Source organism: Mizuhopecten yessoensis, unplaced genomic scaffold, assembly GCF_002113885.1.
Source record: "Mizuhopecten yessoensis strain PY_sf001 unplaced genomic scaffold, ASM211388v2 scaffold5193, whole genome shotgun sequence".
In the NCBI taxonomy this organism is placed as follows: domain Eukaryota; kingdom Metazoa; phylum Mollusca; class Bivalvia; order Pectinida; family Pectinidae; genus Mizuhopecten; species Mizuhopecten yessoensis.
The window spans coordinates 756893-828981 of NW_018405926.1; the positions used below are offsets into that span (position 1 = coordinate 756893).

Sequence of the window (72089 nt, forward strand, 5' to 3'; positions counted from 1 at the left end):
TCAAAGACAACATATACCACAATGTCAGCACACAAGGACGTGATATACCACAGTCAACACTCAATGACAACATATGTACCACAACGTCAGCACACAAGGACGTGATAAACCACAGTCAGCACACAAGGATGTGATATACCACAGTCAGCACACAAGGACGTGATATATCACAGTCAACACTCAAGGACGTGATATACCACAGTCAACACTCATTGGCAACATATACCACAACTTCAGTACACAAGGACGTGATATACCACAGTCAACACTCAAGGGCAACATAAACCACAGTCAGCACACAAGGACGTGATATATCACAGTTAACACTTAAGGACAACATAAACCACAGTCAGCACACAAGGACGTGATATACCACAGTTAACACTCAAGGACAAAATATACCACAACGTCAGCACACAAGGACGTGATATACCACAGTCAACACTCATGGGCAACATATACCACAACTTCAGTACACAAGGACGTGATATACCACAGTCAACACTCAAGGGCAACATATACCACAGTCAGCACACAAGGACGTGATATACCACAGTCAACACTCAAGGGCCAAATATACCACAACGTCAGCACACAAGGATGTGATATACCACAGTCAGCACACAAGGATGTGATATACCACAGTTAACACTCAAGGACGACATATACCACAACGTCAGCACACAGGGATGTGATATACCACAGTCAGCACACAAGGATGTGATATACCACAGTCAGCACACAAGGACGTGATATACCACAGTCAACACTCAAGGGCAAAATATACCACAACGTCAGCACACAAGGATGTGATATACCACAGTCAGCACACAAGGATGTGATATACCACAGTCAGCACACAAGGACGTGATATACCACAGTTAAACTCAAGGACAAAATATACCACAACGTCAGCACATAAGAACAAGATATACTAGTACCGCAGTCAACATTCAAGGTCATACAACATAGCGTCACGAAAGAACTACCTAGTCGCTACACAAGAATGAATAATACGACAGTGTCAACACTTAAGTTTAATGTATACTTTAGCGTCAAGAAACTAGGATAAAATTCACTACATTGTCAACCCATGTTGACAACATATACCACGATGTCAACAAAACAGAACGAAATCCGAATTGAAGTTTAATTAGAAAAGACAGCAACCTTAAGGGTAGGCATCATGATTCTACAGGTAAAATATTGAAAGTGATTGAAAGCTTCAAATTTGTTAACGTATCGAAACACTCTCCGAGATGGATTCGGTTACAATACAGCACATTCAGCAGGTTGTGATATGCCTTTTACTTACTACTTTAATAACAAATATGCTATGTCTAATACTGCAAAACACAATGACAAAACTACGTTAAATCTGTGTCAAGCTATCCATTCTTGAAAAAATCAGATTGAAGTTCACGTAAATCTAGCTCGAGGAAAAGTATGTTAAGATGCCGTGAACTTCAAGGCTATGCAAGTCACTCGTGGCACATGAATGACAAGAAAAAATGCCGAAGTTGCACTCTCTATTTATAAAAAGGAAATATATAATAGCTAATTGATTTACGATCTAAACGTGCAAAGGAAAGCCTGCATTCCTTTCTTCTCAGCTTTCGTCCCGTGGCTTGTAAGCTGTGCACCGCGTCTATTGTACTGGGTGTCATGTAATGACAGTAGAAGCAAATAAAGAATTCAGTGCATATTACTATAGTGCTGTAGATGTCGGTGGCTATTTGACACTCGGTACCCTATACGTCATTGGCAGAGGAATGTTGATGTTTAGTACATTTTTATTGCCAGTTTAACATAAAATCGCAATGAGAAAAGTCCAGCAATTCTAGGTCTATGAAAGTCAACAAGATATAAAAAAAATATCAAAAAAATAAAATATTAAGGATCCCTGTACCACTGCCAACAACTGCAACTACTGTAAAATCAGATATTAACGTGGGCCCCGGCCCAAATTTCGTGGTTTCTCGACAAAAAAACATTACGTGGGTACATAAATCCGTGATTTACGTGTGCCCACTCAAACCGAGAATGTGTTTACATTGAACTTGTAACAACTACGTGGACAAAATCAACGAAATTAAAAACCCCACGAAAATAGTTGATTTTAATTTTGGAAACTGTTTTCACCGCCATGGCTATAGCCTTGATAAATCATATCTAGAAAGGAAAACTTTCCTGGCGGGACGTTTATTAAAAACGAACGAAATATGATCAACAAGAGTGTTACGATCCTGGACTTTATCCTGTATTCTATTGGTCTAACTGACTGAGCTACCTGGTCAACAGACGTGTCCTGTCCAAACGGGGCTATAGTTATATCCAAACGGGGCTATAGTTATATCCAAACGGGGCTATAGTTATATCCAAACGGGGCTATAGTTATATCCAAACGGAAGTTTAATTTAGGGGCGTTTACTGTTTAGAGGAAATCCCACAATGCAGTGGGACAGGGCTACTATATTCTATTGGAGATGATCAAATGTATAGCATTTAGAAAAAAATAACACATCAAGGACATACAGGTTTGAAAGTCGATGCAACCAAAACATGCAAACTTTTTTTTGTGTGTGCAAAACTGAGTCTTTTATTGTAAAATATATGATATTAATTGCATTAACCTGTATCGCCGACATGGTTTTGGACTTGATGTCAACAACATCTTATATTTTTCAGCATTTTTACGACATTTAAAAAAATCTATGACCGTAATCTGGAGCATACATGATTCTCAGCCTCCAGGTATTGCCCAACATCGTTGTTAAACTTACTGCTTTGTGATCGAAATAACTGACAGTTTTTTAGTGCTGTGTACTTCCTTGAAATATCATTTCCCAGACTCCATAAATGATAATCTCAGCATTCTTGTCTGCTGGGTCAAGGTCATGTTTGTTGTTTACGCTATTCCTTCAACAAACCATCTTGGCTGACGTCTCAGTAAACATCAACATATCATACAAGTGTGTTTGTCTGTCTGTTTTTTTTCTTTCTGTCTTTTGGGCGGAATCTGTCAATTTAAGTCCGATGTTTTATTTCTTAAGTCGTCTTTCATCCTGCTTGAATTACGCTCCTTTTTATTTCACATTTCAGACCATTCTTAGCTTTGGGCTAAAAACCAAAGGTAAATCTGGACGGGACTAGAAGCTCTGGAAAATCTAGAGTGCTTTAACAGCATCTAGCATTTACAAATGCACAACGCACAAATGAAATGTTACATCAAAACATTCTCCCCAAACCACCCTAAAGCTGTCGTGTTTTTTTTTTTTTTATAAAATCCATTACTCATAATCAGTTCAAAGCAGATTGTATCCTACAGATAAACTAGATTTAATAACAAGTTAGACTGACCACGTTCTCACTGCCAGTCGCACGTGCTTCACGGTGTCGGTATTCGATATTAAGTAATACTAAATTTTGTATGTAAGGTCCCCCTCTTAAAAAAGTAACAAATACACCCAAATCTTGCACAAGCTAGTTGAACTCTACGATTCGAGATCACTGCACGCGCTTTACAGTGTTGGAACACTGATATAATTGAAGAGAGCTGGCAACCTTGGGACATGTACGACTCAATCTGTTTTATAGATATTGAATCTACAGTAACAACACCTTTCGGCCGTTATGTAAAATGCCTGGTATATGCATCACAATGCTGTGTCAGCGAAACTAGGTCAACATAGGCGAATAAAACCGATAAGCCGAACCTTTTTTCTTATCATTATTTGTATATTTACGATTTTTGTCTGTATCAACGACATTTTGTTATCAAGAGAACATTCACTGATAAAGAACAGTCCGTGAAAAGCGATAAGTTTGGATTGGTTTTAGAACATATATAACAGATTTGTTGATATCATTGAATTAATAGGTGTCCTTTTTTAATGGAAGCATTAGTGTGGACGTTATAATATCGATTTACGAAGCATTACAGCTATACAAATGTTGCACACATCAGATGGAACAGACAAACGTGGCCGACCTTTTGTTGCTTCGGGTTTATTTTATAAATGCTTTAACCAGGTTACCGACAATTTTTTATTTGCTTCATGACTTTTATGGGACGTCTGCGCCATTTACAAGAAAAACTATAGAGATAAGTGCACTTTTACAAAGTGCTCCACTGCCGAATCATTATTCAAACCTTTCGGCAACAATAGCCACGTGCCAACTGTGCATCTACTTTCCCGCCATTTCCCTGCACAGTAGGCTTTCTTGCCACCTTTTGTTGTCTTTCTTCGTACAATTGTGCCAAATGTCCACTATCTCACGCGATTGCTTTATCTCATTACTTTTCCTGCGTGATCACATTTTCTTATGTTTGTGCAGCGTAACTTACCGACATTTTCCTATGTATGTTGTCAAATTCTTTGGCAATGTTTTGTTCCTATACCGCCCCTATATCTTTGCACATAATTGCGACACTATGAACCTTGCGTCGGGTTATTTTATGGCATCAGCTCATGTAATGGTGTTTTTTTTAATTAGGGTTTGTTTGTACTGCACGGTCGAGTTACCTTTCAGTTTGCCACCTTGTTCCGGACATATTGTGGAACGTTTTTAATACAGAAAATAACAGTGTATCATCAAAAAATCAGCTGTTCCACTGAGTTCAGTGTACCTGAACTGTCGCTCTGTGATAGTCAAGTTACAATCCATCTGCAATTTGATAACATCAGAGGACACTTATATGCTAACACTGCATCTTCAGTGTAACAAAGACCTAGTCAGGAACGAACGTTGATGATCAATTACATGTACTAACTATTTAAAATCCAATAGGTCCCATGTATAGACTTTAAAAAGGTATACAACATGAGTGCGATACATATTATTTCCAATCCGGTTTTTATGTATACACACAATGAGTACATGAATATGACCTGTTCCGTCAGTGATGTTGATGTCCACTTCAGATTGATTCCCTTATACAAGACTTTATCATCATAAAAAGAACGGCATCGGAAACGCTGGTGTTCTAAGGGTTGTCCATTTATAGACAATCAATTTGTATTACCACAAAAATAATATAACGATGGGTACAACTTTACTTTGGATGATCTAACAAATGTAGATGCCCACACATTCTCAATGGGCCTGATACAGCATGTGGCAGAAACTATCGACACTTATGACCATACACTGGATGTGATCATCAAAATGGAAAATAGTTTTGTCATTTGCGGACCAATTTTGTCTCTGAATGATGTTAGAGGAAACCATTCTAGTGATCATAGTGGTAAACCAGAAAAGGGTCAGCTTTCAGAAACACCACGAACATGTACTTGAGTTCATTAAAGAAATTTATCTTTAGCAGCCCTTTATTCTCCTGAAGGTGGAAATGATCTTGTTAAAGCATTATCTCTTTTATCGAAGCACTTCAGAGGTGATTACAATTGGTCATTGGTATCACAGCCACAGAAGGAATTAATATAACCCGACACACAATAATGTAGGACTTGCATAACCATCAGCCAAAAGATGTACAGGAAGTGCCACATAATCAGATAATTTCTCATATATTCTAGAACCAGGGGTAAGTTTACTCAGATGCGCACCATACACAGATTGTTCAAACTCATAAAAACATTATGGGTCAGAGAGGTGAGTCTGTCCCGCCATGCTGTCCATCCGATCTCTCTTCCTAACTTTTCTGATTTATGAAACCCTTACTGCCCCAAGTCGTTCCCGTTCGGGGAAAGAGTAGGTCTGTTGAATCACACTTGATAATCCTAAGAGGCGACTAGTGTGCGGTGCCCTGCCAAATCGGGGGTAGGTCCTTGTCTTCTTTTCAGAAGACTTTGAAAAAATCAAGAATAGANCCCCCCACCCCCATCTGAAGTATCGGGTTTTTTCTTCTGTGTCTTCTGCGAAGGGGGCATGGAAGAAACCAACATTTGAGATCATTTTTGTTTTCTATCTTTTCCGTCTTCTTTCTTTACTTACATTCTGTTTCAGGCGGTGTTTCTCTATATGCGGAGACGTTTTATCCCATAGAAACAAACTGACTGTCTAAATTGTCACATAGATAGATATTCATTCTTGTATTTACCTTTTGACACTCTCCGCTTACATTTTGACGTATTGAAACGCTACCTGTATTGCACATGTTATTAAACAGTAATTTTATCTATGGATTTCCTCTTCACTTGGGTGGAGAAATTGTATCATTGCTTTTGATAATAATGTCACTGTTTATATTAATTCAGATTGTTGAGGGGTAGTCAGCGTGTTAAATGTACACATGTACATGCTGCTAATGAAAAGCGAAAGCTGGTTCATTGAATGCATATAAATTGGCGACTCCATCATTTTAATTATTAAATACCTTCTTTTCTTTTGTTAAATGAAATCAATGAAGCTTAGGATAGTCTGTCACTAACTGCTTTATCTGGCAAAGTTGATTATGCTTCGGCACACGAGTATTCGTGACTCATAGCAGTTTATGCTTGCACGAATCACTTTCCTTCAAGGTATCTACAAGGCCACGAACTTACCATGGCTTGGATTATTTTTACTTTTTTTTTTATTTCAAAAGGATAAGATTTTTTCATTAACGCTCTATCTTATCTCTATCTTATCTTATTAGTTTTAAAGAGGTTCGAATCAAGCTTGTTTGATGACAAAAAATCTTTAAGTATGAAATAATTTCTAGTTATGAAATGAACATTTATTTTATTCTTGGGTTGATATTCTGCTGGTAGAAGTATTAATCCTGAGGTACACCTCTTCATCATCACAGAAGGCTGATAATGTTGTCCCAAGCAGAGTCGATGGTTTTTCTTCCTTATTATAGGGGACTTCGAAGAAACAAGAATTGATCCGGCGCCCCCTTCACGATATCAGCATATTTTCTGTTTTTATTTCATTTCATTTGTCCTTACTATCACGTTGAAACAATATTGTTACCAACTGATATTGAGATTCCATGATTTGGTGTTCAAGTGGTGACTGTTCGCATTGGTGTCAGTTTGAAATCCCCTATCACATGTTGTAATACGATCTTAACAAAGGATAAGACGATAGTCACCGTTAAATACCATTCATACATAGCAGTGGTATCCGATATACCATATATATATACGTCTAACATACATGTCTTTTTCCCATAGAAATATTTGTCCAGACGAATAAATCGCGAGTGCGAGGAGCAACATAGTTGATGTGTTCGTTCGCTCCGAAACCCATTTAACATTGTAGCTACGACCTAATATACTGCGATACCACTACAATCGACACGATACACATTAAGACGTTGTCCGCTGCTGATAGTGCTACTCAAAAGCCATCTTAAATATCATTATAATCGATTCGGTATCACTCGATCATATTGGTATGAAAATATTCTGACCAGATGCATATCATATCTACTGAATACTGAAGAAGATTTGAGAGCACAGACGGTGACATCGTATAGAAACATTTCCATGACCCATTTCATAGGACACAGAAGAGAACCACTGATCATATTAACCCATGCAGGTCGGGGAAACAATAGGCCAACTCTATCCCACTGCATAATCGCATGAGTGATGTCCCCCTCACACCCCCACACCCCCACACCCTCACACCCCCACACCCGCCCCCTATAATCGGGGGATTTCGTCCGTGACTTCTACGAAGGGAACATGGAAGAGACCATATTTGATATGCTGCCCCCAAAAAAACAGGATTTTTTTCCGTTCCCTATCTTTTCTATCATCTTTCTTTTCAATCTTCACTGTTTTTCAGGCTGTGTCTCCGTTAGCATCCGTCCGCACATGACCGTGGCTGTTGCGACGACGTTAAACCCCATACAAGCCAATTCAGCTAGAATCTATCCGAAACAAGTGCATACATAATGATTTTGATAGTCTCGTTTTTAAGGGGTTTTAGAGGTGATTTCTGATGTGGTCTTTTTGTTTTCAGGTTAAAGCTACCTTGCTGTCGTAATCACTTTCAATTACAGAAGATATGTTTGGACCAGGCCAAAAATAGCAACACAAAATTACTTTACGAAAACTACACTGGTAGTGCGATAATATAAGTTCATTTTTTATATGAGTAAAAAGCATGTTTTGACTTTTAATAGATTTTGAAAATCTGACAAATCTTTTTTTTGTTGTTAAGCATAGACCACACATTCATGTTTTAGTTAATTCCGCTTACCCTAAAGAACTACTTTTTTAAATTTGAAATTAAAGGATAACTGTTGATTCGGTTTTGTGTGTGTTTCACAGTGCGCCTTACTCGTTTCATAGTTGGACGTAATGCATATCAACAGTATTAGTGGTTTTACATCATTTTAGATCAATTGCACGAGATGCAGTATTCATTAGTCTGGATTTAACTGCGTCATCGGGTTCTCTAACTGCTAAGCTTCCCAACGGGTGTGCATATTTACTTCTTAAATAAAGAGTATACAGCGAGCTGGTTTACTTTTCATTTTTACTTGTCATCCTATATGCTTCTAAATATTTCGGATGCCGGCCGATTCCAAGTTGAAGTGGTAAAATAAAGAGTATAAACCAGGCAGTTTTTTTTTATTACATATATACTTGTCTCTCATATCTGCTGCTAAATCATTCAGATGCCGACCAATTCCAAGCATCAGTGGTAAAATCAACTTCAATACTCTTTAGAGGTCAATGACTTCAGTATATAATTCTTTTCCTATTAAGTCAGGTTGAAAACACATCAGGAACATATTTCGTAATTACTATTTCATTAAAATAATGTGCTACAAATTTTAGAACTTGAACTGCAAAGGAACATTACTTCATCGAGGGTTGTATATAAAGAGAGAACAACCTCTCCATCCAAACATTTAGCTGTATTTGTGTATGCATTGATAAACTTTTTTGTTGTGTTTTATTTTAGGTCCCCCCTGAAGGAACATTGACCACTTCCGGTATGTTGTGGAGGTCTTTTGTCAGAAGCCACCTTCTGACAATATGTCTTTTGGTCAATACAGTAGCTGGACTTTCTATTGGTCAGTCAGGTGATCACATGACCAATAATTACCGGTTTAAACGTGCAAATTCACCAGTTCCTAGAGATTTCAATGGGAGAAATGTGTTCAACCGGAAAGGACGAGATATGCAGTATTCGCCCGAAACTCGTTCCAACTGTACGAGAAATTGTGGTCACAGAAAGGGTTTTCAAATTAAGTTAAATGAAATGATCCATATACGAAGACTAAAGAATCTAATTATTAAAAACCTGGGTTTATCTACGAACGAAAAAGGAGACGTAAAAACACCGTTTGATACCCCTTCGTTAACACGGAATTCGAACACAACGCCAAAGTCAGATAAAAAGAAGAAACAACATCAGAAAAAGGAAACATCGTATATACGTGAATTAGTCAGTTTCTCGGAAAAAGCAGGTACGTAAAAAATCATTTTTCGATTTCGTAACTTGTTGTCATGTGGCCACAGTATACATACTGTAGAAATTGTCTGCTGTCATCTTGAACGGTTTTGTGAATGTTAAACTGAAAAAACGAGATAGCTGATTGTTTAGGTCCAAATTGTATCTTGAAAGTTTATAAGACACCTTAATATTGGTTTTTACAAACATTGTGTATGATTGAAATCTAATTTGATTTTCCGCCATCGATACCCATAAGTGTTGATTATGATTCAGTGAATCTCCAATATTGAATGTCTTTATAATTTTGTGTTTGATTCTGTAATAAATCATTTTTATTTCCATGCACGTGCATTGTAATTGTTTAAAAATCGAGCATGACCAATTCACCATGACATGCATTTTACAAATCAGAACAATGGGTTATCTTGTTTAATGACTAAGCTAGGGAAGGCGATACGGTGTGATAATTTTGTCTCTGTGGAATAGTGGAAAGCTCGATGATTCAGGACACAGATTTAACACCGTCATTGCCTTGAAAATGGAAACTTTTAAAGCAAGCCGGCTTTGAACAACAGTGGAATTCACCTTTCATACAGAACTGACGTTCAAAACCATGTTATACTTTATCATTTCAGATTAGACTAATAGCTAAGCGTTGATTTCCATTAAAAATAAATAATAAACGTATACAGCTAAGTAATATCGCCTGAATGCAAATGCCAACGTTTTGCTTTGAAAAGCGTATCATTTTTGGTCAAATGGGCAGTGACAATATTCATGCCACTATGTCATAAATATATTAGATATACCTTTAGCACCGCTCAAACACAAATCAACCAAGTTAATTAGGAATATGGGCAAAATTCTAATAGCCATTACGATCTGTATATCTATATATCTGATGTCATATTTCCCTGTTTTACATGAATCTCCATGTTTTTGTTCATTTTGAAGCGTACACTGCTGCGTTGTTACTGACCCGAGTACATGTATGACTTTAATCACGTTATTTGAATGTGATCTAGATTTTCATGGCGGATAATGTCGATGAAACGGACGACGTTTATCCTTCCAGAACACCAGGTCCTTTTTTCATTCTACTTTCTCAAGGTAATCAACGTATAAACCAATCCATTCTTCACCTTTGCCCTGATCTTATCGAGTTGAGGTTTTGTTCATGCTTCGGTATTCTCGCGCTCTCTTTTGCAACCGTTTCGATGTCAATGTAAAGCCTTTTTAAAACGTTCTTTTCAACAGTGAAATTGATAACAGGATATATCATGACAGATACTACAGGGTATGCGTATTATATTCTTAACAACAAGGTTTCAGCCTTGGTTCTATCTTGGAAAAAGTGATATCTTTCGTTTGTTATTTCCGTTTGGTTCCTGGTGTGTTTTTGTGTGGTCTTTGCGTTTGTATTTTGTCGTTTTGTGCTAATGTTAATGGAATTTTTATCCTATTTTTGTTCATTTTCTATCAAAGTATTCAACCAAGCTTATTTAAATATAGCTGGCCCCATTTTGACGAATATTATGTAGCGAAAGGAATAAACTGCCTTCTTTCCATGAGAATTTTCCCGGCTAGTGTTGAGGAAATAATTTTCGTGAAATATTTTCTTTCTTTACTTTATCATAGTTTTTCTTCAGTTTAAGCATTTTCATAGAATTTCGGCCATGAGTGTATGAAGAAACAAGGAATTATTCTATGTAAACTTCATTTCTGCAACATTTCTATCATTCCTGAAACTTGACCTGTTACTAACAGTAGATAACGTCAGAGTGAACAAGCACTTTTCGTACAAACAAGACGACTACAAACTGCATTGCATGAATTGACGGCTTTCGGGCTGATTCTCCTTCATCCAAGCCACCGGCACCGTAAACATATCAGACTAGTTCACGTCAAACTACGGAACACTTTTAGCACCGGTGTACGATGTCGGTCTTATCTCGTGTTAATCACTGGGTTAGTGCATTAAGAAGACTTAGCAAGAACATGTTCACGCGGCGAATTACATGAATGAAGGCAGTAATGCATTGTCCTATTATGACAACAGCATTCACATCATCACCCGCTACTCATTCACATAGCATGTCTCTTATGCTAGGTCTAGTTTCCTCATTCATTAACGCCCTTTGTGCACTGGAACGAATATGATTATATTTAGCGAAACACGTATGTTCGCGCAAAAAAAACATCGTTGCGGAGAGACTGAGGAACATTGCCGTCTCCTCATCAACAGTTTTTACGTAGTTTGATTTGTCAGCGATGTGTAAATGCACTGCAACGTCCATGTGACGTTTGTTTATGAATCTTTTGAAGTTAATGACTATCGTTTTGTATTCGGAGAAAATGCGTTTTAACGTTGCAAACGTTCTACATGATAGTGACGTCGTGCTTATACACTTCATATTCTTAATGATCCCCAATATCCGGGTATATATATTACACAATCGCTAAAACATTTAAGAATATGCAACAAAATTACAATAAATGGTTATACGTGAATGTCAGATAGAATTGGGTATGTTTTGTGGTGTACGTCCTAGTGACAGCTAAAGCCACACATAGACGGGTGTCTAAGGATGCCCACTTAAATGAAAGAGTCGCCAAGACAACGCAATGTCCTCTTAGTATAAGACACCGAAGGAAACCCTCAATGTGTTCAGTGAGCCACACAAGTATCGTCTCCTACGACATGCACTATAGCAGAACAACTCTTTCCCTGAATATGCACAGGGATGTCGTATAAGTAACGACTCATGCGAGTATATTGACGTTCAAAGAGATTAATATATTTTGAAAACTTCAGATTTTATATCGTTGCTTCGAGTATTGAAACGTCAATATCCGGTAACTTTCAATACCAAATAATATTCAATATCCCGTGCCTTTAATACCCAGTACCCTTCAATATCAAATACCCTTCAATATCTAGTTATCTTCAATACCAGGTGCCCTTCAATACCCAGTACCCTATAATACCCGGTACCTTCCAATACCAAGTATCTTTCAAGACCAAGCACCCTTCCATAGCATGTACCCTTCAAAATCAAGTACCATGTACCCTCCGATACCCAGTACTATATACCTTTCAAAATCCATCACCATTCAATACCCAAAAACCCTTCAAAACTCAGTACTATGCAATACCAAATACACTTTATACTACCAATGTTGTCCAATTACGTGACTTGCCATATCAGTGGGTACACACTAAGGAAATATTTCTGCCACAAATATGTTCAAATTAAATGTCATCGATATAGTTCTGTTTTATCAGACCACATATCGTCATTATGTAGAGAAAAATCCTTGCTCATTGGTACGTTTTTCTGTCGTTAAACATATTAAAACCCGACAAACGACCGCCACGTTACCTTGATTTCATCATTAAATCTCGGTTTAAAATAAGTTACCCTCGTGCAAATGAATTTACTGGGCACACTACCTTACTTTTATGTTACTTTCATTTTTGCGCGACCAAAACCAATATTTATAGAAAAGCAACACCAGAAACTGGGTTAAATGGGTACATCTTCTTTCATAATATTAGAATATCATTATATAACCGCTTTATGCTTATCGCGTTTCTCTCGGTAAAGATAACACACAAATCGGCTAGATCCTCTGATTGAGTTGACGGGAAAATATGCAAAGTACACGTAGTCTTGTTAAGTTACCCGGTCGTCTACTACCATGTATGTCTTAAGGTAGCAATAAAAGTTGCAATGATTACTTAGAACTGTTTTCAGACCATCTGAGAACAAGACTTATTAGATAACACGAAAATGCACCAAACATGTGCAGATAACACAGAAATGCACCAAACATGTGCAATCAGGTTTTAGTAATATGGTTCATGTAAATGATGGACCAATCCTTTCCATCGTTGCATCACCGACAATTGTATTGTAATACCATGATAGCCTTGCTCTGCAATCATAGAACGTGTCGCGCATGCGTTTTCAAACTAGGTGATATACGAATAAAAGTAATTGTTTTTGAAATGCCCTGTTTATGTTGTCTGAGTCATAGACAGTGGTTTTGTCCAAATATAGTAGAACAAAGCAATTAATAATCTCACCTCTGATTCACCACAACGCTTGACTGCTCTAACATCTGAATCACAGCCACGCTTTACCAGTCTTCCATTACGTAAGAACGGTAAGTATCTTAACGACATTTAAACAGTGTGGCATTATTTTCATAACAACGCTGACACATGGGCATCATTAACGTACGGGGAATGTGAGCGTGCCGTAAAATAAAAGATGTTAGCTTGATTGTCATGGTTCCAACCGGCCGACCGATTGTCATATTAAGTGATATTTCCGTCAAAAATGACACAATATCTAAGAAGAAAAAAAAACCGGTGACATCCTGGATCGATTTTATCAAATCTTCGAATCTAGTTTTGTAATTTGTGCGTCATTTTGACACGCACTGATTATCCCTGTTGCTGCTCCGTCTATAACGATAAAACGAGCATACCAAGCTGTTGACAGAAACATGAATAGCGCCAGTACATCAATTTTATTCAACAATAAAAAAGAGGAGTGAAATTATTGGTAAAATAGACTTTCAGTGAGAGTTCCCCTTGCGAACAATTACATGTGGTAAGTGGTGAGTTGGGAAAGGAATGCCACAACGTTAAACATAACACGTATATCAACAGGGTATACAGAAATAAGATGAGTACCAACGTTTTTTTTTACAACGATTTAGTCATTTGCACCGGAGATGCAATCGTCTTTGAATCCCGGTACATATGGCTGTTGCACAGCATTATTTGATTCTAGACCAAAATAAACACAATTATAATATAAACATATATTGTAAATGCATTCCGATCTCTCACGGCATTTCAGTCACCGGAAACATCTTCGAAATTTAACACTTTACCATTCGCTTCGTAAAAATGTGTTCGTCATTATTCTAAAATGCTCGTTAGAGAGTGTTACCACTTGAAATGTTCTTCCCGACAGCAATAAAATCAGAGATTAAACTATTTCAATGCAAACGTTTTCGAAAGGGTCACGCCTCATCCCATCATTTAGTTAAATGCGCTCATTATTGTTTTTTAAAGACGTTAATTGGCCATGTAGCATTTGGTGCATACTCCTACACAATTCAAGCTAAATCAATATGCTTCTTTAATAGAAAGACGGACAGGCATTACTTATTTCATCCGGGAGATATGTCTTTGGTAAAATCAAATTATAAACATTTTGGATACGTTTAGATGCAGTTAAGTTTCACCCTTTTCATATGTACTGCAAGAAGTGTATCTTACTTTGTATAATTATCATAACGCTACCATGAGGTTGTTCAGTGCTTTACGAACATATATATACACATAGATCCCCTCTCTGTGAAAATGCGAAGATAACAATCTACATGTCCATTACATAGCTATTAGAAGATCGCATGCTACATGTACAGACAATATCCTGAGGTGTGATGGTTTCTCCTTACCATAATATCGCACGGTTTATAGCTGACGGTACCTTACATAAGTAGTCCGTGATGTGAGTGTTGCACCCCACCGCTCATAACTGTCTTTGCTTACGAAGTTTCGAGTAATGTGATGTGATAATCCATGTAGATTCGGGGAAAGAATATGCCTGATAAATCCCACTGCATTGTCGTATGAGGCGACTGTTGACCCTTTACCCTACATACGGTATTCCTAAGTGTGATAGTTGCACTTTACCATAACAACATACAGCTTATATATGACTCTACCCTACATACAGTATTCCAAGTGAGATGGTTGCACCTTACCATAACAACAAACAGCTTATATATGACTCTACCCTACATACAAAATTCTTAAGTGTGATGGTTGTACCTTACCATAATAACATACAGCTTATATATGACTTTACCCTACATACGGTATTCCTAAGTGTGACAGTTGTACCTTACCATAACAACATACAGCTTATATATGACTTTACCCTACATACAGTATTCCTAGGTGTGATGGTTGTACCTTACTATAATAACATACAGCTTATATATGACTTCACTCTACATACGGTATTCCTAAGTTAGATGGTTGCACCTTACCATAACAACATACAGCTTATATATGACTTTACCCTACATACAGTATTCCTAGGTGTGATGGTTGTACCTTACTATAATAACATACAGCTTATATATGACTTTACCCTACATACAGTTTTCCTAAGTTTGATGGTTGTACCTTACCATAATAACATGCAGCTTACATATAACTTTACCCTACATACAGTATACCTAAGTTTGATGTTTGCACCTTACCATACCAACTACAGCTTATATATGACTTTACCCTACATACAGTATTCCTGGGTGTGATGGTTGTACCTTACTATAATAACATACAGCTTATATATGACTTTACCCTACATACGGTATTCTGAAGTTAGATGGTTGCACCTTACCATAACAACATACAGCTTATATATGACTTTACCCTACATACAGTATTCCTAGGTGTGATGGTTGTACCTTACCATAACAACATACAGCTTATATATGACTTTACCTTACATACAGTATTCCTAAGTGTGATGGTTGCACCTTACCATAACAACATACAGCTTATATATGACTTTACCCTACATACAGTATTTCAAGTGTGATGGTTGCACATTGCAATGACAACACGCGCCTCACCACTGTTTCTGCTTTACTCATTATCCTGTATTTTGATGGCTTCATACAGTCACAAGACATGACTCACATCTGACTTTACCTAAGTATTAACACACAACATCCAATAGTGTAAAGGTTGCTTCTTACCACAATAGCCTACGGTTCACAACTGTCTTTACCCAACACAGTGTATCGTGATGTGATGGTTACACTATACAACACATTGCTCATTTCTGATTTCACGTAACACAGTCTCCCATGATATGATGCATACATCTTACCTAAACAACACATGACAACTGTCTTTACCTAACATAGTTTCTCGTGGTGTTTTGGCTACACCTTACCACAACAACACACGGCTCACAACTGTATTAACCTTACATACAGTATCCCCTAGGGTGATGGTAGCACCTTACCACACCGACATACGGCTCACAACTTGCTTTGCCTAACACAGTTACCACAACAACACACGGCTCACAAGTGTATTTACCTTACAGACAATATCACCTATTGTGATTGCTACACCTTACCATAACAACACACGGCTCACAGCTGTATTTATTTTACATAAAGTATCCCCTAATGTGATGGTCGCACCTTACCACACCGACATACGGCTCACAACTTGCTTTGCCTAACACAGTTACCACAACAACACACGGCTCACAAGTGTATGTATCTTACATACAATATCCCCTAGTGTGATGGCTACACCTTACCATAACAACGCACGGCTCACAAGTGTATGTATCTTACATACAGTATCCCCTAGGGTGATGGTCGCACCTTACCACACCGACATACGGCTCACAACTTGCTTTGCCTAACACAGTTACCACAACAACACACGGCTCACAAGTGTATGTATCTTACATACAATATCCCCTAGTGTGATGATTGGATCTTACCACAACAGCATACGGCTCACAACATACTTCACGCTACCAATAAAAAGAGCGCGGTAGGGTTTATTACGGAATCCGAGCAATGAAGAGCAAGTCAAGGTGAATGCGTAACAATTAGGGTTTATCTTATGTCATGGCCTATGATATGGTTTTGTTACACCATACGTAAGAGGATCACGGCTAACATGTGTGGTATATTGACAGTTACCTATTAACCCTTCTTTGATCATCAAGGCTTCTCCTTCCTTCGTCTGACACTTGTAGTATTAACTAAGTACTAATGAAGATTGCAGGGGGTAACTATTACGGCAGAATATCGATTTAGTTTGCAATATGTGCAATGCATTTTTCTTATTTGAGTAATATTTGTGAAATGTTTGAACATTCCATACATTAAGGAACAATGTCTTTCCCTATCGGGGACAACAGAGACCTGATAAGTTATTACATTGCACAGTTATATTCAAGTACCGTTGGAAAATTGGATATGTTTCTCTTTTCAAAACCTCCTTTATGCACGTAAAATGTATTATCCTTCCGCGGACATGATCTCCTTTAATTCCAAGAACACACGCCATTTCCGAGTATCAAAGTTCCGAGACCAGTTCTGATAATTTCCTAAAGAAACTATAAATACGTCGCAAAGACCGCTACTCAACTTAGAAAACCAGATTTCTATGTTGTTGTTTTTTCTCTCTATTTTCTAAGATTGTAATCGTTTAAATACTCTTCATTGGTTTAATCATACTCACGTGCATGCAGGTGATTTGTGACATTGACGCGTTCTTACTATTGCTGTGCATTTCTCCTGACAATTTTCATACGTTCCGTATTGTTAAGGATTTATAAGACATATAGCATTCAATTAACAATTAATTGGTTGGTTGGGTGGTTGGTTGTATATTGTTTAACATCCTATCAACAGCTAACGTTATTTAAGGACGTGCCTCCATGTGTGTTGTTTATGCGTGCATGTGTGTATGTTGGTGTATTTGCCTCCTTGTAATAGCGCGGATCTGATGCTGACTACCTTACTAAAATGCCGAAGACACCGAATACAGCATTCCGCCCGGTTAAAACTGACAACGGGTGAGCCAGCTGTTGCCATTAGCCCTAATGCTGAACGTTAAGCGGTGAATTTTAAGGACTTTGGCATGTCCCGACATGGGGTCAGATCACCCATTTCGGTTAGTGTGCAGTTATATAGACCAAAAAAGTTAATATCACATTATAAGGTTTATATAAACACATATTCGCCTCGACACAAGTCCATAGCGGATAGATATTATACTGTGGCTGGATGTTAAAAGCAAGTCACAACTGACTGTTGGAATCAACGATTGGGCTAGCATTACGTGGAAATTAATTTTTTGATTTTGATTTAAAAATATTTTATTGCCTTTTATTTTTACATAGTAATGGAATTGGGCACCAGTTGTACAACTTATAGCAAGCCCTTTCCCTGTACAATAATATATTTAACATACTATAGTTATTTCATGATGGCAGAAATACGACAATAAGCTATGTAGGATAAATCAATTGATAAGTTGACATACATACACCCACACATGCACACACCCAACCACACACATGCGCACAGATATAAACATGCACATGTAGATAAGGGAAGAGGGAGAGATAGAGTGTGAGAGGGGGAGAAGAGGGGGAAGAGGGGGTTAGAGAGTTTTTTAAGATTGCTGGATAAGTACTGAACTAGTTATACTATTCGCTGTTCACAACTTTCTTCTGAAACTGAAGATGCGTAAGAAAGCTTTTGATGCAATTAACCGTATTCTTAGTAATTTTTTTTAGACAACACAACCAGGCTATATCTTTTTGTTTTGTCCTAGCCTAAACACACATCAAATTTTAAGGCATTTTACTGTTTTATATTCAACCAATGAATAAACATTTAACTTTGTTGAAAATAATAAACATGTCTGTTTACTGAATAAATTGAACATCTGAATAGAATGGTAGAAGTGATATAACGAATCTGGGCACGCTATATGTTTAGGGAGGGTTTCAAGTCGATGTCTACGTATGAATCGTATACCACAGCATGAACAAACACATTAATACCATCAATTCTTGGATTTGATAATGATACGATGACGCTACAAAATTTTGACGTAAACTCTCTGATTGTGATGTCAAATATATACTTTTAGCGGAACATCAAAAGGGAAGATTCAACACATTTTTTCATTTAAATTGATATTATTTTTGTTTCTGTTAACATTATTTAAAGCGTACCATTACCGTTAGGGGAAAACTTAAACACAACGCTAGCTCGTACTTTTAAGTGAAACAACGCCAAAGGCCAATTACAGCCGAATTCATTAAGATTTAAACACGCATGCATTAATATTTTTAATCACTGACGGAAACGTCAACATGTTATCAGTCACCTGTTATACAGTAGCTACCACCGGAAGTCACTAGACAAATATATAGTTAGTAATACCTTTTTGACGTGTATACGTGTATTATACATGTCCCGCTCTTTGAGATAGTCCCGTAAGCCGTTAGTTAAACCGTATCTGACCGCGTCCTCTGGCGTGCACACCTGCTTACAACACTGTATTAAAACATGTCAGATATGCATTTTATATTTAGATTTTAACGGAAGTGATACGTCATGAATTCACAGCTGATAGGTTTATAACATGTCCACCTCAAAATGCATCTGAAATATGTTCCAAGGTTCACGCAACAGGTGACGAAGGGCACGAGCCGATGTGAGGTTATGAAGTTTTGCTTAGTAGGGGAAAGTGTGTTGTGTTTGCGTCGTTTTGTTGTATTAGTACGTAACTATGTGTACAGGAACAATAATATACTTGTTTATGCAGCTGGACATTTTAAAACAGAAACGGAGAGGCATTCATGTCAGCAAGCAAAGCAGGACCATCTGTTAGTATATGTCATACCCGCCAAGGCCACTCATATTTTTGTAATATTTCGAATTACATCACCAGCTTACATTACATTACATATGTAAAAACAAATAAAAAGCAGAACACAAAAGATAAATAAATTAACAAATACAAATGAGCTTAAAATAATAAAACACAAAAAATGCTATTTTTCCGTTTTTACAATAAACTTTTTATTTCCTTCGATGTATATTCGGGTTATATAAATATATGAATACAAATAAACTTAAAACAGTGAAACACAAAAACAAAACAAAAATCTTCAGTTTTGTAATTAACTTTAAATTCTTGCAATTTTTCAGTTGTATTGTTAGCTTCTATTTCATGTAAAGTTAATTTGGGTTATAAAGTCGTGTTAGCAAAAAATTCTGTGGAATACATACAACTATACGTGGTAGAACATGCTGGTTTAATACAGCACGCAACGTTGTTACTGTACCAGGTCAGTGCTCTTTTTAATCATAACAGTATTAGGTAATGGCATAAAACTGATGAAAGTCACTTATTCATCCTCCTGATGTGAGCTTAACGAGGATGCTGATCATTAGCGGTAAACGACATCACGAATATGTGTTTATGGACTATCTTTGTAAGCTTGAGTATCATTCGGTCCCGTCACTATCCTCTGTGAACAATAGATCCCTCAGCAGGCACAGATAGATTTAACTGTAATAGTTTGGAGTATACACACCTAGCGCTTTTTTCTTGCCAAATTCACTATCTGCTCAACAAGTGTTGCCTATAAACCCTATTACGAATGATGACAAACCACTTGACATAAATGTTTCGTTCGTTGACACAAGGGTCTATGTGTCACTGCTCATATGACCTTCATACTTGACCTTCACTCTGGGAAGTAGCTCATTTGTGTCCTTAGGTACATGAATCATACTTTTTGCAGGTTGATGTCTTATATTTTTCACGAGCTCACAAGATGTATTTGTTGTACATGGTAGTGATATCATGGGTGAAAAATGTAATATATATGCATGTGCAGCGTATTTGGCATGTGTGAACATCGTTTTCCTGGTAACAGTTAAAGGACGAGAACATTCACAGTCCTAATCTTCAAAACACTATTGCAAATGTAACATCGATACATGTAGCAAAGAAAATCTGCGGCGTATTTGGCATGTGGGAATATCATTTTCCCAGAAACAGTCAATGGACTAGAACATTCATAGTCCTAATCTTTAAAAACCCCTCGAAAATGTCACATTGAAGGATTTGTGCATATCAGTAGTAATGTGTTAAATAGAAAACAACCAATAGCGTACCATCAACTCGTTAAGGCAAAAATCTGAATCTAAAGGGCAGTTAAAATACGACTGGTGCATGCCGGGTGGTACAGTGGATAGCGAACTCGCCTTTCATTAAAGGTGATAACAACCCAATTTCATTTTCACATATTTTGCATTTTTTGGGGGCATTATTCATTAAATATCCCTTCCGTAAAATGAAAAAATATTTTGAAAACACAAAAGTTGCGAAAATCAGCAAATTTTGTAACCGGTATTGAAAATCTCAAATACAAGTTAGCACGAGTTATGGTTCGTTAAACCGGAAGAGCTGTGACGTCATTTGCGACGACCGTCTGTCACAACAACTACTGAACTAGTTGGTACCGGGGCTATGGATTCCGTGGATTTTAGTGACAACGAGGATATTCCAGATGTTTGCTTCACACTGGATATTCAGCCATACCTGTATGAGCCAGACTGCACCGATTTAGAGGTTATAAGTGAATCTGAATCGTCTGAGTTGGATGTTAGTGACGACGAACAGGGTCAGGAAACCGGCAGTATGGCTTGCGTCAATGCTGATCTTACACCAGAATGGTTCGTTTAAGCTCGATTTTTCAATCCTTGGTACCAATTTATCGTAAAATACAACTTCTTTAATTGTAATTAGGTTTTATATATACTTTTAAGCCGACTTTAAATATAAAACATGTATCTTCAGCTCTGTTAGTCTGGAGCATGTTAAATAACTGATATCCCTGTGATGGAAGGCCTTCTGTATATTAGTATACGGACTCGTTAGAGATAATTTTATATTGAGTCAATTGTTTATATTAAAAGTGTAGGAAGTTGCATGCCATGAATGCTGCTAACGTTTTACTTCAAGTCTTTGCTTGTGGAGGCCAGCATTATGTACAGAAATAAATTTCCCCGATATATTTGGTTCTATTCTTCATAAAAAAAAACCAGACAAAACACAAGTTTTGGAATACTTTGGACTTTATTCAGGGCAAACTCAAATTGAGAAGCTCTATGTAGTTACAATAATTAAATTATTCAAAATTTCAACAATTATACCAATTAATTGCATATTTGTTTACTAAAACATTAAGATCGGGCAGAAACGGGCTGAAACGGGCAGGAAAGGGCAGAAACGGACAGAAACGGGCAGAAATCTATTAATTATTATATCCATTAATGGATATATATATTAGGTACATTTAAGTATCATTATCGGGTATAAGATATATTTGGTAAAAGGATTGCAATTACATGATCGGTGCAGAATCGGAATAAATTATATTTTGAGTGAATTAATTCGTGTTAATGTGTAGATTACAATCCTGCCCCGTTTCTGTCCGTTCCTGTAAATCGTCGCCCGTTTCTGTACGTTCCTGTAAATCGTTGCCCGTTCCTGCCCGATCCATATCAATACAATACTCTTAATTCGTTGCAATTCTTTTATCAAATACATCTTATACCCGATAAAAAAGTATATAAAAACATAAATATAGGTCTCATAATTATATTTATAACGACATAAATGTATATATAGATATAATTTATTCCGATTCTGCACCGATCATGTAATTGCAATCCTTTTACCAAATATATCTTATACCCGATAATGATACTTGATTAAATGTATCTAATACATACATCCATTAATGGATATAATAATTAATAGATTTCTGCCCGTTCCTGCCCGTTCCTGTAAATCGTCTAACCGACACAAACTTACTGTAGACAAAAAAAATCCTCACATACTCAGATCACACACCTTGTAGACTCACATACTCAGATCATACACATTGTAGACCACATTTACCCTCACATACTCAGATCACACAATCTTGTAGACCACATTTACCCTCACATACTCAGATCGCACAACCAGTATAAAACTTATGGTTCAAAGCCTATCGACGACATCGATCGTGGATCTCTCACGAAGCTGCCTGGTTCAAAATGGTTTTGACAGAGTCTCGTGTGTGAGGTTGGAGAACATCCCTTTCTCTTAGTCTTTACCTTTTCCTTATGGAACAGGAACATACTGAGTTTCTCTCCATTATTGGAATTACTATTACAGTTCAGCGCAGCACAGTGCACCATGTTTGTTTACGTTTTCCTGACGACTGCCTCCGAACTGACAGCTGGCGCGCTTTCCGGTCGTCACAAATGACGTCACAGCCAAAGGGAAGTAACTGCGTACAAATTCTGTGCTTCCCAAGGTATACGATTAAACGGGCCGTTTTCAAATAATAAATTATGCACAAATACGGACTTTTTTTTGAAAAAATAGAATGACAACTAATTATAATATGTTTTATTAATATTTTGACACTAAATTTGACGTGTTTTAGCATTTGGTGGTTGTTCACCTTTAAAAAGACGGTCGTGATTCGATTCCCCGATCGGGCATCGGGTAAATAGCCTATGGTTCACAACTTTTTTTACCCAACACAGTGTATCGTGATGTGATGGTTACACTATACAACACATTGCTCATTTCTAATTTCACGTAACACAGTCTCCAATCATATGATGCATACATCTTACCTAAACAACACATGACAACTGTTTTTACCTAACATAGTTTCTCGTAGTGTTTTGGCTACACCTTACCACAACAACACACGGCTCACAACGGTATTAACCTTACATACAGTATCCCCTAGGGTAATGGTAGCACATTTCCACAACAACACACGTCTCACAACTGTATTAACCTTACATACAGTATCCCCTAGGGTAATGGTAGCACCTTACCACAACAACACACGGCTCACAACTGTATGAACCTTACATACAGTATCCACAAGGGTAATGGTAGCACATTTCAACAACAACACACGTCTCACAACTGTATTACCCTTACATACAGTATCCCCTAGGGTGATGGTAGCACCTTACCACAACAACACACGGCTCATTAGTGTATTTACCTTACAGACAAATATCCCCTATTGTGATGGTTACACCTTCCCATAGTCTTTGGTAGAAAAGGGGCTTGTGGTAGGGTTATCATGGTAGGTTATCATGTAAGTAATATGGGTATTAAGCCAGTGGTAATAATAGGCTAGTGATAGGGTTATCAGACTGATGGTAGGTTATCATGCTAGTGATAGGGGTATTAAACCAGTGGTAGTATAATAGGCTAGTGATAGGGTTATCGGACTAAATGTAGGTTATCATGTAGTGATAGGGGTAATAAGCCAGTGGTAGAATGATAGGCTAGTGACAGGGTTATGAGACTAATGGTAGGTTATCATGCTAGTGATAGGGGTATTAAGCCAGTGGTACAATAATAGGCTAGTGATAGGGTTATCAGAATAATGGTAGATTATCATGCTAGTGATAGGGGTATTAAGCCAGTGGTAGAATAATAGGCTAGTGATAGGGTTATCAGACTGATGGTAGGTTATCATGCTAGTGATAGGGGTATTAAGCCAGTGGTACAATAATAGGCTAGTGATAGGGTTATCAGAATAATGGTAGGTTATCATGCTAGTGATAGGGGTATGAAGCCAGTGGTAGAATGATAGGCTAGTGATAGGGTTATCAGAATAATGGTAGGTTATCATGCTAGTGATAGGGGAATTAAGCCAGTGGTACAATAATAGGCTAGTGATAGGATTATCAGATTAATGGTAGGTTATAATGCTAGTGATAGGGGTATTAAACCAGTGGTAGAATAATAGGCTAGTGATAGGGTTATCAGATTAATGGTAGGTTATTATGCTAGTGATAGGGGAATTAAGCCAGTGGTACAACAATAGACTAGTGATAGGGTTATCAGACTGATGGTAGGTTATCATGCTAGTGATAGGGGTATTAAACCAGTAGTAGAATAATAGGCTAGTGATAGGGTTATCAGACTAATGGTAGGTTATTATGCTAGTGATAGGGGTAATAAGCCAGTGGTAGAATGATAGGCTAGTGATAGGGTTATCAGACTGATGGGAGGTTATCATGCTAGTGATAGGGGTATTAAACCAGTGGTAGAATAATATGATAGTGATAGGGTTATCAGACTAATGGTAGGTTATCATTCTAGTGATAGGGGTATTAAGCCAGTGGTACAACAATAGGCTAGTGATAGGGTTATCAGACTAATGGTAGGTTATCATTCTAGTGATAGGGGTATTAAACCAGTGGTAGAATAGTAGGATAGTGATAGGGTTATCAGACTAATGGTAGGTTATCATGCTAGTGATAGGGGAATTAAGCCAGTGGTACAATAATAGGCTAGTGATAGGGTTATCAGATTAATGGTAGGTTATCATGCTGGTGATAGTGATATTAAACCAGTGGTAGAATAATAGGCTAGTGATAGGGTTATCAGACTAATGGTAGGTTATCATGCTAGTTATAGGGTAATTAAGCCAGTGGTACAATAATATGATAGTGATAGGGTTATCAGAATAATGGTAGGTTATCATGCTAGTAATAGGGGTATTAAGTCAGTGGTAAAATAATAGGCTAGTGATAGGGTTATCAGACTGATGGTAGGTTTTCATGCTAGTGATAGGGGTATTAAACCAGTGGTAGAATAATAGGCTAGTGACAGGGTTATCAGACTAAAGGTAGGTTATCATGCTAGTGATAGGGGTATTAAGCCGGTGGTAGGATATCGGGTCAGTCACATAATGTTAGACCCGTTTTAGGCATGTGACGGATATCAACCCCTTTATAAGATATCAGACATGTATTATTGGGCTGCAAATGTAATAAATTGATTATTGAGGTGCGAACGAGGTTTCGAAAGACTGCAATTTTCATACTTTTTACCCTTACCCATACTTTTTACCCATACTTTTACGAAATAGACACCGTACAAAAGGACTTAGCGTTGCAGCATTTATATTATTATTAATGTATATATACACAAAGAGGCACTTACTTTACAGCTCCGTCAAAACAAAATTGAATATAGATCATTATATTCATATTTATTTTCAAATTGTCAATTAAATCCCAAGTGCATTTAGTACGATATAAATTAATCAAACCTTGACATTTTAAGAGGATATTTCGCAACATTATGTCAAGGCAATTATGTGCAATCAGTTCATCTTATGACCGTTGGTGATAAAACACAACTAATGACTTTAATATTAGATGGATATCTTTTGCATATTAAATGCATTATTGATATAGACCAATAGGTCGTCTGCATCGGTCTGATAAGTATCTATTTGCGTTCACCTTATGACACGTGACAGTTCAGAGGCGGATATATTGACTGAACCACGGGAGGGTGGGGGACGAAGGGACCAGTTGTTCTTAAGAACAATGTGCAACAAACATTCTGTTTAAAGAAATATTGACAAGCTTGTAACACTCACGAATACGGTGGTCGGGTGGCGCAGTGGATACCGCACTTGGCTTTCACTAAGGCGGCCGGGGTTGGATTCCCCGATCGCCTGTGAAATAGTATGGAGTCACCTGCCCGACCACGTTGATTTTTCTCCAGGTACTCTGGTTTTCTTTGACATTAAGACCCCCGCGTGCTAACACTCGGGCAATCAAGTGTGAATAATATAAACTAAAATTGCTTGTTTCATAATTGTTAAAAAATAAATTAAGTTGAATTCCTTGACATTTTTTTCACTGCATGCTCTGTAACAGTGATGTTTATTTATAAAGGAAGTCAGAGGTCTTTAACGTCATTCATTGGATTGTATAACACGCCGCAAAACTATTCATACTTTATAATTAATGCATTCTTTTGTCACAATCGTGAACTAATTTTATGCATTAGGTCAGTAGGTTAATTGCACATTAATTGAATAATCTATTTAAATCTCTGTGTTCTGCTTAATGCCACCATTGCAATGATCAATGTTCACTATCACAACGGCCCCGAGATAGATTAATTGATCATATCAATTTCAGCGACGTAACTGTCAGTTAAATTTAACATTGTCCTAACGAAGCGCTTTTTGTTTTATCTTTTGAAATGACTTCATTATTTCCGTATATCACTTTTATGATCCTTTTTATTGCATCTCAAATAATGAATAATTGATCTTATAATTATGCATATCCTCGTAAATTAAATTAAATGCACTGTATGCGCTGTAATAATAATTGTTTAATTGACCGGAGAGACGCTCGTTAATTTGTCTGTAGATAAAAACCATTGTTGAAATGCAGGATCATGTCAATATCAGGGTCTGATTGATCGGGGTCGTACATGTAGAAAAGGGTGTTTCGCGTTTTGTTTGTCAGTTACTAGTCATAAAATTGTTCTCTTTAAGATCAATTAGAGCAAAAAGGCCATATGTCTATTGATAAATCAAAGTTTTAATGCCGTTGTAAATTTCATTTATGTTCAAATATAGGATAAAGATTGTAAAGAAAAGGATTTAGATTTATACTATTGTAATATATTCGACCAATCGACAATAAAACATATCATATTTAATTGTATAGTACACAATTGTCAATTTACGGTAAAGGACCACCACATGGTCTATATATATATATATATATATATGTCTTTTCAGTAAGATAAAAATGGCCTTAATGACACCTGTTATCTAAACAAAACATGTTTTCTCAAGCACATTTACTGCTGTTGGGAATATGACATTAAACATCTGTAATATATAAATTGACCTTGCAAAGTTTGTTTCCGAATCAAATTCAAGTTAAGCTTTTTTATATAACAATGAATCCTTGATAAAAGACCTAAATAAACAAGTGAAACGAATGATTTCATGTTTAATAAATGTAGCTATAAATATATATATCGAGGACGAATATGCGATAGGATAGATATTTTTGGTATTAAGACAATACAACAGCGTATGAGCATTTAACGTGTTATGTATCTGCATACTGTAGCTGTGAATACGATGGGCATCCATTAATATGATAACTAAAGACGTTACATCGTCAAATAATTCTGTTAAATGTAATACATAGAGGATCTTACATGAGTGACTATGTCATGTTGAATTTATTAAATGAGTTCAATAATTTGATATGAAACGGGTCTTTAGGCGAGTGTCATATCACATTAATGAACGAGATTTATAAGTTCAGTACATGTATGACATGGACACGAACGTAAGAATATATTTATCACATTACAGTCCAAAATTTGACAAAATACTTAAAACTCAGTAAGGTGTTATAAACTGACTATCTATAGGCCAAAACCAAAAGTACCCAAAGTACCGTCGTTCAGCGCAGTGCAAACTTGTTCCATATAATGAGTAGTTTTAAATGGTATGAACATAAAATTGACAAAATAAACATTTTAAATTTACTTGAAATAGCAGTAAATGTATCATGTAGTACAGTAAATACAAGTAGTACCTGTAGTGGCGTAGGAATATGTTACCACGGTTTTGATCAATTGCAGCCCCTTTAGGTTTTATTACACGTGTGTGATACCATATTTATGACATGGCCGTATGACATGGTAACATGGGTCAGCTATGTGATAAATACACATCTGTTTGATAGTGGTTATCAAATTAACTAATCGGGTGGTCGGGTGATGCAATGGATGGCGCACTTGCCTTTCACAAAGGCGGCCGTGGTTCGATACCCCGATCGGACGTGAAAAGGTATTGGGTCACCTGCCCTACCACGAGGGTTAAGGCTATCTCCGGGTACTCCGGTTTCCTCTCACAATAAGACCCCCTGCACGCTAACTTCATAATTTAATTATACTAGATACAAATGTAGACAGTGAAAGAATTAAACAAACTAGTTTGTGTGTAGAAAATGAATAAAGGGGTGATACAATTTGCACTCTGTCAATGGATGGCGAAATGATTCAAACATGTATAATAACAGTGCTGTTGTGTAAGCGTTTAAAGCGAGGCGGATTACTGGGCAAGTATTCTTGTTTCCTCTCGTACAAACCAACCAGCATTATGACCTTGGAACAGCATAATGAATGTCGGATCTGGCGAAATGTGAAATTCTTTCAGGGGGGTCTAACTAGCAATGCGCCTACACGGCGTGGCCTTGTCTACGAGGTATGAAGGGAACCAAGGATTGGACTGTTGATATCATGCATACACTATTTGTATTTATCAGCACATACCAACCAGATAATAACACGCATGATGCCATCATATCGTAAATATTATCTAACATTGTCGAACAAGATAGAGGGTTTCTGTCTTCATGGTATTCGATATCTGGCTTTATTAGATCACATGTATATTGTTTCTTGATATCTAATACGATTTTTAAATCGGTACTCAGGCATATTTCCTCATAAAAAAAGTATAATACTTGTATTCCATTTTTTCACAACAGGAATATCATGAAGGACCATAAACGTTCATCATTAGATCCTCTTGTTATAAAGTTAGCGTCGCAAAATTTGGAGACAGTTTGGAAGTTCATATATGCCATTTTAAAGAAAATGGCATATATGCTGACACATGCTGATTAACACAAATGCGCACACATGTACTAAAAGCGTGCAATGTCATCTGACCCATCATTTATGTGAACAGTCTATTACATTCAATGTTTATTCATTATTTTAGTCTTGCAAACCTTTTGACATTAGCAGACCAGACGTTATTAGAATATGGCGCCCAGGATTACACCCGTTCTGATGCAGTAGTATTTTCGTTGATAATGGGTTAAATTTTAAAATTTAATGCTTTTATGGTTTCATGTCATATAAAGCTCACCCTCGTTTTGGAGACTATACCGATATTATTCAATTGTGCTTCCTCAATTATATCGATAATCTACTATACTCGTAGAATGTATAGGATACGGTAAACCATTAAATATCAAATATTTATCATCAGATCTGTCTAATTTTCAGTGATTAGATACTTGTCAGTTTTTTTGCTTATGATAATATTCACTGTCGTATTGGCATGAACATGTTAAAACGTACACTATACAAGATTCTCTAAAAGCCCTGCAGACCTGCTGTTAATCACTGCATGGTGTAAGAGTCAACTGCAGAATCGGAGACTCTGCTTTAGCGACTAAAAGAAATTTGCGGCATGAATTGCATTGCGATAGGTCGGATCTTTAACCTAACAACCTTTTTATTTCCTTACGCCTTCCATTGAAATACATCAGTTTCGGCCTTAATGTTGAACTTCTACCCACGTGAGGAAGGCAAGGATAAAGTCCAGCAGTTGTTATTCCCTACTTAACGTTCTGCATTAAAGATCCGATGCTCATAGGTGTGTCTTGTTGTTTCGTTGTCAGTGCCCCGGGCCCCACTTTGAGGATGTGCCATTATTTTGTTTTCAAAATTTACATGCCAGGTGTCGTCGCTGAAGCAGAAATCCTTTTATTCTTCTTGGAATCCCAGTGTATCTTCCTTGTACTGTTGTAAGGGTATCCATAATAAAAAGGAATAGTGAGACAAATAATATATAATTTTATACTAAAGATGACGGAAATGAGATTAAGAGCGCCGGTTATTTGAAAGAAGTGGGTTACACCATGATGATTCTAGGAACAGATAGACTATTAAACATTCCAATGAAGACAGCGAAGCTAACAATGCATGGGAAATCGTAACAAACAGTTCTGATGTCCATGAGATAACTTACTTAAAGCTGACAATGCAAATGGTAGCCAATGTGTTGGTTTCCTTAAAATATATCATATCCGTCATATGTCCTGCTACAGTTGACATTTTCGAAACGTCTAGGTGGGTTTACTGACCTCAAAACGGTCAGTTTGTAGAACCCATGCGATGTTTTGCGATGCAATGAAATCTGTATATATGTATCAAATATACCATTCCTTGATTTAGATTTTTGTCTCGCCGTCACGAAGTAGCGGAAGCGATACTAAGGTGTTGCTTTTCCGGCGACGACGGCGGCGGCGTCAACATAAAGTTTTTGCATGTAAGTTACTTTCACTGAAAGTGTATGTGCTAGGTCAACCAAACTTGAACCATACATGCAGCTTAGGTAGTAGATATTTACCCGTGTATCAAATGCTGGGTGCGGCCTACTTTTCATGGTCCATTGATTTTGTCAGCATCTCCATCAACATTACGTTTTTGCGTTTTAGTTAGTTTCTCTGAAACTGCAAGTGCTAGCCCAACCGAACTTGACATGTGCTTTGATGGTCAATGCGGGGCATAGGTAAGACATATCAATCCGAATAAGTTATTTATTCATTTTTTTCTCGAAAATTGTGTTGCCCAAACTATACCTTTTATTATACGAAATATACAGTAATTCATATAATGTATTGTATTTTTTTTAAATGTATCACCAAACTGCATTTCACTTGTCTAAACCTACCATAACTTGTCTGCATAATAAAACACAGCGGATCGCAGTACAAGCATTTAACAAAATCTTTTCCTCACGTAATAATTGATTTTCTGAAACACCTGTTTTAAATAAATGATACATGATTTGACAAATATTTATAGACTCAATAGAATTTATTAGTTATATATTGACATTGCAAATTAATTTCAATTTGAAATCGTCAATGAAATATATTCTTAAAATCTTATCATGTCAGTTTATATTAATATGTATTATGTGGTACAAGCATATTAGCTTAACTGGTTTTGCTTATCATTATAGGTTAACACCCATTGCAATTTCACGCAAACGTATAATGAGAATAAATTTCTGTCAAACTGCATTCTGTTTTTCTTGTAAAGATAATAATGCTTGAGAGATAATTACACTTCTTTTTATAATTTCCCAGGCGCAAACAATTGGAGTGGCACGAAGCGAGAGTCGTACCTGGTACAACGTGTTACCGGGTGGGCGGGGGCGGTGCCCGGTTTGAACCACTTTATAAATAGTTATACACAGAAAAACGTTGATAATAGCATGCGTTCAGTGCTGTTTTCTGTATCTTCGTTTTGTTTTCAAACTAAGTTTGAAAGTTAACGCTGTCATATCAAGCGTGATTAAAGTTCGGCTTTTTAAAGGGACCTGTGTTACTGGAATAGGTGTACTCTTCTGTACATTACCGTATTCGCTGTGGTATCGTCTATACCTTGTCAGTCGTAGGGTAGTTGACACATGGAAACATTATACTTATTTTCTTTACCGGTGACATGCTCTGAAGCAGTACCCCAGTTAGGTTCTACATTTATGTAATTGATTTCCTTAAAATGACTTCAGATCATTGGAAAAACACGTTGGAATCTGGTACTTAACGTGTGATGTCTGTGATGTCGTTTTGTTTTCATATGTGCATGACTGTTTTAAAACTCTGCAGAGCACATGGCTTTAAACAATATATTTTGAAGATGATATTGTCTTTCATTTTGTTTTTGTGTCCCCTCTCAGTACGCTCTTGTCGTTGTAATTTCGAACCTACCTTAAAATCTGAAATTGTATTAATACATTGACGGTATGGTAGGTGTTACCTAATAAGGTCAAAAGCTACGGATTGGTCATCCTCAGCACATTTATCGTCTCTGCATCCCTAGAATACGAAATAAAGCAATCGAAAGCAAACGAAAAGTAATATTTCATTGGTTTCATATTCAAAAAAACTGACCAATGGCAAGACATGATTCCCATCCTTTGACGTTTACAGAGGAGCTACGCCCAACTTCTAAGCTTGTCGATTTTACCGTTATGTTGCCTCACGATTACTGTAACCTTAGACGACTTTAGACTAGTCTAATTTATTATATTATGTTGCGTAAACAGTCTCCTATTTTGTCATTACATATTCCAGGTATTTAGAAAAGATATGTGTGTCGGAAATGGTACCTTTTGGATTTCGAGGATGCGGTTTAAACGTAGTTGTCTATGCAGACAGTTGGACTTGGAAAAGAATATGATCATATTAAGTAATAGTCTTATACGCTTAACAATTTCACACATATGTACCAAGCTCACTTTGGTGGTAAACCCGAAAACAACACAGGTTGTCTCACGCAGACATTTTTTTTTGTTAGTTGAAATATTGAAGTAAGGGTTTGCTATCTGTTCTTTCAAAATTCAAACGAAAACTCAATAATCATGCCTTTAGCAAACATATGTCATGTTTTGCTGGTACTTGTGTATATATAGCTTAACATAGCATAATACAAGTTCAGTGAGTATTGTACACTTTCGCTAAAGTACCGAGTATAGTAAACATATCCAGTTAGCAAAAATCAGTACCGAGTATAGTAAACATATCCAGTTAGCAAGTATCAGTACCGAGAATAGTAAACATATCCAGTTAGCAAAAATCAGTCCCGAGTATAGTAAACATATCCAGTTAGGAAGGATCAGTACCGAGTATAGTAAGCATATCCAATTAGCAAGGATCAGTACCGAGTATAGTAAACATATCCAGTTAGAAAAGATCAATACCGAGTATAGTAAGCATATCCAGTTAGCAAGGATCAGTACCGAGTATAGTAAGCATATCCAGTTAGCAAGGATCAGTACCGAGTATAGTAAACATATCCAGTTAGCAAGGATCAGTACCGAGTATAGTAAACATATCCAGTTAGCAAGGATCAGTACCGAGTATAGTAAACATATCCAGTTAGCAAGGATCAGTACCGAGTATAGTAAACATATCCAGTTAGCAAGGATCAGTACCGAGTATAGTAAACATATCCAGTTAGCAAGGATCAGTACCGAGTATAGTAAACATATCCAGTTAGCAAGGATCAGTACCGAGTATAGTAAACATATCCAGTTAGCAAGGATCAGTACCGAGTATAGTAAACATATCCAGTTAGCAAGGATCAGTACCGAGTATAGTAAACATATCCAGTTAGCAAGGATCAGTACCGAGTATAGTAAACATATCCAGTTAGCAAGGATCAGTACCGAGTATAGTAAACATATCCAGTTAGCAAGGATCAGTACCGAGTATAGTAAACATATCCAGTTAGCAAGGATCAGTACCGAGTATAGTAAACATATCCAGTTAGCAAGGATCAGTACCGAGTATAGTAAACATATCCAGTTAGCAAGGATCAGTACCGAGTATAGTAAACATATCCAGTTAGCAAGGATCAGTACCGAGTATAGTAAACATATCCAGTTAGCAAGGATCAGTACCGAGTATAGTAAACATATCCAGTTAGCAAGGATCAGTACCGAGTATAGTAAACATATCCAGTTAGCAAGGATCAGTACCGAGTATAGTAAACATATCCAGTTAGCAAGGATCAGTACCGAGTATAGTAAACATATCCAGTTAGCAAGGATCAGTACCGAGTATAGTAAACATATCCAGTTAGCAAGGATCAGTACCGAGTATAGTAAACATATCCAGTTAGCAAGGATCAGTACCGAGTATAGTAAACATATCCAGTTAGCAAGGATCAGTACCGAGTATAGTAAACATATCCAGTTAGCAAGGATCAGTACCGAGTATAGTAAACATATCCAGTTAGCAAGGATCAGTACCGAGTATAGTAAACATATCCAGTTAGCAAGGATCAGTACCGAGTATAGTAAACATATCCAGTTAGCAAGGATCAGTACCGAGTATAGTAAACATATCCAGTTAGCAAGGATCAGTACCGAGTATAGTAAACATATCCAGTTAGCAAGGATCAGTACCGAGTATAGTAAACATATCCAGTTAGCAAGGATCAGTACCGAGTATAGTAAACATATCCAGTTAGCAAGGATCAGTACCGAGTATAGTAAACATATCCAGTTAGCAAGGATCAGTACCGAGTATAGTAAACATATCCAGTTAGCAAGGATCAGTACCGAGTATAGTAAACATATCCAGTTAGCAAGGATCAGTACCGAGTATAGTAAACATATCCAGTTAGCAAGGATCAGTACCGAGTATAGTAAACATATCCAGTTAGCAAGGATCAGTACCGAGTATAGTAAACATATCCAGTTAGCAAGGATCAGTACCGAGTATAGTAAACATATCCAGTTAGCAAGGATCAGTACCGAGTATAGTAAACATATCCAGTTAGCAAGGATCAGTACCGAGTATAGTAAACATATCCAGTTAGCAAGGATCAGTACCGAGTATAGTAAACATATCCAGTTAGCAAGGATCAGTACCGAGTATAGTAAACATATCCAGTTAGCAAGGATCAGTACCGAGTATAGTAAACATATCCAGTTAGCAAGGATCAGTACCGAGTATAGTAAACATATCCAGTTAGCAAGGATCAGTACCGAGTATAGTAAACATATCCAGTTAGCAAGGATCAGTACCGAGTATAGTAAACATATCCAGTTAGCAAGGATCAGTACCGAGTATAGTAAACATATCCAGTTAGCAAGGATCAGTACCGAGTATAGTAAACATATCCAGTTAGCAAGGATCAGTACCGAGTATAGTAAACATATCCAGTTAGCAAGGATCAGTACCGAGTATAGTAAACATATCCAGTTAGCAAGGATCAGTACCGAGTATAGTAAACATATCCAGTTAGCAAGGATCAGTACCGAGTATAGTAAACATATCCAGTTAGCAAGGATCAGTACCGAGTATAGTAAACATATCCAGTTAGCAAGGATCAGTACCGAGTATAGTAAACATATCCAGTTAGCAAGGATCAGTACCGAGTATAGTAAACATATCCAGTTAGCAAGGATCAGTACCGAGTATAGTAAACATATCCAGTTAGCAAGGATCAGTACCGAGTATAGTAAACATATCCAGTTAGCAAGGATCAGTACCGAGTATAGTAAACATATCCAGTTAGCAAGGATCAGTACCGAGTATAGTAAACATATCCAGTTAGCAAGGATCAGTACCGAGTATAGTAAACATATCCAGTTAGCAAGGATCAGTACCGAGTATAGTAAACATATCCAGTTAGCAAGGATCAGTACCGAGTATAGTAAACATATCCAGTTAGCAAGGATCAGTACCGAGTATAGTAAACATATCCAGTTAGCAAGGATCAGTACCGAGTATAGTAAACATATCCAGTTAGCAAGGATCAGTACCGAGTATAGTAAACATATCCAGTTAGCAAGGATCAGTACCGAGTATAGTAAACATATCCAGTTAGCAAGGATCAGTACCGAGTATAGTAAACATATCCAGTTAGCAAGGATCAGTACCGAGTATAGTAAACATATCCAGTTAGCAAGGATCAGTACCGAGTATAGTAAACATATCCAGTTAGCAAGGATCAGTACCGAGTATAGTAAACATATCCAGTTAGCAAGGATCAGTACCGAGTATAGTAAACATATCCAGTTAGCAAGGATCAGTACCGAGTATAGTAAACATATCCAGTTAGCAAGGATCAGTACCGAGTATAGTAAACATATCCAGTTAGCAAGGATCAGTACCGAGTATAGTAAACATATCCAGTTAGCAAGGATCAGTACCGAGTATAGTAAACATATCCAGTTAGCAAGGATCAGTACCGAGTATAGTAAACATATCCAGTTAGCAAGGATCAGTACCGAGTATAGTAAACATATCCAGTTAGCAAGGATCAGTACCGAGTATAGTAAACATATCCAGTTAGCAAGGATCAGTACCGAGTATAGTAAACATATCCAGTTAGCAAGGATCAGTACCGAGTATAGTAAACATATCCAGTTAGCAAGGATCAGTACCGAGTATAGTAAACATATCCAGTTAGCAAGGATCAGTACCGAGTATAGTAAACATATCCAGTTAGCAAGGATCAGTACCGAGTATAGTAAACATATCCAGTTAGCAAGGATCAGTACCGAGTATAGTAAACATATCCAGTTAGCAAGGATCAGTACCGAGTATAGTAAACATATCCAGTTAGCAAGGATCAGTACCGAGTATAGTAAACATATCCAGTTAGCAAGGATCAGTACCGAGTATAGTAAACATATCCAGTTAGCAAGGATCAGTACCGAGTATAGTAAACATATCCAGTTAGCAAGGATCAGTACCGAGTATAGTAAACATATCCAGTTAGCAAGGATCAGTACCGAGTATAGTAAACATATCCAGTTAGCAAGGATCAGTACCGAGTATAGTAAACATATCCAGTTAGCAAGGATCAGTACCGAGTATAGTAAACATATCCAGTTAGCAAGGATCAGTACCGAGTATAGTAAACATATCCAGTTAGCAAGGATCAGTACCGAGTATAGTAAACATATCCAGTTAGCAAGGATCAGTACCGAGTATAGTAAACATATCCAGTTAGCAAGGATCAGTACCGAGTATAGTAAACATATCCAGTTAGCAAGGATCAGTACCGAGTATAGTAAACATATCCAGTTAGCAAGGATCAGTACCGAGTATAGTAAACATATCCAGTTAGCAAGGATCAGTACCGAGTATAGTAAACATATCCAGTTAGCAAGGATCAGTACCGAGTATAGTAAACATATCCAGTTAGCAAGGATCAGTACCGAGTATAGTAAACATATCCAGTTAGCAAGGATCAGTACCGAGTATAGTAAACATATCCAGTTAGCAAGGATCAGTACCGAGTATAGTAAACATATCCAGTTAGCAAGGATCAGTACCGAGTATAGTAAACATATCCAGTTAGCAAGGATCAGTACCGAGTATAGTAAACATATCCAGTTAGCAAGGATCAGTACCGAGTATAGTAAACATATCCAGTTAGCAAGGATCAGTACCGAGTATAGTAAACATATCCAGTTAGCAAGGATCAGTACCGAGTATAGTAAACATATCCAGTTAGCAAGGATCAGTACCGAGTATAGTAAACATATCCAGTTAGCAAGGATCAGTACCGAGTATAGTAAACATATCCAGTTAGCAAGGATCAGTACCGAGTATAGTAAACATATCCAGTTAGCAAGGATCAGTACCGAGTATAGTAAACATATCCAGTTAGCAAGGATCAGTACCGAGTATAGTAAACATATCCAGTTAGCAAGGATCAGTACCGAGTATAGTAAACATATCCAGTTAGCAAGGATCAGTACCGAGTATAGTAAACATATCCAGTTAGCAAGGATCAGTACCGAGTATAGTAAACATATCCAGTTAGCAAGGATCAGTACCGAGTATAGTAAACATATCCAGTTAGCAAGGATCAGTACCGAGTATAGTAAACATATCCAGTTAGCAAGGATCAGTACCGAGTATAGTAAACATATCCAGTTAGCAAGGATCAGTACCGAGTATAGTAAACATATCCAGTTAGCAAGGATCAGTACCGAGTATAGTAAACATATCCAGTTAGCAAGGATCAGTACCGAGTATAGTAAACATATCCAGTTAGCAAGGATCAGTACCGAGTATAGTAAACATATCCAGTTAGCAAGGATCAGTACCGAGTATAGTAAACATATCCAGTTAGCAAGGATCAGTACCGAGTATAGTAAACATATCCAGTTAGCAAGGATCAGTACCGAGTATAGTAAACATATCCAGTTAGCAAGGATCAGTACCGAGTATAGTAAACATATCCAGTTAGCAAGGATCAGTACCGAGTATAGTAAACATATCCAGTTAGCAAGGATCAGTACCGAGTATAGTAAACATATCCAGTTAGCAAGGATCAGTACCGAGTATAGTAAACATATCCAGTTAGCAAGGATCAGTACCGAGTATAGTAAACATATCCAGTTAGCAAGGATCAGTACCGAGTATAGTAAACATATCCAGTTAGCAAGGATCAGTACCGAGTATAGTAAACATATCCAGTTAGCAAGGATCAGTACCGAGTATAGTAAACATATCCAGTTAGCAAGGATCAGTACCGAGTATAGTAAACATATCCAGTTAGCAAGGATCAGTACCGAGTATAGTAAACATATCCAGTTAGCAAGGATCAGTACCGAGTATAGTAAACATATCCAGTTAGCAAGGATCAGTACCGAGTATAGTAAACATATCCAGTTAGCAAGGATCAGTACCGAGTATAGTAAACATATCCAGTTAGCAAGGATCAGTACCGAGTATAGTAAACATATCCAGTTAGCAAGGATCAGTACCGAGTATAGTAAACATATCCAGTTAGCAAGGATCAGTACCGAGTATAGTAAACATATCCAGTTAGCAAGGATCAGTACCGAGTATAGTAAACATATCCAGTTAGCAAGGATCAGTACCGAGTATAGTAAACATATCCAGTTAGCAAGGATCAGTACCGAGTATAGTAAACATATCCAGTTAGCAAGGATCAGTACCGAGTATAGTAAACATATCCAGTTAGCAAGGATCAGTACCGAGTATAGTAAACATATCCAGTTAGCAAGGATCAGTACCGAGTATAGTAAACATATCCAGTTAGCAAGGATCAGTACCGAGTATAGTAAACATATCCAGTTAGCAAGGATCAGTACCGAGTATAGTAAACATATCCAGTTAGCAAGGATCAGTACCGAGTATAGTAAACATATCCAGTTAGCAAGGATCAGTACCGAGTATAGTAAACATATCCAGTTAGCAAGGATCAGTACCGAGTATAGTAAACATATCCAGTTAGCAAGGATCAGTACCGAGTATAGTAAACATATCCAGTTAGCAAGGATCAGTACCGAGTATAGTAAACATATCCAGTTAGCAAGGATCAGTACCGAGTATAGTAAACATATCCAGTTAGCAAGGATCAGTACCGAGTATAGTAAACATATCCAGTTAGCAAGGATCAGTACCGAGTATAGTAAACATATCCAGTTAGCAAGGATCAGTACCGAGTATAGTAAACATATCCAGTTAGCAAGGATCAGTACCGAGTATAGTAAACATATCCAGTTAGCAAGGATCAGTACCGAGTATAGTAAACATATCCAGTTAGCAAGGATCAGTACCGAGTATAGTAAACATATCCAGATAGCAAAGATCAGTACCGAGTATAGTAAAGATATCCAGTTAGCAAGGATCAGTACCGAGTATAGCAAACATATCCAGTTAGCAAAGATCAGTACCGAGTATAGTAAACTTATCCAGTTAGCAAGGATCAGTACCGAGTATAGTAAACATATCCAGTTTCCGCCACAAATAGAACATCAAGCATGCACCTACAACATCATCTAGTCTATCACTCGTTACCCCATTGGAAATATCCCGAAAAAATGATATTCCAACAAAAAATGAATATTTTATTTCAGATTCGAAAATAAATCTACTTCAACTAATTTCAACCAAAAGTGTGTTTTTAAGCTAAAACTGATTGTTGTTTAACCAAACATGTCGTGCAAACTGACGTATACGTGTACGACAATTGGAAACAGGTTTTACCGAGAATAGTGCATGACGCTAATTCATACGTCTACTTGATTCCATTGACCTAGATAATACATTTTAAAAGTTTTCTCGCATGCGCATAAACATCTCTATCAAATTGTGACATCAAAATTGCCCAATTTGACAGGAAGCGGGTTTTATCGTGACAGTAGCAATGGCTATCATAACTACCCCTACAAAAAGGCTCGTACGCTTGGAAGGTGAGGAAATGATATCCAAATTAGCTAATTTTATTTTCACAATATACTGACAAGTCGTTTTTAATCAAGTTTGATTTGCCGATAAAAACGTGGCATGTAGCGCCTCGATTACATTTAATTTGATTGTTTAAAGCCATTGACGGGCTTGTCTTCGCCTTGTTGCGTAATACCATGGTGACAAGATGTGCCGTATTATGTACGTCCTCACAATTAGAATATTACTACGCACTTTCGGTCGTGTTATACGCAGTATTGGTATAACCAGCTACAAAGGCTGTCATATGATGATTTTGATTAGTAAAATGTTTGAATACTTATAGATACTATCTTCTTATTGACAGCCATTACTTTTCTTCATCCCTTAAAGTTTACATGTTTGCCTACATAATAACGTTTTGCATACTAACAGTCACTAGAAAAGATGAGGAATTGCACACCTAGTAAAAAATCTTTTGTCGATGCAGAGGGCGAACAATATCATAAACCTTTTTTCACTTCATTATGGCTTTTTTTCCCATTAAGGACCCATCAGTGTAGTAATTAAGATAAAAGGAATTAAAATCATTATCTGAAATGTTAAACAAATTCATATCTAGATGCACATACACAATGTACATGTATATCATTCATATACTTTATATATTTTCTTCAATATAGCATGATAAAAATAAAATAGTGTTAATCCCAAATACGGATTTAACAAAAACTATTTGGTGTGTCACATTAAAAACTACGCTGTGCACATACACATCTTTTCACTAACTAGCATTTAAAGTTTCTCTCACAAAATTCTTTATAGGCATAGGACGAAACAAGTGTCCTCAATAACTCAGGAAGAAGGAGCCTGGTGACATTTCCATGATGCTTTAAGTAATAATTAGCATTTTAACTGGTGAGGTTTTGCTGATCATTAAGAAATGATATTTTTACGATCAGATCGCCTTTTTTTGAAATGCGTCATACAAATCCTCACTCAATACACAACTTTATTTAAAATATTAACTTTCCGTCAAAATAAGAAGGTGCAAAAACACGATCGATTTCATAGTTTTTTGGTTGAATCTGAATATGAAAGCAACCCCGGGGTAATTTAAAGATGTCTTCATTAGCCTTGTATTGCTGTTAAATTTGCACTTTCATCGGCAGAAAAATGTGACAAAAATAAGAAAAAAACAAATTTATTGAAAAAGCGCATTTTTTTTTAATATTGATTTATTTGTATTTCTTAGTGTGATCGACGCGAAGCGTCAATTGAAATTTAAAATCAAACTACTATTTCCGATCAAGGTAAAGGAGCTACATGTACAGTTGATTAAGAACCAACCATTGAGTTTAAAACTAACGACTTTACCATAAATGAACCATATACAGAACTGCAACATTGTGTATAGGGAAAAACAATCAAGAATCTATGAGAGAATGATATAACTATTAATATACTGGATGTTTAGCCATATCGCACGTGAAAATGTATGGGGTTTTCTCCGGGTACTCCGGTTTCCTCCCACATAAAGACCCCTCGCACGCTAACATCCGGGCCAACAAGAGTTATATATATACATGTAAGTTGGAATAACTTGTTTCATAATTGTTGTAAAATAAATAAAGTTTACATTAACATGTAATAGATAATGTAAAAAGGGGGGGGGGGGGACTGTAGCCTCTTATATTTTGTGAGAACAAGTTTAAAGGAGCGATGTTTATCTGTGAACAGATTAAGATTTGTAATTTATATAAAATCTTACAGCGGAGAAAGCAGAAGAAAACGAGATTATCTGTACTGATGCATTACGGTACAGTCTGCGGTTCAATGTTGATTAATGCGCATTAGCTACATAATACCCTTCTTAAAGTATATAAAAAAACTGATGGTGGGGTAAACTTGTTTACATCGAATTAAACGACCCTGAAAATGGATGTCGCGAAATATAACACGGTCATACATATAGTAATCTGGTACATTTAAATTTCTTCGACACATGAAATTGTATGCATAACAATGCAGTTCGAAGGTTAATCCTCAAGAGTCCACGCCTATGGAGTTTGATGTTATTCGCATCGACAGGTAGGCACACTGGGTATGGGCAAGTCTTTGTGTTGGAATTCAATTTTGCTCATCTTGCGTGACCCCCTGTCTGCACTCTCTTTGTCATAATGACGTCATAGTTGACACGGACGATCAAGTGTCTGCATTATATCCCCCAACGGCGCATGTTATTAGCGCGGGGTACTCGTTATATACACAATGCATCTCCGTTTTACACATTTAAGAGGGTACATGAAGGGCCTCCTGCATGGACACGTATTCATCGGCGCAATCGTCGTTGTTGACGCTAACACTGATGGGCCGTAAAATCGCTTGAAAACGAAAATAATTCCTTTTATTAAAATAATAATTTCGTTCTGCTCTTTGGTCTTCCACAGTCGAATATTTTATTTGCCATTTTCTTGTCGACATTCCCCTGTATTTACCTCGACGTTGCCCGAACTTTAATAGGTGTCATTGCAGAATATTTAGTGGCTGTGGGTTAGGCTGACACTACCTTATTCACTCTTCCTCTATAATTTGAACATTTTGCAGACAAAATCATAAACTCCTTAACCCAGATTTAAGACATTATTTGAATCTTTTACTATTAAATTGATAAATGTTATTTTTCAATTTTCATAGAGACTCCATCAACATACACTTCAATTAAAAGTCCTTTCAGATTAAATTGCATAAAGTCAATGCCCTTGTCATCAAAGAATGGTGGTTACTATGGTAACGAATGATGTGTTTCAATCATCTAGGATGATGAATAGAAAATGAACAAAGGGACACTGATGTCAACCTTCTGTAATTGGTGTATGTATTCGTTGTTTCTCAATGACAATGTATACCTTCCATTACATAGTAATGTTTCTGAATTTTCCGATGATGTTTTAATGTTGTGTTGCGATAACTGCTTTGGAAGTTCTTTCGATGAATTATTTATCTCATTTGTTAATAACGAATACAAAACCATGGGGGAGGTTCGTCAAACTCCTTAATTATATGGTTTTCAGACATTAACTGAGTACTTGTTAAAATGTTATTGATAATAACCAGTTAAGTGTGTATATTAAGAACTGTGCCGCTAGTCAAATGAGAGATCTGTAACCATTAAGGCTTTGATTACCTTGAGGACTAAGCTATCCACAAGTAGAGTGTACCACATTGTATCACGAAAATGAAACCAAACGGATGCATTGTAGTGCACCGTTAACATTTGGCAATACATGTAGCATACCAAACACTGCGTTTATATTCTATCGGACCTCGTTATAACAATTCCACAAATGGCAGGATGCCTTTGACTATTTTCTATCAAGTATCTGTTTGTGATTAAAATGGTTTTTTTTCAATTGTACTATGCAATACGCACTTTTATAATTTACCTCATATACGGAGTGACCAGGTTCTTATTTCTATTAAACCTAACGTTAATTAAATTGTTAACCAATTAAAGTCGAAGTGCCCGTCAGTTAATTTCCTAAGATAGTGCATTTTACCGTTAATGTTGGCTGTGTACCTCTTGTGGTTTCTATAAAAGACACGTCCGTTACTTATTTTTAGACTGTCATTCATTTGACATATCTTCAAAATCATTTATTCAGTCTTGACAGGTTGAATTTTGTTTACTTTCATTTCCGGTTAATAAGAACATGCATTAAGAAAGTGATGTCACATTATGTGGTTATTCATTTATTATTTTCTGCACGAATAGTTGTTTTGTTGGAAATGTTTTACTCAGCCTTTTTTAACTCGTTTTTTTCTTTCTGTCATTTGGCGAACGCTTCCGATCAAACCATCTGTATTGTTTCGTTTCACGAAAGCGCTTTCTTACTGATATTTCTTGCCTGCATGTTAAGATTATCAAGGCTAGAAGCTGATCATTTCAAATGACATTTAGGTTGTCCAATTGCCAGTTGATCCTGTAGTATGTTAGATTTGTATGTAGTTGATGTAAGCACATAGATCTACCAACAGAACGCGCATTTTTCCACAATGGACACTCTTAATCAATTTTATAGTTCAATCATTGTTTAATCGTTTCCACGATGTGTTGACCAGACTACCAACGAGAGGAAAATCATAGCACGAAGAAGCAAAACAATTCTGAAAAGAAAGATTGATATGTCTTTGCATTGCGATGTTATGCTATGTAAGACACATTTGCATTTTACGTGACTGGCTATTTAAGAATTTTCATTTTTCTGTTCATGATATGCACACGGCGTATGAGTTCGTGACTTGTCACATTGACTCTGCACATTTTACAACGCCACGTTTATGGAAATAGCGCAGGAAATAAATGACATTCACCCCTGTATCGTTATGGAATGTACGCCGTCTGCAGGCATTTTAGATTATCCCTGGGGTTCAATTACTATCGCTCTCTTTTCTACTGGAATGCACTTGTATGTCAGTGTAATGTCGAAGGTTCTGTACGTGTTACAGTTTGGATGATACAGGTTAGACTCGTTTGATCCTTTTATGTCAAAAAATCCCAGGTGCAAAAATCCTTAGTGTGCATCTTCAGGTAACACAGGACAATCAACTCTCCGCATGTAGATAAAACACAGGTCATCGTATAATTGACTGTGACATTGGTGGTTGTTGTGCATGTGCGCTACGGCAAGGTTTGCATAGATCATATCACGGACCGACCAATATTTGCCCGGCACGCGCTATATCTGCCCTACGTGTGCCAGTTCAGTTGTACTTCTGATTCAAAACATTTCAGGAACTCACATCTCAGTTACACTCAATTCATGTTATTGCTGTTAATTTTGATGCTGCATTCATTTGTTATAGAGCGTAGTAGGTGTTACGAGTGATATAAAACTATTTTTACATTTGCGCTGCAACCAACAATATAAACAGTAGAAATGCATTTCATTTGAGAATGAAAGCAAAAGTCTCGTGACGTAGCACGTTGTTTGCTTATGACGTCATAGATTGGACTTGTTCAACGAGAGTCTTGTGCCGCCAATGTCGTTAAAAGTACGACGCATATACAAAACGCAGTAAATAAATTGTCATACCGGTATGAACGCAAATCGGTTACATCCATATTAAACATGAGAGGGCCTCATGCAATACCCATTCGCAATTTGTTAAAATTATTATCTGAAGAGAAAAAAGTTTTCTAACAAATCATTAAACTCGGTGGTGTCGTTGGAAAAAGGGCCATCGTTTATTGACTGAAAAGTTCGTTTTTCAGCACAGTGTACCACAGTTTACTCAATGCGTAACACTAGTGTCATATTACAATACATGGTTACCGTTTCTAAAATCGATTTTGAACTTGTTCAGTTATTGAAAGCAATTAAATAGTGTTGATATGTACAAATATCAAAATTAGTTATATTAAGATGACAACTCAAAAGTGTTTAGGGTGGTCGAGTGGCGCAGTGGATAGTGCACCTGTTTTTTTTTACCTAGGCGGCCGGGAAACGATTTCCCGATCGGACGTGTAAAGGCATTGGGGTCACCTGTCCAACGACGTAGGTTTTCTCCGAGTACTCCTGTTTCCTTCCACATAAAGGCCCTCCGTGCGCTAACAACAGGGCCAACAAGAGTAATAATTATAAGTTGGAATAACTGATGAAATGATTGTTGTAAACTAAATAAAGTTTATGTTTAAAATTGTTTAGACCTACACTGTACAATTCTTAATTATGTTTTATTTTCTGTATGTTCCAGGAAATTTGTCCGCAAGAGATGTACTCTCATTCACAATAGACGTCACAAATAATCCGGGTCCTCTGGAAGCACTGAGTGCACATCTATGGATATTAATGCGCAAGCGCAAACGGAAGAACAATCGAGGAAAAAAGATATTCTTGGAAGTATTAAGTATAGACGATAATGACGCAGATTACGAGGTGCTGACTAGCCTAATTACACGTGTTAAAAAAACAAGATGGCAGAAAGTGAGTTTGCCGGTTACTTTTATTCAGTCACTTTTAGACTCCAACACACGACGACTACGGCTTCGAATAACATGTAGAAGATGTGGAAAAGTGGTGCGTCCAGTTTTGTTTAAAAAGCATAAAAATCTCAGAAAAAAATCGCGCAGAAAGACTCTGAAGAAGGAGAAGAGGCGATCACATCAAAAACGGCAAGCCGCAGAAATGCGCAGGCTAAACCGGAGATCGCGCAGACATGAACGGATTCCACCATTCCTTGTTATAAGCACTCGATATAAACATACGGTTTCTACAAGGATGTAAAATTAACTGTTGATTTATTAGGACTATATGTAATGTATCTCTACAACTGCGATAGATACATGTACATAAATATAGATTTATATCTATTAAAAATCTATATGTATGCAGATAAATGTATAGATGTGTGTAACAGGTATTCCGTCTTTGCGTATTGCAGAGTTATCTTCACTTGGGAGCAGGTATTGATTGTTACGTCATTGGTCTGTGTGAGAAAATTACGACGTTTTCCCAAAAATTGATGACGTTACTCTCACAAACAAGTGACGTAACAATCAATACCTGCTCCCAAGAGAAGATAACTCTGCAATACGCAAAGACGGAATATGTATATACCGGTTCATAACCGGTTCATAACTATTCCATTTTGACGTCATCGAGAGAAAAAGGGATTCATTTTCGTTAATATTACGATATAGCACTGTAAGTTTAGCTGTGCGATATGTTAGCATACGCTTCTAGCACCTCTCGTAATGGGGTCCGTACGCTATATCTCATGTAGCGCTAAAGTTAGCACCTCTCGTAATGGGTTCCGTACGCTATATCATATGCAGGGCTAAAGTTGCATTTTCAGTTGATTAAATAATTAGTAACTTAGATTGAGACCAATAAGTGTTATACAAAATACGTAAGAACAGTCGATTTTTACAATGGTGAATTTCCCTTTTTAATTTTAATTTCCAATCACTATAAATGAAGAGAAATATTTCTGATTTGTTGAAAAGGATCGGTTTTATTAGAAAGTATTTGATCTTGTTGATGACAAGATGAAAAATCTGAAAGATAGGTTGTGGACGTTAATAATATATTTGATATGTTGACATTTGCAAAATATGATTTTTCCTTGTTTTGCATACTCCTGTTATTTCCGTATATTGCTAATGGGAAACAAATACAGCCTGGGATACATATAACTTACCGACTACTATTACCTTAAACATGTATGTATGTTGTTATCCTCGCACTTCCAGAGGTTACGCTCTGGCGTTGGTTCTCCGCACACCCGGAGTATGCACGACATCTTGAGGTTGATACATACAGGCTAGTTTGATTCTTTGTATGTCCATCAAAACAAATGATCGGCACCGTACAGGTAAAATTCACTTGCTTTGACGTCAGTCGTCGTTCCTTTAGTCTTCAAGGGTTAGGTATCAAGCCTTGGGATTTGTAAGTTTTGTTTTCACCAAAAACTAATCAAATAGCTAGCCACGTGCCTTCGATTATGTCATGACATATTCAAGGGATGCAGAAAAAGTAACTGAGCGTAGCCCCTGAAATTCCGAAGATGGTATGTTGTCCAACTGAACCGTCTGATATAAACTTTTGATATTGAGCTGATACATGTGTATCTATCGTTTTAGATTTCGTTGATATACCTAGATCCGTTGGCGATATTGACGTGTATACATTTTCCCGGTGTTATACGCACTCAATTATATGGTTATACTTGTATAAAAACGTTAGATATGTGCTGAATGAGAAAAATAATCAATGTTGTTTGTATTTGTGAAAAATATCTAAATAATACAAAGATACGCTGTCTGTTTTTGTTTGAGGTCAAGACAGTTGATTCATGTATATATTTAATTTAATGAAAACTTTGAGACGATTTATATACACAAACTTTCAAAATCATACTAGATTACCCACGTGATTGCGAAAGTCTCAACTAATATCAAAACATTGACGAACTTGTGGCTTATCGAGACATTGTTTAAAACACTAGCCTGGGACAACAAAACAACAACATGATCAATTTAACAATACCGACAACATCAACAATACAATATCAACAGTCCCAATGAAACAACAACAACAACAACAACAACAACACCAACAACAACAACATACATCTTTCAACAAAACAACCACAACTTCAAAAGTATCATCAATCAAAATCAACAAGTTGTAACAAAACCGAAAAACATCAAGCAATACCGACATCATTGACAAAACAAAATATGACAACAGCAACGGCCCTAGCATCACCAAGAAACAATTGAAACCTCTTTAGTAGCAGAAGCAGCAGCAGCAGCAGCAGCCTCAATAGAACAACAAAACTAGAATTGCAAAATCAGTACGACATCATCAACAAACTAACGATGACAACTGCAAAGACATAACACACAAAATTGCCACAAATCAACAACTAATCAACAGCACCCTCAACAACGCAATATAATCAACAATATCATATCGAAATCATTACCAAAATAATACTATCACTAAGAACAGGTACAGCAATACCAATACAAACAGCAAAACTATATCGTTTTCGTCAACAGAACAACGACAATATAACTAAAATTATAACAAAGACAACAACAACACCAAACCAAATAACAACAAATGTCACGACTCTCTCAACAAAAACGGCGACATTATCAAAGGTTTAACACCATCTGCATACAATGACATCAATAGCGAAAATTAAAACAATAAATGCATCATCACCATTGATAAAACAATAGTAATTGAACAGCGACAAACACAAAACAACAGCTGAAACAACACCAGCATCGAAGTCAGGACAACTAAACAACGTCACCAAAATCAAACCAACAAAAGTGATAAAGTAAATCCAATAAGAACTCCAACACGTCACCTTTTTGCCGGAAACAACTCAACAACAGCACCAAAAATAAAACAACAACTACTACAACGCCATCAACCAATCAAACACAATATCGTCACCGTAAACAACGTGTGGTAAACCTGGTTACGGATCTAATGATGTCTACTGCAGTGTGCACACAGTTGTTTGTGTGGTACATGTAAATATCATTACGAAATGTTTGGAATGAATGTGTTTGTTAATCTGTCTGTTAAAACATGATTCATTTTCTACATGTTCTTATTCTGTTGTCAGCATTGTTTTACTGGTCGGGTCCCGACATCAATCCTCGTTCATATGTAAATCGTCGTAGAACAGCATTTCTGCATAACATGTGTTTGGTGGGGAGTTAGCCTACATACAAGTTCACATGAGTACCTTGCTATTAGAAATACCTCAAGTGCATTTTTAACCCATTTTCTTGTTATTGATAATACTTGTATGCTTTGTCATTTTTGTTTGATACCGGTGAAACTATTATCTTACCGAAATATGTTTTTTATCTTGACGTTTTTCTTGTCAACTTTTTGGTATCAAAAATCTCGATTACAAATTTATTATTAAACCTGTGTAATTAATTGACCGAATCATGTTGAAATAATTAATTATCGAAATATGAATGCATGCTATTGCTCAACTACAATATATTTTATCACGTTAAGGATGATCTTACAGTCAAACCCGGTTTTAAAGTGTTTTTAGTTTTAGTTTTTATTTAAATTAAGGATCCTTGTTCCACTGCACTGTTTTTCGTATTTACAACCCATTTCGGTTTTTGGATATAACTCTAGCGACATGGTGTCAGGCCACCTCTGTTGTCCTGAAAACAGTAGGAGTGGAGGTGAAACAATCTACAGTATAGGGCTAGACCCACCTTAGCTCAACACTGAGAACACTGTTGATGATTTTATTTTGTTTATTTAATCAAGAAATGTGTTATCAAATCTAAAGTCATCCCGAATTTTATTTTTCCAAATTATGGTTTCAGTTTTTGTCAGTGGTACAGGGATCCTTAATAGATAAGAAATGTCTTGCCGACCAATCAAAACTACCGATGTTTTTTTGAGGTATCATTCCTACTTTGCAATGATTATTATTGTAGAGCGCTTTTCTATCTTTACATTTTGGAATCACTTGATTAGGCATCTGCAATATGTATAAATATATATATATATTGACGTACTGTTAGCCACATCAACTGTATGGATGTAATGCAGATGATGTTTTGTTCATTATTTTAATGCGGGGTGGGGGCTACATATATGTATGGAATTTGTGTATCGTCGGATGGGTCAATAACAAAAACACACCCACGAAAACATGTATGGATATACTTTTTATCGCGCATGCGTTGTTTAAGCTATTGTATGTTGTATCCATCTTGTGTTGAAATAAGCGTCAATCTGGAAATTAGGCAGTGTTCATCGTTATTACATACATATTTAAATATATCAACGATAGTTTGTTACCGAATAAGTATGCAGATGAGGCATAAATGCCCTATGGAATGTCCTCATGAAACCCATTTAAATACTGATATCTTGCCAAACACAAACTCTTTGAAACTTTGACATTAAAATTCGTCATTTATAAAAGAATATTTGTACAACTTAAAGCAATGCAGCTTTGATACAAACTACTTCCTATGAGAGGCTACCAAATTTATTATTTTTGTTTTTTGTAATTTCGTTACTTTTTTTAACGTTATTGCAAACGGGTTCTTAAACTGATTTGAATCCGTTCGTGTTGAACATGTGACATACGCGCCACTTTAATCTAAAACAAAGCAGTGTTAGTTCTCTATATGTGGGCTTAAAAAAGCTACAACATTTATATAACTGATTTCCATATGATATTGGTTTTAAATCAATGAGTTTCTTGTACATTAAATTAAAAGTTTTATCCCCTGATGAAATGAAGCGGTGTGCAAAAAATGAATTAAAATTGTGTTTATGATATATGTAATTTAGACATTTACACTTGCCGTATCACTAAAAAGCTCAATGCCGGAACTGAAATATTCCGAACCTCTACCGACTATTAGTGTTTGTTTATCCGGAAAGAGAACATTCTTGGTTAAGGAAATTTTGAACCAGATCGATGTTCATTCAGAGTGTTACATGTATATATACATTTGATTCTTCAGCATTTCCCCCAAATCTACTGAAACAACCTATTTTAAGTACCGAAACTACCGGGTATGGAAACGTGTAGATTTATTGATAACGTGTAGAATTTAAATATAAATATTTAATGTTCGTATTCAGCTGATAACAAAATGTTTATATATCCTGTTATAGCTTGATATCGTGGGGTTGAATACAATCCATTGTTTTATCATGTAGTATTGTATATTATTGTTTGTTTCACATTCTCATATGTCGAAATCGACATCAATACTTGTCTTCGTATATATTGGTGGTGAATGTTTTGATAAGAAATATGAAAGGATGTATGTTTACTATTTAAGAAGTATCACGTGATCGAACCTGTCAAAATAACCCGGATGGTGTTCTATGGTATGTGGTTATTGTGTACAGAAACCAGAATGTAATAGTATTCGTTGTTCAACTGTCTGTGTCATTGTTTTCACTTTAGGTGTAGCTATTTATCAATATATCTTTATGTTAGGAGTGCAGAAGTAAATCAGTTTGTTTTACAACTTTGTGTACGAGTATCTGTGAAATATGAACGAAAGCATTTTACCAAAGATGTCATTTGATTTCTCCAAACAAAACAAGGATATGTCATTAACAAATTTACGCTGATTTGAAACATTTCTTTGTCTTGCAATGCCATGTACTAAATATCAAATTGCTTGGATGACCGTGTATTTTTACCATATCACAGGTAGCTTTTAGTATATACCGTCGATAACTGATTCATCAATACATTCTCAACATAGTTTGAAAAGAAGGCATGAGCAAAAACGAGGAAACTCTTGTTTTCTTAATCCAAGCAGACATCGATTTAAACTCTATTTGTGTACCAATGTGTTTTAATTTAGATGTTTGTTACGAAGTATTGGCACCATGCTAGCTCTGAAATAAATACAAAAATATCTGTATTTGTTGTTCCTTGCCTGTTTAGAAGAACACTGCATGAGTCAACCTAGTTTAGCAAAACATATTGCTGGATATAATTTACAGCTCAATCAGGGAAACTTTCTTGCTCCAAGATGGCACATATCCCATGAAGCTTTCCACTTATTCAAATTAAGACAGGCTATATACAACACCGACAACATATTTTTTTTGTAAACTGCACACCGAACATGTTCTTCAACAGTGCATAAGACATGAATATATCTTCAGATCCAAACGCTGGCCATGACTCAAGATTAAAATACAATTGCTTCAAACAATATATGATATATTTACCCGACAAGGGGACATAACTGTATTCACAAGTACATTGTAATGCTATTTAACTGTACCATAAACTACGTTACCCACAGGTTTTGACATTAACTGCAGCACAATGTATGTTACTTAACTGTACCGTAAATACCTGTACCCACGAGTAATAGTATTTAGTTCGTGCACAAGTAACTATACCAAAAAGGAATGCTATTTAGCTCTAGCACAGTTTATGCTTGTTAGGACTCGCACAACTAAATCAGCCAACCAGCAAGTGTTTCATACGTTTGTAGTTTCTATTTGAAATAAGTTCCGGCTAATTACTGGGCCACTGAAGGAGTTTAATAAGGAACTGATGACAGATCTTTAGATAAATTAAATATTCAGGTATTTAACTTTTGAAAAATATATACTTTTGATATATTTCCATGTATGTGTGTGGATTTGCACAGGGGCAAAATGTCTGGGGGCGTTTCTATTTTGGGTCACCGGTTTTGCTTATAACCTTCCGGTTGTCAACTTCTTGGCGCTGTGACACTCCAATATGCCACTAAACCTACCAAACAAGTCATTTTGTAGCCTTTGCAAGGTATGTATTTATGAATCTAGACAGTTGTCACTAGTTTTTAACTTCAAATATTAAAGTTATTAGCTAGAATGTTTGGTAATAACATATAGTAAATGATTTAGTTGTGTGAGTCCTTGTTAACCTTAAAATAAGTAACTGTAAACACATTGAATGCTATTTAATTCTACACAAGTTATGCTTGTTAACTGTAGCATAGGTAAATGTACCCATAAATGATGTTATTTGAATGTAATATAAGCAACTCTACCCACAAGTAATGCCATTTAACTCTACCCACAAGTAATGCCATTTAACTCCACCCACAAGTAATGCTATATACTATTCAACTGTACCATTAGGAACTGTTACACAAGTTATACTATTTAACTGTAACAAAAGTTATGCTATTTAACTGTCCCATAAATAACTTTACCCACAAGCAATTATATTCAACTGTACAATAACTAACTGTAATTATATTGTACAATGTATCTTTACCCGGAAGAAATGTTATTTAAGTGTAGCACATTTTTTGCCATTTAACTGTATTTACAAGTAATGCTATTTAACTGTAGCCACATGCTATTCAACTGTATCATAAGTATGTGCACCCACACATTATGCCAGTTTACTACTGTACTACAAGTAATGCTATTGAATTGTACAACGTACATGAACAGTGTATATTTACCCACAAGTAATGCTATTTAACTGTACAATAAGAAATGTTAGTGTTGTAAATATAAGCCTTCTGTACTTTGTAGTAGTGTCATGCCATTTCGTTCTTTAACACGTAATCAAACCACGCCTACATTCATATGCGTACATATACTGTCAATGTTCAAATATTAGTGGTTTAAGCGCTTTCCGCGCGTTAAATATTATTTTTAATATTGTGATCGCGTTAATTCATCTTTTCGCCTATGTATATCAAATTTTTACAAAGCGCTTACCTAAGTATATTTACCTTGAATTCAGTTTTTAAGTCTAATTACATCGCTTTTATACAATTATGACATTACTTTATTTAAAATATATTTGATATATTATCATCAATAATTGATATGTATCGTAATCGCCGGTTTCTTTTTAAAGTCCTGATGCTCACATTCTCAATTTGTATTACAAACAAACCACGAAAAAGCAAACAAACAAACCAATATCAATAATACTATATACATTAATACCTATTTTAAATGAGTTAACACTTTATTTATGCCACGTTCTCTTAAAAATCACAAAGTGCATAGAATATGTGTGAGATGGTAAGAAAAGCGCATGCGCATCTGGATTTAAATGCATCGCCTTCCAATCTGCACGTTCTACAAGGTCTACTAGTACCATTTCCCTAATTTCCCTAACAATGTCCACAATATCAACACAAAGATATATTGTTTAAAACATATCACTTCCTAAGTGCTGGAAAAGAACTTACGGAAAATCTTAAAAGTGTGTATTTATTATTACAGACCAAGTTTAGATATTACTACAACAAAAAGTATATGCAATGGCTCGCCGCATTGAACCAGACTTTAGCCCTCACTTAGACTGATGTAGTCCGCACTTGACCTGGCTTCGATTCCTATATATAGAACAAGGTCATTGCATTTGGACATACAGGACAATACAATAAATCCTTAAAGAGCATTAAAACCCCATATGTAGCACACATACATAATCCTACTTCAACAGGCATATCAAACCAGCAATATATTTCCACCTTCTCTCTCTTTCCTGTCTGTATATTACCGAACTGTCCATGGCAAGAAAAGATTAAGACTAATGTTTGTCCTACATAGTGAATAAATCTGGAAACTCATTTGTCCTTTCTATGATTGAAAGGAAGGATCAGCAATTATGTACAAAGAAAATGATTGTCTCGGCAAACCGACAAATACATGCAGGATATGAAGGTTGTTCCCATCGACCTCTTTCATAGTTACATGTAAGGTGTGTTCCAGCGCATCAACAAGGAACGAGAGCGGATCATCCAGCTGAAAGCCACTTTTCCATTTCGCATGAATAGACCAAAGTACCTACGTACTGGAAGGGGAGGGACTATACAGCTAGACAACTTGTTAATTTAATAGATAAAATCTGAACTGTAGTCCGTTCGGTTCGCGGTATGTTCAAAATCAGGTGCTCGATTTTTGTATGTTCATATTGGTTTGAATTCAATCCGTCCTCCATACTCCAGGGGTAACGCTCACTTTTGCTTTCTGCACCCCTGGAATATGTCATGGCAAAATTAAAGGCTAAGCGTCCACCATTTTGCGGATGAGACGTGAAGATTAGTTTGATCCTTTTCATGAAAAGAATCTTTGTCGAGTAACGGCAAAATTGACTAGCTTTGAAGACGGTTGTCACTCCTCTGTAAAGTTAGCATAACTCCTGGAGTATCGAGGATAAATTAATTATGACATCATTAAGATTTCATCCGTGCTAGGGTACAATTCAGTCTGTAACATTAAAACTAAACGGCGAAATATTTTTTTTTTTTTTAAATCCGCAATTGCATCTAATAAATTATGTAATGTATCTTCCTCCGAACAGTACAGCTACTGATAATACCCATAAATATAAACATAATGTTCTGGAAATTGTGTTGATATAATTTAAATTAGATAACATAATATTTCAGGGAACATGTTAAAATGTAATTATTTTGTTAAAAAAAAAAAAATCCTAGGACATGACAGTCCTAAAAATAAACAGAAAATTGCATTTTATCGGCTATGGAACATTAAATCTTTAAATGCGTGCATTTTATTATGATAATGATATTTAGTAGCTATGCTATCAACATGTAACACTTATTGTTGGGTAGCCTTATGAACTTCAAACTGCTGTACAAATATACACTTTGGATGCCTTTATGGATTTGGATCAACGCCCCTTTTTTACCATTGTCGTTATACATAACTAAAATATATCTGTATGATTTTTTTACGATTACATCAATTCGTTTAATATATTGCAATGATGCGGGAAATTACGTCATGTATGCTAACATTATGGTCGTTGGATAAAAAACAATGCGATAATTTATATCATTCGGACGTTCCTCCATCATGATGTCGTCAATGATATACTTAGATTGGTAAATCACGTAATTACAACTCAATGTTATGACTTTTATCAAATCACGAAAGAAAATTTGCAAAATAAAAATACGACTTTATCAGATTTTCTGAGGAAATATACAGGCTGCATTCATTTCCTTGTCGTGATACCAAATCGGAATGCATTGGTTTTCATTGAAAACCCTCATCTCGATATAGCTATCGATTGCAAGGTTATTCCATTATATGACCTGATTTCTATCCTACTATTTCATTGTCTTAACGTTAGCCGACGTGTTAAATTAAGTCATGTACCATTCCAGCTCATTCGTGAAAGTGCAAACGAGCCATAAATGAGTATTTGTATGACAAAAACGGAAAGAAAGCGTTCACTGGGGCATAAATGCGTCTATTCGCTGATCAATAAATACAACGGCACAATCAAATTGCTGAACATGGTGTTGATTCAAAATCAATTGAGTTATAAAAAAGAACATTTTATTAATTATCACGTGACTTCCCATGTAGAGTGTTTTTTAAAGAAGGTTTAGTCAAGCTTTTTAAGCATTTTATGTGGAACATTTACAGCATAACACATAATCTCAACATCAACCGGAAAGTATTCTGAAACGCCTTACTCGATGTGTTTATAGAAAAAAAAATGAATTATTTTTATTCAAACAACACTGTATGCACTTGTTCGTCTCGCAATATAGCGGAAGTGAACGATTTCCCCGGTCACCAGGTCATGACGTGAAAACAAATGTTTGGTTTGGTTTGTTTGTGTTTTACGTCCAACCTATTGGCCACCGCGGCAACAATACAAATGTAAATGTTTTGCTAATATCGACAATATTTCTCAAAAATCTTCAAAATTCATATAGAGAGTTCAGTGAACATAAATAATGAAAAATAATTTAATCCCGAAGTATTTCGCCAAAAATATATATATATATATAAATAGAAACGCACATTTGTATTGTTGATATAGTTATGTACTGCCAGTTGTCAGGAAAATGTGAACGAGTGGAATACTTTGCTGGGTTTCTTCGGTATGGTATTTCAGTGAGATATCACTATAAAGTCGGCATCAGATCCGCGCTACCATAAGGAGGAAAATACACCAACATACCTTGTCTCCTGCATACACACACGCAATCACTCATTCACTACACACATGGAGGCACGTCCTACTGTTGGTAGGACGTTAGCCTCTACACAACCAACCAACCAACCAACCAACTAATCAAAAAGTGTATATATATAATAGAAAGAGGTTTTAAATCGAAGCAATACTAGTATACATGTTTGTATAACTATCAGAACTAGATAACCCGATGTCACACACTCATCCTTCTTTTTTTTATTTTACATTTTACTGTATACAATCTAGCACAATAAACATTACAGGGCGTTCCCGTATAAACGATCGTTTTCATTTTCTACATATCTGTTGGCAAACAATCGGTAGAAATTCCATAGATTTTCTGCTGAAACCAGTCACAAACACTTAGCTCCTCTTACTAACTAAGCATACATTTAGAGCTTGCAATGAAAATATTTCGAATGCTTCAGAATTTCTAAATATCATTCTGAACAGACACTCTGTAATATATCTAAATATGCTAGCTCACCTGGCACATGTTTTACTCCCGATTACGTAAGTTTTCAAAAGTCTTCTGATCTTCATGTTAAAATCAGCGGTGTTTAACGCATACAAATAATAATAAATATCTCTCAGAACTTAAATTTAAACGAATTGCGATTTCCGAAGGCACCTTTTACTTTTTTTTCTTTGCAGTATGACTTTACTCCTCAATGAAAATGCAATTAGGATTATTAATAATGATATTATCACCCTGTGGTATCTATACAGATACATTTTATGTCTGTATAGATGGGGAATGGTTGAATGGCAGACTATTGTCGGCGGAGTTGTGACTGAAATAATAGGATGTGAGAAAAATAACCTTCCGCTACCTTGAGGGTGTAATAAAGAAATCTCCAACCCTCGGGTGATTTTTGTTGTTGTCTAACCCTCGGCAGAGCCTCGGGGTTGGAGATATCTCTGTCACACCCTCAAGGTAGGAGATGATTCTATTAGTCGCCCCCTAGAGGGGGAGATAGCCTAGTACAATAATAATACAATATTACAGTAATAATATTATGACGTCACGTCATCAATGCATGGACGTACCTTCAACAGAACAAGACCATGGAAGACAACTCTGGATTTGCAAGAACATGCCATTACCGCTTATTTTTCATGCAATCACCGCTTGTCGGCGGATTTGTGAGTGAAACAGGGAGAAAACAATCATCCCCCAATTTGAGGGTGACACAGAGAAATCTCCAACCTTCGGGATGATATTCTTGATTGTCGTACTCTTGGCAAAGCTAGCCGAGGGTAAGACAATCAAGAATATCATCACGAGGGTTGAAGATTCCTCTGTCACACCTACAAGATAGGGAAAGATTTTATTAATATCACCAATTTGATAGTGCTGTCCACACTTCGGGTCAGAGACATTTTATATTCTCCATAGGCTAAAGACGAGATGATCCCTCGGTGTCAACAACCCATGGACATCACTGATCAACAATAGCAGATCGCAGAAGATCACTAGATTCGCCGTAAATCGTTCGATCAGCGTGTGTGGGTTTTGAAATCACAACTTGTATTTGAGGCGGAAGAAAAGAATCTTTCTTAATATCAAGTACAGAAACTGCACTGTGAACAGTGGTGTATCGGACGGTATCCTGGCAATTAAACAAGTTTATTGCATCAAAAAGCAAATGCGATTTATGATGAGGAAGAATGAAACTAAGTAAACATTCACACGAGAACAAGAAGCTGTAAATGTTACAGAGTATACCGCGTTGTCAATCGATCAAGATTACCACCAACCTATCCTTTCTCTCACTGTAAATATGTACTTCCTTTTTTGTTCAATAAATATCAATAAACGATGGCACTTCCTGCTCCCTCCGTCATCGGAATGTACGAAGTTGGGGAAAGATGGTATACATCCGACTGGTAGGTTAACGACGTACATTATCGCCGTTAGATTGGATCAGTTGATAGCAAAAACATCATTTTAATTGTCACTATCCGGGTTGAGCCGGTTCCAACTGTGTATTACCATTACATAATTGAAATGTACTGGACAGGCACATATCGTATGATTTTAATCCTTTATACGTTAAGCAAATGAATCTGAATGGTTCATGCCAATGCTACGCAATGAAAGTGCTATTTTGTTCAATATGTTATTAAGCATTATAGCTTGATTCAGCGAAAAATAAATTCCTTCCGAAAAATTACTGATATACGTATATCAGTACACCTGCTGTCTTCCACTATATGATGGTATGAACAGATCAACATGTTCCGTCATCTGTGCGGACATCGGAGTAACTATTGATTCTGCTGTTCCCCTCCCAGCCACTGTAACCTCTGATGTTCGTTCTCCTTCCTACCAACCCTACCAACACTTCCTTTTCGGCGGACAATTTCTTCCGAGCAACTGTCGTTAGCCCATAAGAATAGTGTAAGTGGATGGAGTCTGTGTTTTTGTGTCCCGAATAAGCCATTACTGTTATTAAATTTTACCTATGAGTAGCCCCAGCATTTGTGAACAAAGTTTTCGACTGACTGTTACCGTTGCAAGGATTCAAACCCCTTAGCAAACCCACAAGCAATGTAATGTTGTCAAGCGCTCATGATGAGGGGGGTGTTTTCTCCTATACTTGCCTGTGACAGTTTTCTTTTCTTTTGCACTTATTATAAGATATATAAACTTATATTACAGTTGTTGGATTATTTAATAAAAATATTTTTAACGTTGTGATCTAAATAGATTTCTGATTTTTTATGTTAAGGGTTAAACACCCGTATAGAATTAGGCTTCCTTGACTTCTACACTGTAGCTAATGAAAGGGGAGAAAAACAGGAATTACGACAAACGTAATATATCTATATTCTATTTCAAGAATGTGAAATATTATTCCCAAAACATATACAACTTATATACTAAATGAGACTAGAAGACTATTTCTTAATTATTCAATTATTCAATCTGTAGGGGAAATATCGTTTCTGCCGCGTGACCCTCTGTCTACTTTGTCTATGTTTTACAATGTCCATACTCGTGGCAATTTTCGTGCTCTCTTTCTCCGTATACGTGTTATGTGACGGATTCACCTGTAGGGCCGAATGTGCCTCCTGCAACTTAATGTTTATTTTTGCGTTCACTTTAAATTGCTCCTCGTTCCCGTTCTTCTTAAACTGATACGGCGATAGCTCCGACATTTTGGAAATGTGTACATCCGACATCATCCTCTGTGTCTCGCTTATTTCATCTTTAAAACACTTCAACTTCGAAGTCATCATCCTTTCTAACTTGTCCAGAATGTCGCTTTGCGAAAGTATCCGCTGTCCCAGCGACTCCGTATCCGCCGACTCCATAACGCCAGAAATTTAAACGGTCCGTTCCTGAGCTGACCAAAAGCTAGAGTGCCTAACAAACTAACATGTTTCTCAACCTATACAATTGCTACGTTCCTACAGGACAAATAGTTCCCGCTATTCTAAGAACCGCCGGAAATTTAAACTATTCTATTTCAAGAATGTGAAATATTATTCACAAAACATATACTTATATACTTACTGAACCTAGAAGACTATTTCTTAATTATTCAAACAATATTATTCACTTCAAATATCAATGATTAATCAAATCGATTTAAATATCGAAGCGACAGGGATTTCCCCGATTTTTGGTGCGCACACTTCCGGTAGATTGTTTACATTCGCTACGGTAGATGACAGACACGGTGGCTGCGTCATGTTAACCTTGTGACATGTAGGCCTATCCTCAACCCAAGTGGAATGTATGGAAGTGATAGTGTGATTGGTTCAGAAAAAGGCGATTAGTTCAGTCACTTCTTTCCCGTTCCTTCGGCTTGTAATCGTGCTAAATGTGGGTCAGGTTCAAGCGATTGGGACAAGAGGTGCAGACTAACTCACACGTGTACATTTTTGATTTCCAGTTTCAAAACACAAATAAGTCAATCGGCAATGTTTTCTGTACTTCAATATATAACACAACGTGAATTGTCTCAAGAATGTGAGGACATATTTTCTTAAGCATGATCACAGGGGCCTGTGGTATGATGCAGTTCTATGGGAACACTCGGAAGAAAGAAAAAACGTGCTGTAAAATATTATCATGTTCAGCAAAGATTGCAAGGTACATGTATGTCAACATTAAGAAAAATTGGCCTAATTTTTATTATATAATGAGATTATTGACCAAATGCTTTAAAATCAAACCATGAATAGAAGTTGCGTAACGGGCAGAAACATTAACAAACAAAACCATATTGATTCTCGTGCAACAATAATAATAAAACAGTATGGAATTTAAACCTATGCATTTAATGCATTCATAACACTGATTAGGTTGCTGTCTTAAACACTCATATCAGAAAAAAATACAATATCATTTTATGAAAATTAAATTTAAATTTACCTACTTATGTGTAACTCAGCATATTTTTATTATGTGTTAAGAGTTCAACTTGTTTTCCTTAATTTATCAGGTATGCAGATAAAGACGGATTATCACATCCGTATATGTTAGTGAAAGAGGTAACTTTTCTCCAATACACTTTCCTGAGTAAGTCAGTAAGTAGGACTAATACAATTGAATTATACATGTTATAATAGTATATTTACATTTGCATGGCATTGTCACTATATAGCCTCTTTGAAAACTGTGTCGTTGATGGGACTTTAATTACCATGCAGCACGAGACACAATTCTTAGCATATTAATACAACACTGACCGGAACTACATATCCAATGTTAATACACATAACGGCTGCTGAAATATCGCTAGGCATTGTGAGATTTGATAATGTCATTGTAGATTTATGTGCAAAATAAAAAATAGAATAAAAAATACTTTTATTACACCAAAAACAAGACCAATGTCTACAATAGCGTACAAAATGCACATCGGTTGAAATCACCAATGCCGGCAATGGAAACAACTTTAACACTCACATATATTACAGACCTACTGATATGAGTCACAGCACACATAAACATTTCAGATATTTGTAACGAACCCCTGTGCTCCGTCGCAAGATCACTCACTTCAAACGATATCAGTTTCACGCGTCTCGCAGCCATGGTTTCCCCAATTTCTGATCACGACAATCTACCGACTGTAGTTAGATTCCCATACAAATAAATTCACGTCTGGATTCTTCACAAAATGAGCAAAGAAAAACTTTCGAATTAACTCCCAAAAATAACTCCCTCAGGGGAGGTCAAGGTCGGATTCACGGTGTTCACTGTATTTATCCATGCGATAAATTTGTTCCGGGGAAAAATCAGAACAATTTTAAATCTAACTTTAAGCTCAGATTTCTATTGATAAACTTAAATCACCCTATAGACATATCATACGCAATTGTATTGTCACTGAATTGTGGAATACAATTGAAGTGTTTGTTCAAATTTCAAAGTACTACTTTGTTTGCCAATCGGCACGCGACAAAAAACTATTCAAATTATTGAACGAAATTGTGTAGACATTCGATAAGGCGGGCATTTATTATTTTAAATATAAATTATAAGTTAAAAAAGAACATAAGAGGAAGAGAAAACGTAAATATAAGTATTGAACTGTTTTGCATGGTATTTATGATCCATTTGATAGCGCGCATTATGTTGTTTGCTTGCAAAGCTGTGTCATTCAAATAGATCATAAATACCATACAAAAACAGTTCAATGCTAAAACAATCCAACAACCAACCTAGTCATGTTGTTATCGATTCCTTTTCAAAGCTCATTTGTCCCTGCCTTTTCTCCAGTTTGTTTCAAATGGTATATTATATATTTCGTTCTCATCATAATGGATAAACTGGTATTATGCAATGATGTTTGCTGTGATTTGATTTTTCCATCAAACAGTTAAACAGAAAGTAGATGCCACTCAGAAACAACATTCAGAACTACATGGCATCAGGTAGCAGAGTACAGTAGCGTACGGTGGCCATTGGTGATATTTTTATACAATGAATAACCCCTGTAATATAACATGTATCAAAAATTTTAAAAAAAATCAGCACTAAAACTGGCATATACATGATGAAGTGGACTATGTGGGCTTCATAATTATTCAAAAAAAAAATCGAATTCGGTTTGAGACTACAATTTTGGGCATTTACAAATCTGTGTCTACACAACAAAAGCTAGCTTTTCATGTAGTCTATTTTTGTACTCAGCACATGTGTAAATATTGTGAAAAATCCACCGGAATGACCTATGCTAAAACGTGAGTATTTCTGTTACCGAGTAGGCGATATTTAATTTCAGACAGGTTTTAAGAAAATCAATTCTACTTGCGGGGGTCAAATTCTGGGTTAAAAATCATGATTTTTTTCCTTTTTTGGTGTTTTTTGATGTGGTAACCATGGTTTTCAGAAGTCCCAAATCTGGGGAAATCTTTTGATAAAAAAAAATGTTCTTCTAAAAAACACCTATTCAAAATGTAGTTTATAAATATATACATATATGTAGGTGTGTTGTGCAGGATGAATCCGCTAACCATGTTTATCCGAGACATTCCCTTTATTTTTAGGGTCAAGCCATTTCTACTGTACTCTGCCACCTCAGTGTCTTCCCCACATTCAGTATGACATGCAGGACAGATTATGCCAGAATTTGAATCTTTTAGGAATTGCATACAGAAGGTAAAAAAACTGAATTGGGTACGGTATGTACAGCAATGCTTTGCTTAAAGTTTTATTACAGCAGTGTTACCTTACTTAAAAAAATCCTATATTACTCTGCCAATTCAACCGCATAATGTGTTTGCAGACACATAGCTGCCTATCCACTGGTACGCAGGGGAATCCACTAAATTTGCAAACAGAAGACCTAGCTAGCTTTGCCAATGATCAATACATTGTATCTTTCTTTAAAACAGGGAAATATATTCATCATAAATACAATATTTAGTTGCTCGAAGTATGTGTGTCTGCTACCGAAACTTCATGTGGGACTGTAATCTCCTAAAACTGTTTGGATGTACCGTTTTAATTCCTTCCCAATCTCCAATCCTGACAAGGTACATATATTAAATTNGGGGGGGGGTTGCATAGGTTGACACCATCGTTTCTGATTGTTCAGTGTTGTTTATGTCCAATGAATGTGTAAAGAATATATCAATTTACAACATTTTTGTTTTACTTCACAATAAAAAAAACTGTACATTTTTGTATATTGTGTTGCATAGATGATCACCAAACCTTGTATGTACTTTCTGTTGATATATATGTACTACATGTAATTAAATTTCATTTCAGGGGTGCTAAAGGTGAAGCCTACACTTGACGGGGAAGCCTTATGTGAGACTAGTAATGAGAGGGACAGTCATTCCTGAATGTCTTCCAGTGGGGTTAGAGGCTAAAGGATTGTCACCAAGTTGGCAACATATGCCTGCTACCTTTACAAAAATACTTCCAATGACCTTCCCTGCCCACTTCTACGTGTAATTAAGCTCATATTGGTGATCTATCCAAACAAAGAAATGATGACATACTGTGTTTGAAATCTACTTCTAAGGGTAATAGTGCATCTCAGTGACTATTCAGTCCATTTGTACTGGCATAAGGTCACCTTTCTGTAGCTGTACAAGTTTTATAGAATTTTCATCATGTCAAAGTGTTGACCGGAAGGAAAAAAATAGGCTCAAATGTGTAGTGTTGGGCGATGAGTATTAAATTTTCCTTTTCTAATAAAATGATGGGAAAATGAACAAAACAGAACTTGATATTTATAATCTACAAAAGTTGGAACACATGGCCTCATCGACCTTAAAATTAATTACTTGGGAAAAGTCTGAGGCTAAGTATACCACCATTTCCAACTAAAATAGAATAGTCAAATACTTATTACACAGGTAATTACTGTATCAGAGATCAACAAAAGCAACGCTCTTTAAAAGCTTTGCCTTGTCATATAACATGTATGATTGTTACATCCGGTCGTTTTTTTTTTGAGGTAATGACGTATCTCGTTTTTGCATCCGGGTTTATGGGGCACGGTTATCTTGTTTGATCACGGATCTTAAGTTTCATCAGCTAAACCTGTTATTCTGTGAAAGCGACCTTGAATACCGAGATTTCTCTTGTATGTTGATAACTATCGTTAATATTTCATACCGCTGGCTCAAGGATGTGAACTGATAATCGCTTCATCTGTCGCCTAGGGTTATTGTAATGTGTACCTTGTTATTCACATAGATGTTATTTACACGACAAATATCACGAAAAGAAGAGCTCTAAACGAACACAAATAGACGTTAACAGTATACAATTTATTTAAAATATGTAGATTTTTTGAAAAGAAATGATCTTCTTACTTATTTGGGAAACTGATAACAAGGTAGGTGTCTTGACTGTGAAGCACTATCCTAGTAATATTACCATTTACGCCTGTCATCAATATTGATGATTTGAACAGCTCGGTATTCATATGACGTTAATTGCCATATCATGGCGGGATTTTAGTCAAGTAGAAGCACCATACTCCCGTGTACTGTCTTATGTACAGTTCGTACGTCCGAAAGTCTATGGAAATGAAGGAATGCCGATGTGTATCTCCCCTACCGTAACTTAAACCCAAACAATCCCGGAGTGATTGATGGCAATTGGATGACGATAAGTACAGCTTCTCTTCGTGTGTCCTCCTGACATATCGTTCAAATCAAATGCCAGCAATGCTTCTCTTCGTGTGTCCTCCTGACATATCGTTCATATCAGTATGTGTATCTTGTTGAACCAAGATGGTTTAGAAAATGGGTTTTTCAAGTGCTCTACGGTATATATTATAGTTTGTTGTTATTTGGAAGCATCGTTCAGTTTTTTTAAGGATGCCTGCATAACAAAAATATATTGCTATAAACTGGTAGATATTTTACCTCCATTGCTAAAGCTTAAACGAAAACATTTTACAGTTATTTAATCAATAGAAATATGTTTGTTCTTCTTCTTCTTTTAGTTGTGTTATATAAGTCCTGGGCCCGTATTCATGGAACCGTTCTCATGCTCAAACATGGATTTTGTGCTCAAGCCTAATTTCTTGTTCTGGTTTTAAATTAATAAAAAAAAATCTTGTTTCATCAATGACCGAAATTGTTTTTGAAGAAATTTACAGCAAAATACTGTTTTCAATGTTTACGTTTACCTTTTGCCACGATTTTATTCAATTGAGGTGTTTTCGACTGCTCAAATCGACAGCCGTTTTTACTTCAACAATAGAGCGCACTAGCCAATCAAACTTACTTCCGGTTAATTTGTTCAAATGTAAATATTGGTTACACAGTATCTCTTAGCAGACACAAACTAAGTTAGCACGTTGGATTTACATATATTATCACATTAATTATTAATATTAAAAAAACTCAGATATTTCTAGCACTTCTAAGCATTATATTCGCGAAAACAATTCGATCGCGAGGAAAAGGTAAACTGGTACACGTGTTTCGTTGTCAACAAGTGGAATTGCATATATTGATGTACGCAAGGGCTGTCGATGTGAGCAGTCGAAAGCACCTCAATTGAATGAAACGATGTAGCGTTCATAATGTATCGAGCACGAACATGAAATCTAATAAATTGAGGGAAAAATGAATGATCTGAAATAAAGGTACAAATATTATCTCTAATAAACACGTGAAACGCTCACAATTGCTGTCGTCAGCTTTCGACGACAATCCCCGTGTTTTATAGAGCAGTCGATAGCCGACCATGAGCCTGCGATTACAGTTAGTCTTAGCGGACTAAGGTTGAGTTAGAACCGCTCCTAACTTAGCAAATCAGAGGCCAGTGCTGATGTAATGAATCCCCTAATATCAGCGATTATCATAATATGATACCACATGTATTCATATAACAGAACAGACGGTCTCTTTTAAGTGGAAGTTTTTTGTAAATTTAAAAATAAACTTCATAGGTTATTATAAAAAGTTGAAAAGTTTTGCTTTGGAACAAGAACAAGAAATATGTCAGGAACAATGCCTAATGCGGACATTCCTTTCATAATTTGAAACTAAAATTGTGGCATGATTTAGAATTTTGTTCGATATTGTCATATATAAAAACGCAGTAACTAGTACCTGTTTTTATAGTATGGGACTCGTTTTGACGGTAATTTATAGACAGTTTGCCTGCGGTTTTTACCACGGATCACTGCACTCTAAACATTGAAAAAATATATGATGTATATGATAACGAGGCTCGTTTGCATGTCATGTTTACAATTTTTAATATTACAGGGTGAAATAACATTAATATTGACATAAAGGGACTGAAAATAACACATTTTCTGCATTCAGCGAATTGGAAAGGAATAATATTCCAATACAGTACAAATGTTCTACAGATTGACCTAATTTCGGCAACATGAATTTTTAGTCGTAATGTACAAATATGTGATAAAATATCCTAACTCTTATTAAGAACAAATGGGAGATGACAGTTTTCCATGCGATTTTAGAATACTGTGAAAATGTCAATTTTCTTAGAGTTTTTCGTTTCGTTGATTTCGTGGGTTATATTCATCCACGAATTCATAGGCTTGTGAAGTAATTACAAATTTGATATATAGCGATTCACCATTTGAGTAGATACTCGTAATCGACGAATTCATGTATATTTGTATCCACGAAATGACGTTTTGTCGGGAAACCGCGAAATTTCGGCCCCACGAAAGTATCTGATTTCACAGCATCAATATTCATCTATGCGTGCTGTTTAAGACATTGAAGAGTCAAGTTATTAATTGTCATTGTATTCAGTAACTCAGATCAGGATTGTTGTCTTTTACTAGGAGGACATAGAGAAAACAAAATCTATTCCCAGTTCAACCTGAACTCAATGTTTAAACAAAATCTTCCTAGGCACTTCTAGCTAGTCAGTTTTCATACCGGTCGGGTGGCCTAGTGGACGGGTTGTGTAGTGGATAACGCACATGTCCTTCACTAAGACAGTCGGGGTTCGATTCATCGATCGGACGTGAAGAAGGCATGTTGGTTAACTACCCGAGCAGGTAGGTTTTTTCCGGTTATTCCGGTTTTCTCCGTTTATTAAGTCCCTCCACCGCTTTTATCCGGTCCCCACCCGCTTTTATCCGGCCCCTACCCGCTTTTATCCGGCCTGACAAGAGTGATATGGTAGTAAACTGCAAAATGTGTTTCATAATTGTTGTAAAATCAATAAAGTTTATATCATACTAATGGGATGAGGTAAAGAGGATATAAACCTTCAGGAAAAGACATATGCATTTCTGTACATCAACAGTTAGTCTAACAAATCTAGGTCAACACATCCCAATATTTTAACCATGCCGAGCATTTTTCTTCATTTGCTCTCGTGAAGAGAACCGTTTTGCAATACATGACATAGCAAAACTAAATCTCCAATAACAATCCTTGATTCATCTTTTAGTGATAAATATTTAGATATAACTCAATTGTAGTTTAACAACCGAGGGTGTATTGATGTCGAAGTGACATTCACACTTAATTATCTTGTCTTTCGTGACGTCGACATCCTTCGTTAAAAACAGATATATCAAATTATAAACAAGGGTAACACACCCATTTATTTTCCACAGTAGAGGACCCAAAAGTCACGCGTCTCTCTTACAATGATTGGTACTTACTCGATCTATATTTTTCAAGCCTTATTATCACTCATCAAGCACTAAGACACATTTTCGATGCATGATTTTCTTTAATTATTGTACAACGCATAGGAAACATAGTCACTGAGTGATGTTATCATTTCAGAAGAGAGATAATCATAATATGATTTCGTATATTTTAGTAATGGGTTTGAAAAATCAGTTTGAACAGTCTACAACACGCTTAATCAAGCTGTCCAAGCTTTTTCAACAAAATCGTGTTCTTTAAATGATATCAACAACAGCTGTTCTAAGCTAGATAACACTGGGAGAAAAAAGACCTTTTAACAAAGTAATCTTTTGAAGGATCGCAAAGGCTAACCTCGGGTAATTTATTAATATGATCAGCATAACAAACGAATACTGACACAACCAAACATCTAAAATGGGTTCTGTAAAATCACTGCTTCCAGTAAATGTTTGCCTGTTTAAAATAACACAATTTTAGCTCATAATTATAAGTGTATTACGACTTATGTATCTGTGTGCTTCGTAACAAACACATGGTTTGTTTAAATATGATTACTTCAGTATAATTTACCTACTGCAATATTATTAATTGTTTAATTTTCGTGGGAGTTTCGATTTCGTTACAAGTTTGTCATAAAGCTATTCTTAGCTATTATGGGTACTCGTGACCGACGAGTTCTTGCATCGCGAAATTGGGGGGAAACCACGAATATGGACCACACGAAAATATATGACTTCACAGTACATAATTTTTTCAATAGTGTTCTGGGTTTTTTTTCCTACCGTAAAGAATTTCTTGGCTTTACAATAAATATTGTCACCAGTAAAATAAGTAAAATAAGACTGAACACTACGATAGAGGAATGTAGAAAAGTTTACATGTAGCTAAAGTAAAGCTATCATTAGTAGAAATATCAGCTAAAAAGATTTATAAATTATTTTATTTACTTACAGGTATAATAGGTCGTTCGTTGTTAAAGTAAATCCCGTTTAAATGTACTCCTCCGGTATCCTTACAAAACAATAACAAAATCTAGTACATCCAATCAAACTAGGGGATCTTATACTGAAGAATTGAATCCTGCACACTATAAGAGAACAGTTCCCTCGGGAAAGGGCCATAATAGAATAATAGTTTTGTTCTGTATCTTTTGTTTTAACATTTGATTCTAAAACAGATTCATTCGATATGGAAATTTGAAATGTATAACAAAATGCAAAACAAATCGAGTCTTTCGATATCTTTTTTAGTATCTGTATTGTTGACGTTTCAATCCGAAGCAGATTTAAGCACACCGTGCACTTAAAATTTGTTTTATGAAGAATGTGCAATCGTTGCTTAAATGAAACAATTTTAAATATAATGAATTTTGATGGTGTAAGAATTTTATGATAATGTGTTAACTTACGGGTTAATGTTATAAAACAGTATTATTTTTTCATTTACTGCTGCGTTTATTGTCTGTGGCGTTCTTGTTTTACGAGTGATGGCGTGTATAATTACTGAACAAACTGAACGTCACGTCTGTCAGCTGATATTGGTGAGGTCAGTGAGAGCTTGTACCTATTACACAGTATGCTGATTACAATGACGTCAGTATTTGCAAGGGCAATGTCATACCTGATAATGTTGAGAACACCTTAAACAGTCAAACTCCGCCCATGTTATACGCCGCGTTAAGTCATATCAAACTTTTATGTGGTTACTTGAATCGCTTTGTTAGCATTTGAGCAAGCATAACAGTTTAATCATCACCAAAAAGGCAAAGCAAACGTTCATGTAAGTTTACGGTTACAGACTGAAAACTTAGGTAAGAACATCTTGTACATGCGCAGTAGGGTGGCATTTATTTCCCTCTTTTATATCCTTCAAAATATTTCACATAGTGTGAAAGAAGCACAAATATATCTTCTATCGGTGCATGTCTGAAAGTCTGCGAACAGTCCGTTTAATAATTGTTGTAAAATGAATAAAGGTGAGGTTCTTGCCTATGTTTAAACCCCCATTAACCCTTCCCACGCACGGATTTTCATGAAACTTCACAAGTACTTGACAACCATGGCTGAACAGAAACAATAAGTTTTATTTGAAACCATGCAAAAAGAAAAACCCAAAAGGGCCTGTAATGCATTTTGTCAAATGAATGCATGTTACTTCCTTTTGAAGCTACATAACATTTCTTTGACTTTATTTTATTCCATGAAAAATGCTTATATTGATTACAGACATGCTAACAGTCAAAAGGATACCAAATTTGAATATATCCGTAGGATAGTTTAGTTGTTCATCATTTTTCTGTTGAAATTGCTAATCTGTTATTTCAAACAACATTTTTTTCAAGTTTCAAAGAGTGTCTCATTAAAATATTTTATCAAAATGTATTTGAAGAATTTCTCAGAAAGTATAATATACAAGCAATATGTGCGTACATTCCAACAGCTCGCTTACCAGTGGGGCAAGTACAGTAATAATCTTTGATAGGATCTGTGGAATCTGCAACATCATACTGAATCCAGACATTGTATTTTGTTTGTGAGTTATGTCTAGAATGAATCTGACCCCTCAGCAAACCAGTTGAATGTTGATGCCCCCAAACCTCAAAGCCACCTAGGAAGTAAAAGGTTCCCCTATATAACATGCTGCTTGCTAAACATTCCAGAATAATATAGTAGTATAGTATAAGAGACTAGTGTAAGACGATGTAAAAAAAACTAAACTCAATGAAGATGAAAAGAGAGTGTAGTCATAAGACAATAAAAAACAAAAATGAAATAAGCAAAACAGACCAAGTTGGACGGAAAGCTCGCAAGGCAGCCAGACAGCAAATTAGTGTTGTGAGCAAAGGGTGGTGTTACGTCTTGCGTCAACGACATTTGTGTACAGTGTACATATACTGAGGTGGCGGGTAAATACTGGGGTATGTCATACAAAGACGTAATTACCTGCGTTCATCTGATGAAGATGTGGCGATGATGATGATAATGATGATGTAAGATGATTTTAGATAATGGTGATGATGGTCATACAGCGATGATGAAAATAATGATGACCAAACATTATAGAGGATGCTGATAGTTTGTTGATGATGATGT

General features: G+C 36.3%; 1 protein-coding gene across 1 annotated transcript; it reads left to right on the top strand.

The window, feature by feature from the left end:
• The first annotated feature begins 10404 nt into the window (after positions 1-10404).
• On the top strand, positions 10405-46846 carry LOC110450363. Its single transcript, XM_021497842.1, has 3 exons — positions 10405-10473; positions 13431-13533; positions 46132-46846. The coding sequence occupies exons 1-3, from the start codon at positions 10405-10407 to the stop codon at positions 46659-46661; spliced, it is 702 nt and encodes a 233-aa protein (XP_021353517.1). The 3' UTR covers positions 46662-46846.
• The last annotated feature ends 25243 nt before the right edge of the window (positions 46847-72089 follow it).

Bases quoted from the DNA above. Each gene is read 5' to 3' on its own strand.
- LOC110450363 (XM_021497842.1), top strand. From the start codon at position 10,405: ATGTCGATGAAACGGACGACGTTTATCCTTCCAGAACACCAGGTCCTT. The intron at 10,474-13,430 runs GTAATCAACGTA...CAAATATAGTAG, and splicing joins TTTCATTCTACTTTCTCAAG to AACAAAGCAATTAATAATCT. The intron at 13,534-46,131 runs GTAAGTATCTTA...TGTATGTTCCAG, and splicing joins TCTTCCATTACGTAAGAACG to GAAATTTGTCCGCAAGAGAT.